Source organism: Microtus pennsylvanicus, chromosome 8, assembly GCF_037038515.1.
Source record: "Microtus pennsylvanicus isolate mMicPen1 chromosome 8, mMicPen1.hap1, whole genome shotgun sequence".
Taxonomy (NCBI): domain Eukaryota; kingdom Metazoa; phylum Chordata; class Mammalia; order Rodentia; family Cricetidae; genus Microtus; species Microtus pennsylvanicus.
The window spans coordinates 24,711,999-24,772,946 of NC_134586.1; the positions used below are offsets into that span (position 1 = coordinate 24,711,999).

Below are 60,948 nucleotides of genomic sequence, written 5' to 3' on the forward strand. Positions count from 1 at the left end.
ATTAATAGGGTGGTATTTATTTAAAGGGGAAAAAACTTACAGATCACTGTCAGCCCTCTGCGTAACCAGGAAGGAAGTCAAGTCACCGGCGGAGCAGGAAGTGAAGAGAGCGAGGAGAGGGAAGTGGCCGCTTTTTTAAAGGGAGAGAGACCACACCCCAAGGGGCTGGTATCTCAGCGGCGATAGGCTGGAGGAGTGGGAGGACCTCCCGTAACACCTCCCCCTTCTGTTTAAATAAGAGAGTTCTAAACCTACTATGAAATTATATACAATAAGTACAAATATCCTATTCTAACTAGCTTAGGTCTTGTATAATAAATAACTTGGCCAAGTCATGAGAGAAAGTAACTACATTTATATAGTCTTCAACCCCATCAAAGATCTGAGAAGGGAAATAATGTTACCTGGGTAATTAGGAAGTTCAGTAAAACAACTTCCAAAACATGCAACAAATCACAGAGACAACTAGCTACCTAGGCAATCACCCAAAGTCACATTAGCAGCGTTGAAGCAACCAACTTTGGCTAAGGCCTAACATAACTGACACACCATTTTCAAAGGCAAGCAACTTTTCAAAACTATCTTACCCTGTCTTGGCAGGATAAGACAGCCCTGTTTTATCCATTGATGCACGCTCTGTATCTTTGTCAGTGGTTGAGGTATGGGCATTTCTTTGCCCCAAGGCCAGTTCTGCCAAAAGGAAAGGCTCCAGGTGGAGTGTCTTTGGTGCTCAACATTCTCTCGGGAATAGAGTGGTGTTGCCAGGAGCAATTGTGTCTCACTACCACAAAACTCTGAGTTAGATTAAAGGCCATTTTCTACAGCTCTTTGAAGAAGTTGAAAACTATCTATCTATACTGAGTATAATCTCTATATATCTAAAGAACCTGATTAGTCTAATTATAAATGACAAACTTAGATGACTATTAGTCTATATAATTCTCAATATCTATCTAACTTAAAGATTAAGACAATAAACAACTGTGAAACAAATGAGGACAATGACCTCCAAAGATAAACAATGTACAAATATACATTGCAGTAGGTAAATATATATCAATACACAAACATTATATAAGTATCTTAATCAGAGGTAGAAATGTACACAGCAATATGGTAAATATATACTATACAATATATGTCAATACATAAAAATGTTTTAAACAGAGGTAGAAACATGAATGCATACAATAGTCAATACAATTTAACTTTGTATCAATATACAAGAATCTATATCAATATATTTGTCTAACAACAGTAACTCACAATTACAAATCTATTATCCCATCATCCCTCTTTTTTTTTTTTTTTTCAAAATGATCCCTGAGCTTATAAAATTCCTCCCCCAACCCTCAATCGTATACTAATTATAATCAACCCCTAAATGATGTCCCTAAACCCAAGGGCAAACTTTACTGGGAGAGGGGACGTCGTCCTCTAGAATTACTTCCAGCTGTCATGGGGGCGACGTTCTTTCTGGGGGATCCTGTGAAAGTAAAATGATGGTTAAATTTCAAGATCAATGTCTTTTAAAATTGCCAATAGTCTCTGAGTATTTTGTGCAGGTCTGGCCAAAATGTTGTATAAGATGTGCACCATTTCAGCTAACCAAGTTGGAACTGTCTTGTGCAGCTGGTACCCAAAGCAGGTCTTGTAGTAGCGCTATCAGTATCATGACGTCATATCAACCAGGTGGAGTTGTTGTTATGGGGCCCCATCTTCTTCCTGGATACTTCAAATGTCACTTCAGGAAAAACTCATTGTTCATTGTGAAAAACTTAAACATTAATCATATAGACATATATAGACATATATATATATATACATATTCACTGAAAGGCATGATAATATGTTCAATGAAAAGTATGATAGATATGAAGAAAAGCAAAGATGTTTTCTAAACTCATATTTCTTTCTGTCCCATATCATGGCTCTTGACATGAGACAGAAACTCCAGAAACTCTGGGTTTTTCTCTTACTAACAGGCTTGGAATTGGAGAGGGACTGAGCCAGAGTCCAACTTCAAAACCAGCTTTATAAATTTAGAAATATGGTTTAATATTACTTACACACCCTTTCAGTTTTCTTGATATTTCCTATTGGGCAGGTATTTTTCCATCTGTCAGTATCCAAATATCCAGGGTCCCTTGAATTTTTCAAAGATGAGTGTTTTCCTGTGGAGATAAGAACAGAACCCTGCCCCCATTCTATATGTTTTTCTTACCGCCTGTAAGAATATCATCATTGTAGATAAGTTGTCATTTCTCCTTTCCAAGAGGTTTCTCCTCTTCAAATCGAAACTTTATTAATTTTGATGGTATCCACAATTTTTCTTCTCCTGTGGAAACAAGAGCAAAACCCCTTCCCCAACGTAGCACATCTCCTGGCTTCCACTGAGAGGTCAGCACATCTTTGAAATAAATCGGTTGATTTAGTTCAGCAGACTTTTCCATTATCCAATGTCTCTCTGCTGCTGTCGTTCCTTTCTCATTAGCGTTAAGAAAATTCAAGGTTAATAAAGCATTATGTAATCTATTTCTGGGGGTATTTTCGGTCCCTTTCTGTTTGTTCAGCATATCCTTTATAGTACGATTTGATCTTTCTATAACTGCCTGACCTGTAGGATTATTTGGTATACCTGTAATGTGTTTTATATTATAATAATCAAAAAAGCGTTTCATTTTCTTAGATACATATGCTGGACCATTATCTGTCTTTATTTGCGCAGGTATACCCATGATGGCCATAACTTCCAATAAATGTGTGATTACTGAATCAGCCTTTTCTGAGCTCAGGGCAGTAGCCCATTGAAAACCTGAATACGTGTCTATGGTGTGGTGTACATATTTTAATTTACCAAATTCTATAAAGTGGAACACATCCATCTGCCAGATTTCATTTCTCTTAGTGCCCTTTGGGTTACTCCCTGCAGGCAACGGTGTTTGATTATAGAAAGAACAAGTAGGACATCTCTTTATAATGTCCTTAGCTTGTTGCCAAGTAATGGAAAATTCTTTCTTTAGGCCTTTACTATTGACATGATGCTTCTTATGAAATTCTGAGGCCTGCAACACACTTCCAATCAATAATTGATCAATCTCAGCGTTGCCTTGGGCTAGAGGACCAGGCAGACCTGTATGGGACCGGATGTGTGTTATGTACATCGGACAAAGCCTGTTCCTGATTATGTCTTGTACCTGGATAAACAATGAAGTCAACTCTGTGTCATCTGGTATAAATTCAGCGGTTTCAATATGCAAGATAACTCTTTCTGCATATTGTGAATCTGTAACTATATTAAGAGGTTCTTTAAAATCCCTTAGCACCATAAGAATGGCATATAATTCTGCCTTCTGGACAGAATTATAAGGGCTTTGTTCCACCTTACTCAATTCATCTGACTTATAACCTGCTTTCCCTGATTTATTTGCATCAGTATAGAACGTACGGGCTCCAGTTATTGGAGCATCACGTACAATTCTAGGAAGAATCCAAGAAGTTCTTTTTATGAGGTTAAGTCTAGCACTTTTGGGATAGTTGCTATTAATTTCTCCCAAAAAATTAGCACACGCTCTTTGCCACGGTTCATTGTCTTCCCATAACTTTTTTATTTCTTCAGTAGTAAAAGGCACTATAATTTCTGCTGGGTCTATACCTGCTAGTTGACGAAGTCTCAGCTTACCTTTTATAATTAATTCAGAGACTTTTTCCACATAAGTTTTTAATTTTTTACTTGGTTTATTCGGTATAAATATCCACTCTAAAATAATATCTTCCCTCTGCATTAGAATCCCTGTAGGAGAAATTCTGGAAGGCAATATGACTAGGATGCAGCTAAGATTTGGGTTCACCCTATCCACATGTGCCTCCTGTAATTTTTCCTCAATCATTGTCAGTTCCTTTTCTGCTTCAGCTGTCAGTTCTCTTGGACTATTCAAATCTTTATCACCATCTAAGGTTTTGTTTAAATGAACTATTAGATCAGGTGTTATCCCAACAGCTGGTCGTAGACTGGAAATGTCTCCTAACAATCTTTGGAAGTCATTAAGAGTCTTTAACCGGTCTCTCCTAATTTGTGCCTTTTGCGTTTTAATTTTCTCTAACCCTATTCTGTAACCTAGGTAATTAATAGAATTTCCTCTTTGAATCTTTTCAGGGGCAATTTGTAATCCCCACCTAGGCAAGACTTTCTTTACTTCTTCAAACATCGTTTCTAAAGTATCTTTATTTGAATCAGATAACAAGATGTCATCCATGTAATGATAAATAATGGACTTGGGGAATTGTTTACGAATTATTTCCAATGGCTTACTTACAAAATATTGGCACAGTGTAGGACTATTGAGCATACCCTGTGGGAGGACAGTCCATTGATATCTCCTATTGGGCTGAGAATTATTATAAGTAGGCACTGTGAAGGCAAATTTTTCTCTATCCTTTTCTTGTAACGGTATAGTGAAAAAACAATCTTTCAAATCAATAACTATAAGAGGCCATCCTTTTGGTAACAGAGAAGGCAAAGGAATTCCAGATTGTAGTGAGCCCATAGGTTGAATTACTTTGTTGACAGCTCTTAGATCTGTCACCATTCTCCATTTACCAGATTTCTTTTTTACAACAAACACAGGAGAATTCCAAGGGCTGGTTGATTCTTCAATGTGGTGAGCATCTAGTTGCTCCTGCACCAGCTGTTCCAATGCCTGTAGTTTATCTTCAGCTAGAGGCCACTGTTTGATCCATATTGGCTTCTCAGTTAGCCATTTTAAAGGTAGGGCTGTTGGTACCTCTAAAGGTTTGGTATTTGCTGTATGTTCTTGTACAGCCTGAATGGCTAGTGACCTTTTTCCATAATACCTCATCATATACTTCCCAGAATTATGAGTTCCTGGAACTACAGGAATGTTAATCTGGGTATTCCATTGCTGTAGCAGGTCACGGCCCCATAAATTTATGGCAATATTGGCTATATATGGCCTTAGTCTTCCTATTTGCCCTTCGGGCCCTATGCATTCAACCCATCTTGTGCTTTGTTTTACACGAGATAGGGTTCCAATTCCCAGGAACTGAACATCTACCTCTTGAAGAGGCCAATTCGGATGCCAAGATTCTGGGGTAATGATACTTACATCCGCACCTGTGTCTAATAAGCCTTCAATAAAAGTGCCATTTATACAGACTCTTAGCTTTGGTCTTTGATCATTAATAGAAGTCTGCCAAAATATACGTTTACTCTGTCCAACTGGGTTTTTTGACTCATTCTCCACATGGATTTCATCATTTAGACCAGTATTACTTTTTACAGCAGAAATTGGAGCTTTTAATTTTCTTGGTGAGGCACGTTCTCCACTGTGACTGGGAATGACTGGGCCACTGTTGGCTTGGGGGCCTGCGAGAGGCCCCTCAAGGAGTTTCCCGACGGTATCGGGTTGCCTTGTTTGTCTGTTGTTGACCTGCATTCATTGGACCAATGTCGGCCTTTACCGCATCTCCTACATATACCTGAAGGCCTAGGTCTCCTATCTTTGTCATTCCCAGAGGAGATAATATTCCTAGAAATTCTGTGCCTGCAATCCCTTTTCAGATGTCCTAATTTACCACAATTAAAACACCTGGCAGTTTGATGTCTCCTCATTGCTGTGGAAATCGCTTCTCCTACCCAAGATTCATCGTTATAGCTAAACGTCTCAACATTCATCGTATGCTGAATCCATTCATCCATAGGTGCTGATCTAGACTTTAAAGGCCCAATTATCTTTTTGCATTCTATGTTTGCATTCTCAAAAGCTAGAGATTCAAGAAGTATTCGTCTAGCTTCTGGGTCTGTTACCCCTATGTCCAGAGCCTTAATTAATCTTTGCAAAAAGTCAATAAAGGGTTCTCTCTGTCCCTGCCTAATTCTGGTATATGATTCAACCCTTTTTGCTGGATCTTGTATCCTATTCCAAGCATTTAAAGCTGCTTGGTGACATAGACACAGTACTTCATCATCATAAAGAGCTTGGACCTGTGGATCAGCATATTCTCCTGCACCAAGAATTTGATCTTGGGAAACCTCAATACCTTTTGCTCTTCCTTGCTGTTCCATATGTTTGGATTCTTCTCTAAAATAAATTCCAAACATCAAGGAAGGTCCATTATCTAAAACTGCAGACACTAACTGATGGAAATCATGGGGGGTAGCTCTAGCATTAGAAGCCCAAGTCCTTATCATTTCCTTTACGTATGCAGAGTGCAAGCCAAAATTAACAATAGCTTGCTTAATTTCTTTTAGATCATTCATTGCTATTGGCGTCCATCTAGCTTCTCTGACTCCCTTTGAGCCTTTAGAAGTTGACGCTTTGTCAGAATTAAGTATAGGGTATGCTGCTAAAACCTTTGGTAAGCCAGTTCTAATAGCTGGTGTTGGCATTGTATCCTGTCCTTGTGCCTTATTACTCTGTTCACCAGCTCCAATCATTTCTTCAATCATTTCAAGTCTTCTTATTATTGTCTTTATTATTGTCTCTTTTGAATCCTGAATCTCCTGACCTGCATGAGTTTCTAGTAAAGATTGTATGGTTCTTAGGAGTGCCATGATCTTCCTAAATGATAGAATATTCAAAAGAATACTGAAACCTAGTAACCAGTAAATTAAGTTATCCCCATAGTCATATAAACCTTGCATGATATAACCCATTGTATTGGTAACCAGAACAGTAAAATTCGCGTTGGAAACGAGAACTGCCATATTACCTATTATCCAGCAGGTGGCGCTGTTGTCAAGTCTCGATGAAAACACGGTCCTGTTTCAGAGTCCGCCTAGTATTTGTTAAAAACTGGAAAATGTAAGTTGCTCAACAAAGTAAATGTAATTAAATCAATTCCAGAGATGGAACCAGAAACCTAGAATCCAGGGGTAGAGAAGAGCAATCTGGAAGCTACTTATGCCTCCACGTGACAGAGTCACCCTGAGGGGTTGCAGCTTTCAGCAACCGCGTGCTCTGGTTCGCGCCACTTAAGAGCTGTGCTTGCAAGGGAGATTTGAAAACGACTCAGAAAAGAGCAAATCACGCGGGCAGAGACTACGCTGGCCTGTGGAGTTTAAATCCACAGGCAACAGCTGAGGAAGCAAGGGCTCCCGCCAAGCCGAACAAGCGCCCGCCAAGCCGAACTTGCGGCCGCCAAGCCGAACTTCCGGCCGCCAAGCCGAACTCGCGGCTGCGAGCCGGGAGAGGTTCTAAAACCAAACGTTGGGCGCCAAATGAAGGCGTAAGTCACAAACAATGCCACACCAGTTTGGAATTATGATTAATAGGGTGGTATTTATTTAAAGGGGAAAAAACTTACAGATCACTGTCAGCCCTCTGCGTAACCAGGAAGGAAGTCAAGTCACCGGCGGAGCAGGAAGTGAAGAGAGCGAGGAGAGGGAAGTGGCCGCTTTTTTAAAGGGAGAGAGACCACACCCCAAGGGGCTGGTATCTCAGCGGCGATAGGCTGGAGGAGTGGGAGGACCTCCCGTAACATATATCCACATATATAATTTATTATACATATGCTGCATTTCAGAAAAACATCAAGAAGAATTGGACACTAACCTACTAAAAGTGGCTATTCTAGAAGCAAAGTAGGAAATAAAAATCTTCCATATTTTCAATCTTTTTCTTCGTATTTTAGTATTATCTCAATTTACTTTTATATGTCCATACTATTTCAAGTATATAAAAAACAATATGAACACTAACCTATTAAAAGTGGCTATTCTAGAAGCAAAGTAGGAAATAAAAATACTTCATATTTTCATCCTTTTTCTTCATATTTTAGTATTATCTCAATTTTTTTATATGTCCATACTATTTCACATATATAAAAAACAATAGAAATAACTTAAAGGATATTATACAACTCTCGCTTTTTTTTTTTTTTTAAGATTTTCTGATTCAGTCATCCCAGATTATTTGCTGGCAAACAAGGAATGGAGCAAAGCTGTTCTGTGGATGAGTCGATCAGTGCTGACTGGAGTTTTTGTCACAGTAGAGCATATGTATTGAAATACATTCTACATCGCTCCATATAGAGAACCAAAATCGGCTTCGGTCGCATATACAAGAATGATAAGGGGACATCTTCGTCTGCCTGGCTGAGTAGGTATCTCCCTTTGTAGCTCGTGCTGTCTGGAACGTGTGATCCTCCTGCCTCAGCACCCCAAGTGCCTGCTTTTCAGATGTGGGCGGCCATGCCGGATGGATGGGAAAGGATTCTTTGCAGCAGGAATGCTCTTGGGACTCTGCTGTCACCTGGTGAAAACAACCTGGTGCCTGCAGGCTAGACCACCGGAGCCGGCTGAGGTCTCCCTTACCCCTGCCTCCGGCACAGCTTCTCCGTACTCAGCACCTGTCACCTGCCTGTGCACTCGAGCCCTGTAATCATTTAGGGCTTGTTTATGTCTCACTTTTCCCAGATTGCCCCACCCCCATGAACATATCCACGCCCATTGCATTCCATTTTATTTCTACTTGTATGCAAAGTCTGTTCATATTACAGGTGTGTGTGTGTGTGTACGAGTGTACTCACACGCGCGTGTGTATACACACACACACACACACACACACACACACACACGAAGAGAAAACTCTTACCCATAAAACAAATAAATAAATCTTTTAAACCCCTCACTCTGTGGGACTGGAGAAATGGCTCAGAGATTAAAAACACTTTTTACTCTGGACTGAGGACCCTCAGTTCCCAGCATCCACATGATGCTCCAGTTCCACGGGATCTAGTGTCCTCTTCTGGCTTCTGTGAGCACCCATATACATGTGGCACACACATACACAAGAATAAAATAAAACAAATTTAAAAGGAAAAAAATAAAAATAAATAAAAACACCTCACTTCGTAGCCCAGGCAGGCCTGCCTGGAAATTTCTCGCCTCCAGCTTCAGCATTGAGAAGCTAGGATGCCAGGCTCCTGCTGAGACCGTCTGCAGTCCACTCCCCGCTTCTGTTCTTCTGCTTTTCTTATCTGAACCGTTTAAGACGTGACTCACAGCCCTTCCTGCGAAGTCAGATAGATAGCAGTCTATCTGTTCCTGAGTTCCCTTTACCACTGGCCCGATGTACTTCATGACTTCATTTCAGCCAAGTGTGGGGACCAGACAGGATTTGTTGGTGACCGGCAGATCAGTACTGGAGCCCTCGGATTCCATCTCGGTGTGTTTGGTAAGAAAACCTAGATGACAAAGCCTTGGGCTTTGTTCAGCCTGCTATGCTACTTATGTACCGTGGTTCCAAGTTCATTATCTTCTGTTTCCTTCTATTCTTGTCCTAAGATTTGTATTTTTAGGGAGTCTTAACCGTGTAGTCTTGGCTGATCTGAAACTCACTACCCAGACAAGGCTAGCCTTAAACTCACGGAGATGTCGATCCTGTCTCTGCCTCCTGAGTGCTGAGATTAAAGATGTGGACCATCATACCCGACTCTTGCCCTAGCTTTCATTTCTCCTGTCTTATCCCCATGTCTACTTTCTTTTACTAAATCCTATTCATTCTGCTTGTCTTTGCTTTTAAGATTTTCACTCCAAAATTAATGAATATTTGTCATTCACTCCCTTCCATAAAATGACTGTTTCTTCTGGCCTCTGACTCTGTTCCCATTAATCTTGTTTCTCCACCCACTGTTCACAGGTCCACACATCATGTATATGGATATGCATATGAATATACCTGTATGAGGATTCCCGTTCTGTCTCTCTCGCTAAATTTCCCTTCAGTTCTTTGAGCCCTTCCCTGGCGCTGCTGGCTCTATCATCCTATAATTAGTAATTGATTTGGGAATCTGCTTCTCTTTACTCATCTCAGGTAAATTTTAGGCTCAGGATTTTAGATATCTTTATAATTACTACTGGCTAACTCAATACTAAAAATCTTAAAAAAAATAACTAATAATCTTAAATATAGAGGGTGTTTTTGTTTGGGGAGGGGTTTGGGTAACTGTGAACTGTGATTTTGCAGTGATGACTTTTTAAGGCCTGACTTGCATCCACTTTCAAAGCAGATAACTTGTGCTATTTAAACGATAGCTCACAGCATAGAGCTCAGTTTCTCTCATATGGGGACCTTGCAGTTTTCAACTCCTGTCCTTTTAAGAGCACCGCCCACTTTCTTATCAAGACCACGGTTTCTCAGCGGCAACGTGATCCTTGCAGTAAAAAGAACATTGGCCTGTAGTTATTGGATGAAGCACCTGTGACCTTTCCTGTTGTGACCCTGTGAGGGCCACACAGTCCCCTGAGTTTCAGCATCAAAAACTGCAAAGTGAAGAGGGATGATTTCTGTGTGCTCGTTTGTTCCTAGCAATCTCTGACTTTTTTCTCTCAGTATCTTATGAATCTGTGCATTAACGTTGGGACGGGACAAAGATCAGCAGTCTTGCCATTCACATCAGGGGCTAGAAGGATTTGGGGATCTGCGTAGAAAAAGACAGATAGGAAGATGGGAATCATTTCTCCTTTTTTTATTTTGTTGACTCATTATTTTAACTTCTGCTTATCGGGTAAGACTCTGTGGCAAACTTTGTCAAGCTCAGCAGAACAATTTCCAAATATCTGGACTTCCGCTAAAAAAAAAAAAAAGTAAAGTGCTATTACATCCAGCAATAATTGGAAACTTAGAAACAAACAGAAATTAGAAGAGATAACATAGGAATTAAGAAAGCGGTCTGGGTAAAAAATGAAAAGGCTCAGAACTAAAATTTTAAATGCAATTGAAAGCGAACAAGTTGAAACCTGGAAAGCAAGTGTCCTCCCAGTCATGGTGGTACATGCCTTGGGAGTCCAACGCCTGGTAGATTGAAGCAGAAGTTCCCCAGCTGGAGGCCAGCCTGGGCTATACAATCAGACGAACAGGCATTTATAGATAGGTCTTATCATGACCATCACACAGTCTAGGGTCACGATAAGGATTACAACACAAGATAAAATATTCCACCTCATAGAGCATATCAGAAAAGATCCAACCACACACTCATCCAGGCAAGGAAGAGACTGGAGAATCTTCAAGAGATTATAAAAGAATATTTCAGATAGAATGCATAGAGTTTAGTCTTGAGGAGTAAGTATTTTAACAGTTGGAAATGCAGTGTAGAGAAAGGAAAAAGCCACACAAGGGATATGATTCTAAACAGAAATCACTAGCCTCCATTTAGGAAAATGAAATGGCGTTGACCGGGAGGGCGTCACAGACCAGGAGGAGAGACAGATAAGAACTGCATTGCGCAAGATAGAAAAACTGGTTCGGGTTTGAGTTCTCCATGCAATCTTAGCAGAGCAATAGGAACAGAAAACAAAATAAACCCAAACTCTGAAGAAGACAGTTAAGAATGATCTTTCAAGCCAGGCATTGTGGCTATGCCTTTAATCCCAGCTCTCAGGAGGCAGAAGCAGGGAGATCCTTGAGTTTGAAGCCAGCCTGGTCTACAGAGTGAGTTCCAGGACAGCCAGGACTGCTCTACAGAGAAACCCTGTCTCAAACAAACAAACGAGAATGATCATTGAGAAAAATAAACCCCAAACAAGCCATCAGCCTTAAAAGAGAAGCTGTGTTAAAGTTACGAACTAACACCCTGGCCGGGCGGTGATGGCACAGGCCTTTAATCCCAGCACTTTGGAGACAGAGACAGGCAGATCTCTGTGAGTTCAAGGCCAGCTAGGGTCTACAGAGTGAGTTCCAGAATCAATGCCCTAATGGGTGGTATGGTTACAGCTTAGATCATTGTGGAGAAACCACTTATGAAAGATAGTTAGGGTCTGGAGAGATGGCTCAGGGGTTAAGAGCACTAGCTGCTCTTCCAGAGGACCCGGGTTCAGTTCCCAGCACCCACATGACAGCTACTACTGTCTGTACCTCCAGTTCCAGGGTATCCGACACCCTGTTCTGCTCCATAAAATTCTGCATGCATGTGGGGTACATAAGTTCACACAACCATACACACACACACACACACACACACACACACAATAGGATGAAATAAATAATTAAAAACATGAAAAGTTTAAAAAATATATATTTAGGGAGTAAGTTGGAAAATAATTAGATAAAAACTTGATGTTCCTTAAATTACATCTTCCTGTGTGGTGTGGGGACTTCACTGAAATAGTAAGTCTAGAAAGTACTGTGTTACATCCGTGGCTGCTGTCCTGGGTAGCTTTCTTTCAACCTGACACAAGCTAGTGTAATCTGGAAAGAGGAACCTCAGTTGAGAAATGCCTCCATCAGATTGACCCACAGACAACTCTGTGGGACATTTTATTGATTGTCGCTGATGTGGGAGGGTCTAGCCCACTGTCCTCACTGGCCAGATAGACGGTCCTGGGACACATAAGAAAACAAGGTGAACCGCTGTGAGAAGCAAGCAGTAAACAGTGTTCCTCCGCGTTCCTGCTTCAGTCTCTGCCTCCAGGCCCCTTGCCTTCCCTCACTGGACTCTGACCTTGAATATATAAGAAATCAATCCTTTCCTCTCCAAGTTGCTTTTGGTCAGTGTTTTATTACAGCAATAGAAAGCAGAGAAAAACAGCTATAGTGTTTAGATGCCCTCGAGGTAGAAGCAATCCAAATGTCTATTAGACAAATACGCTACACATGCACACTGGAACATCAAATTCATTGTTTTGTTTTGAGACAGGTTCTTACTATGTAGCCCACACTGGCTTTGAACTGGTGGTGAGACTTATGCCTTGTGACTGAGAATCTAGGCATTCACCAAGAGGCACCTTTGGCCTTTAAACAAAAATCCTGACATATCTCATACTTGGAGGACGTTATCACAAGCGAAAGGACATAAAAAGCAAAAGACTGAGCTGAGCGTTTTAGCGCTTGCCTGTAATTCCACTACCTGAGAGGTTTAGGCAGGATTGCTGTTAGTTCAAGGCAAGCCTAGGTTATTGACTAAGACCCTCTGGTTCACACACACACACACACACAGGAAAGGAAGGAAGGAAAGCAGGTAGCATATGACTTCACTTAAATTAAGTATATAATCAAGTTCATAGCAGCAAAGTGTGGTGTTTGCCAGAACTGAGAGGATTTTTTGTTTGTTTTGTTTTGTTATCTATCTATCTATCTATCTATCTATCTATCTATCTATCTATCTATCTATCTAAAGACAGGGTCTCTCTATGTAGCCCTGGCTGTCCTGGAATTCATTATGTAGACTAGGCTGACCTCAAACCCACAGAGATCCACTGGCCTCTGCCTCCTGAGTGCTGGGACTAAAGGTGTGAACTACCATGCCTGTCAAAAGTTGTTTAATGAGTAGAGAATTGTTTTTTATTAAATGAAAACATCCTGGAAATTAGTTGCAAAGAAACTAAGCTACTGGTGACTTGCATATTTGAAGTAGTTAATTAAGATAGTAAATTTCATGCTATATGTGTATTTCATCAACATTGGTTTTTAAATATGCATGATATAATTGAATTTTATCAAATTTTGTTTTGAAAAAATAATTTTAAAGATTTATTTATGATGTATACAGTGTTCTGTCTACATGTATGCCTGGGGGCCAGAAGAGGACACCAGATCTCATTACAGATTGTTGTGAGCCACCATGTGGTTGCTGGGAATTGAACTTCGGACCTCTCGAAGAGCAGACAGTACTCTTAACCACTGGCCCATCTCTCTCTAGCCCCTTGATTTTAAAATTTATATATGCATGAAAAAGACAGATATAAAGAAGCTTGAGTATAAGCTATGTGGAGTATGCTAGAACTGAGCCCCAAAGTTGTTCTCTGACCTCCATGCACACACATGGCACACACACACACACACATGGTATATACACACACACACACACACACTAAATAAATGAAATGACAATATGCAAAGGTTTTTTTTAGGTTTATTTATTATGTATACAGTGTTCTGCCTGTATGTATGCCTGCATGCCAGAAGAGGGTACCAGATCTCATTATAATGGTTGTCAGCCACCATGTGGTTGTTGGGAATTGAACTCATGACCTTTGGAAGAGCAGGCAGTGCTCTTAACCTCTAAGCCACCTCTCCAGTCCCCAATATGCAAAGTTTAACTTTTACACGCTGCTGTCAGTGTAGTGAAGTTTTCTAAAGTTCTTTGGTGACTTCACATTAGAGAGAGTCCACCTAGACATTTTTGTTTATTTGCTCATTTAAACATCTGTTCCGTTTTAGTAGTGGACACTGGGCGATGGTAGCGCACGCCTTTAATCCCAGCACTCAGAAGGCAGAGGCAGGTGGATCTCTGTGAGTTCAAGACCAGCCTGGTCTACAGAGCTAGTTCCAGGACAGGCTCCAAAGCCACAGAGAAACCCTGTCTCGAAAAACCTAAAAGAATAATAATAAAAACCTAGAGACAGATGTTGGGGTTCAACCTGAAGATCAGAAGAGCAAAGCAGCCAAGCCACTAGAGAGCCCTTACCTCTATGAACTCTTCAGACTGAAAGAGAGCTTGTTCCTGTCTCATCCTGACTTATATTCCTCTCTAGTGCTGGGATTAAAGGCATGCACCACCACGGCTCGGTTTCTATGGCTGCCTAGTGTGGCTGTTGGGGTTAGAGGTGTGTGTCACCACTGCCTGGCTGTATGGCTGACTAGTGTGGCTGTTTTGTATTCTGGTCTTCAGGCAAGTTTTATTTATTAAAATACAAATGAAATATCACTATGCACTGAGTGAAGAAAGAAGCTGTGTGTCGGGGACCAGTCTCAACAAAATCACCTCTTGCCAGGGTAGGGGTGTGGGGATTGAGAAATATTAGTAAAGAATACGAAGACGTGTGTGAAAATAATAAAACAGAAAAACCATAGAATAGTACCGGGAGGGAGTTCCAGTGAATACTGAAAATCCCCAAGTTTAATTTTCCATACACTTCTGTACCCCAATACCACAGGGGGAAGAAGACAAAGACCTGCTTTAAAGTGATACAAGCGAGAACCGTTACTTGCTTCAATACTTTGAGATATCAAGTCATTAGCATTCTGTTATTTAGGCAGTGAACCCAAACTAGACCAAGTAACCTGAAGGCAGCCACTCCCAAGGTCAAACCTCCTGTTTCAAAAGAAGGGGCAGAAGTGTGCTTGAATTTCCTGACAATGGGTCAGCACGGAGTGGATCTAGCTGTACGGGCCATCTTACGGCAAGAGAACCAAGTAGCCACATCCTGACTCAGGATGTACCCTGATTGCTGTTAACAATTGAGCAACTTCAAACTCTCTGACCTTCAGACAAGGTGGAAATAGCCTCACAGTTTTGGGCCTCCACAGCTGTGGAAATAAGGAACAGAACACTTCACGGCAAAGCTTGGTAGCGATTCCTGTCATACCAGCAAATCAGAGGCAGGAGGACCACGGGTTCAAGTCAGTTTACGGTACGGTCAGTTGGGGAAGTCAGTCAGTTTGGGCAACATGGATCGTGTGCCAGGAAGTCAAGGGGTGAAACTGTAGCTCAGGAGAGCTCGTTGCCCAGAGTGTGCAGGCCCTAGGCTTGAATTGCAGCACTGGGTTAAAAACAACAAATAACAAAGGGGGGGGGGGATTTTAGCTGATGTGAACTTCCAAATGAAGTTAAGTTATCTTTTTGATACACATTTAATTCAATATCATAGATTTGAAATCGCCTATCAGAGAATGCTGTTGAGTGTCTATTTTTGGTGAAGGATTGCAAACCAGACTACTGAGAGCCTCTGGCATTGAGGGGGGTGTCTCACCACATAAGGCCTCCTAAGAATACCTATTTTTACAAAGTTTCTATAAGCTTTAACATTTTCTTCATCTTTTTTTTTGCAGATTTGACAATGGAATCTTTCTCTGCTGACACCAATTCAACTGACCCACACGCACCGCCTCCACTTAAAGCCGAACAAATCCTCTCCATGGTCATTCTCTGCCTCACCTGTCTACTGGGGCTACCAGGCAACGGGCTGGTGCTTTGGGTGGCTGGCCTAAAGATGAAGCGGACGGTGAACACGGTTTGGTTTCTCCATCTCACGCTGGCCGATTTCATCTGCTGCCTTTCCTTGCCCCTCTCCCTGGCTAACCTGATTCTCCGAGGCTACTGGCCCTATGGCTTGTTCCTATGCAAACTTATCCCGTCTATCATCATCCTCAACATGTTTGCCAGTGTCTTCCTGCTTACGGCCATTAGCCTGGACCGCTGTCTGATGGTATACAAGCCAATCTGGTGCCAGAATCATCGGAATGTGAGAACAGCCTTCACGGTCTGTGGATGTGTTTGGGCGGTGGCCTTTGTGATGTGTGTACCAGTATTTATATACCGTGATCTACTCACTATAGACAATCACAGTATATGTACCTATAATTTTGATTCCCACGAGAATTTTGATTATTGGGACTACATGTATAAAGATCTACCAGAAAGCAATACTACTGACAACGTCACCGCTCAGCTAATAGGACAAACGGACGACAGATCAGAGCCTTCCTCTTTCCAAAAAAGTGATGACCGTCAGACAGCTGTCACAGCCCTCCAGTCACAAATATTCCAAAAACCTACTGAAGATCCATTCCCTCTAGATTCAGCAAGACTGTCTAGTGAACAAGATCACAACAGTGTAAAACAGCCCCATGTGCTCCTACCCACCATCCCCAGTGGGCTTCCTGTGGAAGATCACAGAACCGACACACACAATACCGACGCTTTTCTCTCTGCTCATACAGGGCTTTCCACTACTGCTTCTAGCAGTGACGTACACCACCCTGATTTCCGGGATGACTATTCCACTCAGTTCACACACCGCAATCACAAGCCAATACCTATGGTGGCAATAAACGTCACAAGGCTGGTGGTGGGCTTTCTGGTGCCCCTTTTCATCATGGTGGCTTGTTACAGCCTCATTGTCTTCCGAATGCGAAAATCCAACTTCACCAAGTCTCGGAGCAAAACCTTGCGGGTGGCCCTCGTGGTGGTGACTGTCTTTTTTGTCTGCTGGACTCCGTACCATATTGTTGGAGTCCTATTGCTGATTGCGGACCCAGAAACTCATTTGATGGAAGCCGCGTTATCCTGGGACCACATTTCCATCGCTTTAGCATATGCCAATAGTTGCTTCAACCCTTTCCTTTATGCCCTTTTGGGGAAGGACTTTAGGAAGAAAGCAAAACAGTCCATAAAGGGCGTTCTGGAGGCGGCCTTTAGTGAAGAGCTCACGCACTCGACCAGCTGCACCCAGGACAAAGCCTCTTCAAGAAGAAACAATTTGAGTACAGAAGTGTGAAGAGGTGGGATGGGGACCTAAGCAGATGCTCCCAGGTGAATACTGATGAAGGAAGACATGGTGAGCAGGACACTGACAGTCTGCTGGCTCTCAGAGAGAGGGCTCTGATTATTGACATCAGTATCATTTGGAAACATTAAAGATGCGAATTTTCAAGCCCCATCCCAGACTTGTTGACTCAGAATCCCTGGCCCATGCAGACCAGTGTTTTAACAGGCCCTCTTGCTTCTGATTAACGTTAAGTTTTACCATCATTTGGCTTGGTCTACTCCTATCCCTAAGTTGTGTGAGATGGATAACTTAATCATCTATTTTCAGTATTAATCTCTTTTTTTTTAGCATTATCTAAATCATCTTTTAGTTTGCACGAAAAGCTGCTTTTATTGTCCTGAGTGAAAGATATTCCTTTATTGTATAGCTTTATAGCGGTGATGGTGGTGGTGGTTTTCGTGGGGGGAAAATAAGACACAAAAAAGAAAAGGCCTACAAAAGCAAAGAGTGATGAGCTAGAGACTGGGACAGAGTAGAAAAGCACCACATGTCTGCGACTCGAAACATCCTCGGATAATTCCAGGTGCCCATGACTACCCTAAAGGAACACAGGTATGCGTGAACACTTTCCTATCGTGCAGTGTTCTGGAAGCTGTGGTTTGGAGCGCTCTCTTCCCTGAGCATCCCACTTGTTCATAGAACCATCTATCTTCCTTTTTGTTTTGTACTTTTCTTTTTTGTTTTGTTTTTCAAGACAGGGTTTCTCTGTGTGGCCCTGGCTGTCCTGGAACTATGTAGACCAGGCTGGCCTCGAACTCAAAGACCTGCCTGCTTCTGCTTCCCCGAGTGCAGAGATTAAAGGTGATGTCCCATTGCTTAAGTTCCTGAAGTCCCTTTTTGTTTTCCACACAGGGTTCTGCTATCTCCTGCTGGGGACGGAGGTATGCAGCACCCTGCCTGGCCCACTTCTTAGTCTTCCATGTAGAATAAAACAGATGCTTTTCTCCTCCTTCCAAAGCCAAGTCTAACGGAAGGAGGAGCACACGAAAGGCGGAACTCCCATTCTTCATCTCGCCCCCAGGTCCCTGCACTCTGACGGCAACACCGCAGAAAGGTTTGAAACACGAGTCTAGGTACCTCGCGTGCCAAAAGGGCCAGGCACACACTCTGTGACATTCTTTTCAACTCAGTATTTACCTGGACCATGGTATTAGAAATATATGCTCCCAATTTTAAAGGAACTGATGAAAGATGGAATACAAGAGGCCTCTTTCTCCAATGCCCAGTAATTCCTGCCTCTCCCTCTTATCTCCAGAGAGCATCTTTGCAAGAATGGTAGCTATTTATCCTGACATTTACAGTGATGTGCCTAAGTCACAATGCGCTTACACCACCGATTTTTGTAGATAGGATAAAATGGTTTTCATATTTTCATCCAACATCCCAGTGTTGATTAGTGAGTATTATACTTTAGTTTGTTCATGACCATCCGTTTTTCTTTTACATTTTATTATTAGGTTTTGTTGCCTTTTGAGCCAAGGTCTCTCTGTGTAGCCCAGGCTAGCCCCAGACTCAACAGGTCTCTTGTTACACACACTCCCCCAGCTGACTACACAATTTTCTTTTCAACACGTTTCAAGAGCACCGCTTTTCTTGTCCTTTCCGTTTTTATATTAACGCACATTAACCCTCCACAGACGATTCATGTGACTGACCCGTACCTGCACACAGTACTCACGCCTCCAGCCCAGACTCTGCCTCATCGCTATTCCCCTTTCTAGTTGACTTAGTTTTCTTAGACAAGGTCTCAAGAATCCCAGATGGCCTCAAAATTGCTATGCAAAATATGCTATCCACCTCCACATGCAGGGATTAAAGGCATGGACCACTATCTCACCTTTATGTGGTGCTGGGAATCAAAACCAGGGCTTTGTGCATGCTAACTAAGCATCCTAACCCCAGCCTGCTCAGGTTGACAGTTTCGGCTCTCCTATATGAGACTATGTAGTACTTCTGTGTTCACTTCATCGTCTTCTTATAATGTCATTTGTGTTAAAAATAACAGGGTTTTTCTTATCTTTATGGCAGTATAACACACATTGTGTGTACGTAACACACTGCACCATATACTCATCTGGTAACAGACACCAGGTTCTACATCTTACCTATTATACATACATAGCACTACACTAAACCTTTAAATTAACTTAATAAAAAATTAGCAACTCCCACCATCTTCTATTCTTTTTTTTTTTAATGTACATTGGTGTTTCGCCTACATGAGGGTGTCGGGTACCCTGGAACTAGAGTTACAGATAGTTGTGAGCTGCTGTGTAGGGACTGGGAGTTGAGCCTGGGTCCTCTGGAAGAGCAGCCAGTGCTCTTGACCGCGGAGCCATCTCTCCAGTGCCTGGTATTTCTATTCTTATGTCTATACTCACGTGTTAAATCACTGAACCTCAAGCTTGTTTGCACAAATAGGCTGACTTATGATAGATGCGTTCACCTAGAGGCAGGAAACTGAACATATGTTGTTAGTCCTGTAAAAACATTTGTTCGGTTGTCGAGGGAAGAGTCTTAGGTTACAACTGTTTTATAAACTACTACACAAAAACATTTCAAATTACTAAGAATCTTTTATTGTCACGAGGTAATTTAGGGGAGAAGATTGCACTTTTACCTTTCTAATGTAAGCTTATATATTCCATATGAATAAACACTTTTATCCGCAAGGCTCTGGGACTCACAGATCCTGTTCATTCTCTTTTTAGATTTTATCCTATGTGTATGAGTGTTTTGCCTGCATGTATGTCTGTGCACCACCTGTAGGCCTGGTGCCCACGGAGGTTACAACAGGTGTCTTATCCCTTAGAGCTGGAGTTACAGGCGGTTGTGAAGCATCATGTGGGTGCCGGGAACCAAATCCTGGTCCTCTGCAAGAGCAGAGTGCTCATAACAACTGGTGTGACACTTGACCTGGCCTACAACCGCTAACTACGCAGCAAATGGAGCTCATGTGAGTGACTGCAGACCGCTGTGACAGCAAGGCCGGGCTTCCAGTCCCCTAAGGTCCTGAGTGTCCGGACGTCAGGTCCTGGGTTACTGCAAAGGGCAGAGGGTGAATAATCTTGGCATATTGTGAAGACTGGAAGTATAGTAAGTAATTCTGGCAATAACTGACTTCTCCTGAGAGATCTGCTTACTTTGGGGTTGTACTCTAAAGAAAGTTCTACAATTAGATATTCTCATTTCTGATTTTACAACTCTGAAGGGAATCTTTACCTATTTGATACTCTCGTCCCTAGAAAGTCTGAAACAAGGACCCAACCTCTCCCTTACAGTACAGTATCCTGAATCTATTTAAAAAGTATATAATACACATAAAAATAGACAACATATTTTGATCATATTCTCTCTTCCCCCAACCTCCCTACCCACCCAACTTCATGTTTTCTCTCAAAAAAAAAAAAAAAGGAAAAACAACAAAAGACAAAAATCAAAAAACAGGGGCTGGAGAGATGGCTCGGTGGTTAAGAGCATTGCCTGCTCTTCCAAAGGTCCTGAGTTCAATTCCCAGCAACCACATGGTGGCTCACAACCATCTGTAATGAGGTCTGGCGCCATCTTCTGGCCTGCAGGCATACAAGCAGACAGAATACATTCAGACTGAAAAAGGAAAATTAATAAGACAAAAAAAAAAAAACCACCAGGTGGTGGCACACACCTTTAATGCCACTTGGGAGGCAGAGACAGGTGGATCTCTGGGAGACTAAGGCCAGTCTGGTCTACAGAGTGAGTTCCAGAATGGCCAGGGCTACACAAAGAAACCTTGTCATGGAGAAACAAAAACAACAAAAAAAGCACACAGAAACATGAAGTCTGTTCTGTGTTGGCTGCTCCCGGACATGGGGACGGCCCTGGAGTGGAGTTTATAGACCGAGTGGCACTCCACTAGAGAAAAGTGGTTTGTCCTTTCTCAGCAGGTATCAGCTGCAAATAGTTGGTTAGGGGGACTTTGCGTCCACTCTTTAAGCTAACATGCCTCTGTGGGACCAATTGAGTCCTGGCCTTCAGCTGCTCTTCCCTGCTAGAGCCTTCTAATTGAAGTTACTAAAAGCTGTGCTTTGCCTAGAGGATCAGAGGATGGAATTTTCACCTGTTGGCCATTGACTGCAGGGTATTTAAGCCTCCATGGTGCTATTAAAAGAGGGTTTTGTACCAGTGATTGGAGGGCCGTGTGTCTGTCTCTGTGTGTGTGTTTCCTCAACCTCCAGCCCCTTGCCCAAAGCTCGAACTGGGTTCTAGCGCATAGAGCGCAAGGGGGTGGGGGGCACGATGCGCGGCAGGCCTCCTCTACCCAGCAACCTCCAACAAGATTTCACTACACTTAATAGCATTTTAAAGACCAACTATGAAATCATGTCTCATTCTTTCTTGCCCACCACTCCTGCAGACAGTCACAGTCAGATAATCAACCCGGTGGCAAGGATGGACGAGGGTAGCAGGGTACCAGCAGGAGGAGGCAAGTCCTCTCACGGCCCTCCTCTCCTACCCTGGCGAAAAGAAGTTAGAACTACCAATAAGATAAAAACTGGAAACATTCCTTTTTGTTTTTTTATTAAGAAAGCATGCAAAAAAAAAAAATCAAGTTGTGAGCCTATACACCATCTTCCCAGCCTGCACCAATGCAAAGCATTATGGGTGGTATAAAGAACTCACCAAACCAGAAACATGGGAGTTGAGGAGAGGAAGCCTAGGATTGGCGGATCAATACCCAATGATCTCTCCTTCCGTCCTCCTCCTCTGCTTTTTCCCTTACTTCCTCTTATAGGCAGTGACTCCTACGATTTTGCACACATCACCCAAGACAACAACAATGACAAAACTTCACGTCCAGCAACACTGGACCAACAAAATAAAGTAGTTTTCTTTCCACTTCACGGAGGGGAGGGAAACTGAGGCTCAAAGGGAATCAAGTTTGTCCTGTGCCATTTTGGAAGCCTGAGCCTGGTGGAGGAGAGCTGGAAGCCCAGGAGGCCTCAGGCCATCTCCAGGCCCAGCTCATACTTCAGCTGCTCTGACTGCCCACTGGGCTCTTCACAAGACAGGTTCTCAGGACACGGAGGAGCCAGGGGCCTTTAGGAGTGTGGTTCAGCCTGCCCTTCCCAACCTCATAGAGATCTGACCAGGAAAGCTTTAGAAAAGGAGTGTTGTTCTGCAAAGGCAAGAGGTTGGGGAAAAACCAAAAGGAAGCTACGGAGAATAAACCTGGATGGAAGGAACAAGGAGATGCCCAATTGGGTACCGAGAAAAGGCATGTGCCACCCACTAGAGAATTAGAGAAACACTCCCTTCCCCAGTGGGAAACACTGCATCATAGTTCAACCCTACCAAACGCTCCCCAATATAATCTCCCATCGTGCTGGAGGTCACTGGCTTTTTCTTATCCCCCTTCTTTCCTTACGAAGGCTTCAAGAGATAAAGTGCTCTTCAGTGAACTGCCCTAGCTTGCCCCTTCACCTCGCCTCACCGGACTGAGACAATCTCATACATGAACCCCTTCTAAAGAAAGGAAAGGGGCTGGCGAAGGGGAAATCAGAATGGAAAGCACACTGTCTGGAAATCATGGATAAACAAAAGAAAATGAGCAAAAATCAGAAACCACAAAGAGATCGACCTTGTCTAGTCTATGCGTTTTGTCCATTTCAGAAAAATGTAAGTAAACTTGGTCTTCCCTCTCTTAAGCCAAATCCAATGAACACATTCACTGAGAACTCTGAGCAGTAAGCCCTGGCCACTTACTGTTAATGGAGATTACTCATCCTACGCCTAGGAGTGACCTGCCCTCCCTGGATCCTGTCTCTATATTAATTTTTCTCTTATAATTTCCACTGCCCGTCAAAAGCAAAAGCTTCAACTCCATTGATAGAGATTTCAGGAGAAGCAATCCCTGTGTTGTTAAACAGACAACACATTCCTGACCTGCGTCTATGCCAACTTCCTTTCTCCCCTCCCTCCTATCAGCAATATTAGAGATACGGGTCTGCCAAGACAGGCGTGAAAGAGGTTTCCGGAGCACGTCCAGGGCATGAGGAAACCCAGAATGAGGATGGCTTCCTTTTGTCATTTGAGGCTCCCAGAAAATGGGAGACAAAAATAAGACAGGCGGATTATTTGGACAAATAGCTATAGGAAGACAAAATAGTATTTGCTGAAGGGGGAAAGATGGAAGATAATTTACATATGCAGTAATAATTCTCAGAAAGAATTATTTTCCAAAGTCAAATGCTTTAAGTTGAAAGTGTTCCCAAGATGCTGAACCTATAATGAACAGTGGTCCTCATGCCCTCCCATATAAGCTAACCTGAGAGCGTGATCTAGGAGGAAGTCAGGGATACCTAGACAAGGCAGGAGAAAGCCAGGGATGTCCTGACAAGGCGGAAAGAAACCAGGGATGCCCCGACATGGCAGAAAGAAACCAGGGATGTCCTGACATGGCAGGAGAAAGCCAGGGATGCCCTGACATGGCAGAAAGAAACCAGGGATGCCCTGACATGGCAGAAAGAAACCAGGGATGTCCTGACATGGCAGGAGGAAGCCAGGGATGCCCTGACATGGCAGAAAGAAACCAGGGATGCCCCGACATGGCAGAAAGAAACCAGGGATGCCCTGACATGGCAGAAAGAAACCAGGGATGTCCTGACATGGCAGGAGGAAGCCAGGGATGCCCTGACATGGCGGAAAGAAACCAGGGATGCCCTGACATGGCGGAAAGAAACCAGGGATGCCCTGACATGGCAGAAAGAAACCAGGGATGCCCTGACATGGCGGAAAGAAACCAGGGATGTCCTGACATGGCAGGAGGAAGCCAGGGATGCCCTGACATGGCGGAAAGAAACCAGGGATGCCCTGACATGGCAGGAGGAAACCAGAGATCCCTTGACATGGCAGTGACACCTAACTTCATGCTGATTTACAGCCCATCACTTCTCCATGGCTTTCTACTCAACTCCACTGTCCAAGCCTACCCTCCAAGGGGAATGAGGACGACCAGAAGAAAAGGCTGGGTACATAAAGGAAGAGTTCAGAGGACACAATTAGCACCATTGAATAAAACCTGCAAAGTCATGGCTGCCAAACAGTGTCTTAGACCCCCCCCCCTTGCTGAGGCCTCTTCAGGCCAGCCTGAAACAGACAGGAACAGAACACAATCTAGAGATGAAGTGGAAGTGGCATTGCATTTCTCAGAGAAAGGTGAACAAGAACTTGAAACCTTTCTCTACGGCTACCATGGCCAAGATTTGCAGCTTGAAAATTTCAAATAGGAAAGAGAAGGGCATAGCCCATGGTGAGGGGCAGTAGACTGGGCAGCATATAACCAATAATAATAATAATATAATTAGAATAATAATAAAAGAACTAGGAGGGAACAGAGAATGCGGAAGGAAATAGGATTATCTTCGGCAGCATCTTGCGGTGGCTTCTCTGACAGAGAGAATGGGAAGAAGCTATATATCTATATACAGGTTTGGGGAGGATGGGCGGGGACTGTTCTTCCCCCATGGTGAGAATTCCCCACCAGGCCGTGGGCTGATGTCCACTCTGATTCATTAAGTGATCAAGTCCCAGTCGAAGTCATCGGCGATCTCCTCACTGGCACCAGGAGGTGGGACAGGTGGCCGAGGAACCATGTGGTGTGCTGTCAAGGAGAAAGACAGGCCATAAGGGAAACTGGAGAGCACAAGTCCATCGTCTAGATGGGGCGTGTCCTGCCCAATGACACCGTGAAGAAACACAGACGCACCACACTCATGAGCCTGCGGTTCTTTCTGTGACAGACTATTAATTCAGCGACAGCTCAGGAGACACACCAAAGCACACGTCATACACTCTATTTTTGAAGACTATCTGACACCTTCTTAAGTTGTTAAGAAGGTGATATTATATGAAACAGCAGCACAGAAAGTCCTATTTGTAGTGTGCATGGACAAAGAAACAGGCGTCACCCTAAAAACTGAACTAGTGCCCACGTGAGATGGCAACAGGAATGTGCCCACAATACATTTAAAAACAATCTGCTCGTATGTGCTGTCTGCAGTGGTCCCGTGTCTCCCTGTACTCTGCCCGCCCCAAAGACAGTTCAATCCCACACTGAGAAAGCAACTCAGTCAGTGGTACAACACTAAGAGACCCTAAGTTTAACCCTAACACTGCCAAAAACAAATATAAAAAAAAGTGGTAGCTAGATCCCTGATCCCTGATACTAATGGTCAGGTGACAGGAATCCAGATGTGGGTAAAATGTTTACATAAAGCATGCATTCCATTTGCCTGTCTCCCGTCCTGACTCCCCAACGGGACATGAACACCCCTCAGAGCTATCTCTCACGCTTATAATTTTACTTCCTTTCAGTATTGCGATTACAAGGCAATCTTTTTAATTTTTAAAAATCATACTATTGTATGTGTGTTTTGCCTGCATGTATGTCTGTGTTTCGCATTCATGCAGAGCCAACAGAAGCCAGAAGAGAGTATGAGATCCCCAGGAACTGGAGTTTCAGACTACTGTAAGCTGTACCAACCATGTGGACGCTGGGAATCAAACCCAGGTCCTCTGGAAGAAAAAGCTAGTGCTCTTGACCACTGAGCCATCTCTCTTGCCACATAAGGCAATTTTAAAGCAATCCCAAGCTCTGTAGCTCAGAAGTAAAGCCTGTCTAATATGTGCAAGGTCTAGCTCCACTCCCAGAACTATAAACAGATCAAATTTAATTAAATAAACTGTCTTTCTTCTTAGACGGGCAGTGGGGGTGCACCACCTTTAATCCCAGCACCTGGGAGGCAGAGGCAGGCGGATCTCTATGAGTTCGAGGCCAGCCCGGTCTACAGAGTGAGTTCTAGGATAGGCTCCAAAGCTACAGAGAAACCCTGTCTCCAAAAAAAAAAAAAAGAAAAGAAAAGAAAAAAAAAAGACTACCCCTCCCTAGAGGGTGGCTCTTCTCATCCCTCAGCCTTGGGAACCACGCCCCTCAACCATCCTAGCAGGTGTAGCCAGAACAGCAAGAGGGCTCGGGAAGAAGGAAACAACACTGAGCGATGAGCATGCTTGTCTGTCAATGAAACGCTCCCCAGCTCTTACCTGGGCGACTGTATCCTGTTGTGTCCTGGGTGGGGATTGGGTACATTGGTGCTGGGCCAGGGTAGAGATGGGAGGCTTGTGGATGCCCATAAGAGTTCACTGCCAAAGCAAAACAAGAGTTATTTGACTAGGGGCTTATTGTAGTCAACAAAGCAAGAAAAAAAAAACACATTCCCAGCTGGGCAGTGGTGGCACATGCCTTTAATCCCAGCACTTGGGAGGCAGAGGCAGGTGGGTCTCTATGAGTTCGAGGCCAGCCTGGTCTGCAAGAGCTAAGCTAGGACTGTGTACACAGAGAAACCCTGTCTCAAAAACCGAAAACCACATTCCCTCGTCCCATCAGCCTCTGTCTCTCTTCCTGCCTTGGTTCATGGATCCTGCAAGCAGGAAGCATTCTGCAGAAGCTACCAATCCTCAGTTCTTAGGGTGAGAAGGGATGGATCCTGGCAGTGTGAAATATCAAAGATCTGAGAATAACCAGAAACATCATCATCAGATCCCTTTTCACTGGCTTGAACCCCCTGTGTGAGTCAGGTGAAGATTATTCCTGGGACAATTTGGAATAAGAACTTTCTTTGCCAAATTTCCTCCCTTCTAAAAAGTAATTTTGATCTCCGAAACCACAGTACGAAAAGGAACCAGGTCTGCTGCTTCTGCAGTTCCTTAGTACCTCCTGCCGGACTTGACTGATCAACAGATGTTCCGTCAATAAACCAGTCCCAGGGCTCAGCCTGGTCGCTGCCTATCAAACTGGCTCCTCCTTTCTCTTCCCTTCACCCTTCATTTCCTTCACAGTCCACTTCTTTGGCAACTTTGCATAATACCTTGGTTCATGGATGGCTCCGGTTTGCCGCTGGTAAGAGCACAGGAGTCAGTGATGCGGGCAGGGGCAGGTGGTCGGTGGGAGCCCCCTTGTGGGGGCATGTGACCAGTCTGGGTGAGGAAGTGGTTGAGCGAGTCACACAGGTTGGCGATGTGATGCTGGTCGAGGGTCCAGTTCTTCTGCTCTGCCTGCCGTAGACTCTCCATCAGCTCTGCAAACAAGAGAACACCGGCCATGCCAACCCTGAGGAGCTACCACAATGAGAACACCGGCCATGCCAACCCTGAGGAGCTACCACCATGAGAACACCAGCCAGGCCAACCCTGAGGAGCTGCCACCATGAGAACACCAGCCAGGCCAACCCTGAGGAACTGCCACCATGAGAACACCAGCCAGGCCAACCCTGAGGAGCTGCCAAAGCTCCCACCACCCCACCCCTGGTGCAGCTCCTCCCCTCTGTACCACCAACACTGTGTACTAATAGTGACTTCTACCTCTTTCTTTCTTGTGTGGTCAGTATATATTGAAATGCAGTGTGTCAGCAAGTATCATTAAATGTGGCAGGTTTTTTTTAATGAGAATTTTTTTTCTCTAGGACTGCATTAACCTTATTCTGTACTCACAATTTTAGAATAAAAAAAGACTAGAAATAATCCTACTCACTTCAGTCTAGCTAAGGATGCTTCTTGCAAAATTTGAAACTACTTTTTTTTCTCAAAGGGGAATCCCAAAGTGACCATCCAGAGGCCATGATTTACATCTTTTCAACTTTCCATTCTATTTATTACTTGCCAAATTCTTATTTTAATTTGCATCTCATTGATAAATAAAAATATTCAAAGTGGGGCTGGAGAGATTGCTCAATAATTTAGAACACTGTCTGCTCTTCCAGAGGACCCAGGTTCAATTCCCAGCATCCACATGGCAGCTAACAGCTGTCTGTAACTCCAAGACTTGACCCTCTTACACAGACATACATGCAGACAAAACACCAATGTATATAAAATATGTAAATATATTATTTTAAAAATGTTTGGAACTGGAGAGATGGCTCAGAGGTTAAGAGCTATTCTTAACCTGGCTACTCTTTCAGAGAACCTGAGTTCAATTCCCAGCAACCACATGGTGGCTCATATCTATAAAGAGATCTGGTGCCCTCTTCTGGTGTGTAGGAGTACATGCAGACAGAACACTGTATTCATACTAAATAAATCTTTAAAAAAAATTCCAAGTGACTTGATGAATTCCCTATCATTTCTCTGTCAGGAAGCAAAACTACAAAACGGTGGCATCTGACTCCCAGGAGCCTCTCCTCCTCCTCAAGAAAAAGATGACAGGCACAAAGCATTGTGGTATTAGAACAATGGCAAACATCTGAGTCAACCTGAAAAGACTTATATCTGTCTTGTATAACATGCAGAAGTGATGAAATTCTCAGTCCCACACCCAACTGGGCATCACTTGGGTCCTGGTACATCCCTCTTCCCACTCCGGAAGTGGTCCTTAAAGTGCTAACCTGAGAACTGGGACTGCTCAATGCTGGACCAGTTGAGCCGGTTCACCATTTTGAAGCTTTCCTTTAAGGAGTCGATATTGGAGCACCAGTCTGGAGGGAAGGCTACGGGAGAGAAAGGCGGCAGTGAGCTAGGGCCGGAGAGAGCAGTCAACACGTGCGAGTCTCTCACCTCGACCCACCCGGCTTAACAGCTGCACCACCTAGAGAGCTGAGGCCACTCCCTCACTGGGGATTCAGGAATGGTAGTGACCTGTCCTTTTAGCAGGCCAGTTCACAGGCAAATATGCAAACCAATGCTAATTCATCTATGACTATGAACAGGAAACAGTGAGACCCCCCCCCCGACCTCAATCCCCCACAGTACAGGGCTTTATGAAGCGACTTCCATTGGCTGAGATGAGGGAAGAGGGTAAGAGACTGAGCCTAAAGGACCAGCTGCTAGATTTTCCACCCATGGCTCCTCCACGCCAGCAGGACAGAGTTCACTCACCCTCCTCCCAGCTTCCTCTGTCCCCTCCGTGCTCACCAAAGCCAGTGCTGTTGATGGGCGCCTGGCTCTGTGCTTGCTGCTGCGGTGGCTGCTGGGCAGGGTGGGAATGGTGCTGATGAGGGTGGTAGCCACCGTGCTGCAGTGGCGGGGGATGCATGGCCATCACAGCGGGGGGGCCATAGCCTTCGGCTCCGGCTTGTTTTCCCCCTGGGGTAGTACAACCATCAGGGCTTGGGGTATGCAGTGGAGGGGCACCCCCTACAGTTGAGGGGCCCTGTGCGGGTGCTTGTGGCTGCTGTGGCTGTGACTGTTGGGGCGGCTGCTGCTGCTGCTGTTGCTGCTGCTGCTGAGGTGGAGGTTGCTGGTACATGTAGTAGTTGTTAGAAGGCGGCATGTCTCCCAGGAGTGAGGAAAACCCTGCCGGGGAGGAGGAAATAGGGAAGTGATTTGAGCTGGACAGTTTCACTAAATAGCATCTTCTCTCAGGAAGAGAGCTCGGGCAGAAGAGTTGAAAGGACAAGAACATAATCTGTGACCGTGAGGACCCTGTGTCCTCCTAGAAGATAACTGACCAGAAAATCAGTTAGGTTATGGGAAAGCTTTGACGCACTGGTGACCACAGAAATATTAATAAGAATTTTTAAAAAACCTCCATTGGTGACCTTTAATGCTACTTTTAGGGGGGACTTATGTATAGGGCTGGGATCAGTTTCAAAGGAAGTCACATGGCAGACGAAATTAGAGAAATAAATTATAATGGCTTGCTCTGCCCGATCGGCTCTGCAGGCCTCTGCGGCTCTGCTTTCTCATATTCACGATCAGGTAATGCAGCTTGGGTGGGAAGCAGCATCTGGACTGGTTAACCTCTCCAGCGACTGGGCAAGGAAGAGCTAACCTGGACAGTGGCGAACACAGCAGCACATAACCCTAAAGTCTCCACCACTCAACCAGCTCTCAAAATCATTAAGTTCCTTAAACATTAGCAGGTATTTTTCTTAAATTGTGTTTTCTGGGTGGGAAGCGGTAGCACTCGCCTTTAATCCCAGCACCCGGGAGGCAGAAGCAGGAGGATCTCTGTGAGTTCAAGGCCAGCCTGGTCTATAGAGACCCTGCTGCGATGAAAAGAGAAGGGAGAGAAGGGAACAGGGAAGGAGAATGGCAGCGGAGGCCTGGAAGGAGAGAGGAGCGGAGAGGAGAAGAAACTCACAACACATCAGCAGGTTCTGAAAGGGGCTCAACCCAAGTTTACATTTTCTCTCTGCTGGGATGACAGACCTCAGACGGAAGAGTTAATATGATGGAGGCCCTTGTGCCCCTCATCATTATGCCTAGTCCACGCTGCCTACAATGGATGACCCAATATACAGGAAGACCTGACGCCTCCCTTGAACCCCCAGCTCTACCAATACATCTTCTTCTTTAGGAATATATGAACTGGGGCTGGAAAGATGGCTCAGTGGGGTAACGTGCTTGCTGTGCACTTGTGAGATGCAGTGTTCGGATCCCCAACACCTATGTGAATGCTGGGACGGTGTACAGACACTGTAATCCCAGTACTCAGGGGGCAGAGAGAGGAGGGTCCCAGAGCAAGGTGACTAGCCCTGGGTTCACCTGATGTTGATCTCAGAACTCCACAAGCATACACATTTTACACATTTACACAGACACACAGACAGACACAGACACATTTGAATATTCAAATGCAAAAACATACACATGCAAAAACATGTGCATGAGTGTGCAATTGTGTGTATCTGTGTGTGTAGTTGCTTTTTTGGTCAACTTTACATAAGCTAGGGTCATTTGAAAAGAAGGAGTATCAATGAGGAAATGCCTCCATCAGATTGGGTATGCAGGCATTTCTGTGGGTCATTTTTTTAATTGATGATTGAAGTGGGAGGGCCCTGACCACAGTGGGTAGCGCCATCCCTGGGCAAGGGGTTAAGAAAGCAGGCTGAAGCTGGGCATGGCAGCACACACCTTTAATTCCAGCGCTCAAGAGATGGAGGCAGGCAGACCTCTTTGAATTCCAGGCCAGCCTGATCTACATAGTAAGTTCTAAGACAGCCAGGGCTACATAAAGAAACCCTGTCTCAAAAAGAAAAAGAAAGAAAATAGGCTGAGCAAGCCATGGGAAGTCAGTCAGTAAGTGGCACTGCCCACGGCCTCTGCTTCAGTTCCTGCCTGACCTCTCGAGGTATCCACCTTTCAGTCCTGGTCTGTAGCACAGCAACAGGAAGCAAACCAGAATACTGTACAGATACAAGCACAGCAGAGCGCCGGGCCACACCATCTCAGGAGGCCACCCAATAAGGACTTTTAAGTAGTTCTCACTCAACAACTGTGGAAATTTGCAAATGGGCAGGATATCAGCTGCTGTTGAGAAATTACTAGGTATTCATTGTGCTGGGAATGGTAAAGTGTGGTGGAGACTAAAGGAGAGGTGCTCACCGCTGAGCGATGTATGCGGAAACGGTGTCAGGAGCCAATTTCCTCCTAAAATCATTACAGGAACCATCACCCTGGGGAGTCTGCAGAGAACCCCACACCCCTAATTGTGTTAAGAATGGTTCTATTGACAGAGCCTACCCCACACCCAAATTGGCTGTTAATGAGAGCTATCTGTTAGCGGAACCCACCCCGCATTCTAAACTATCTAGGGAGCTAGGTGTGTCAACTTCCAGACCTACAGTGGCCTGACTGAAGATAACCTGCTGCCTACGTGACCAACTCGGACCATGTGACCAACGTGAACCACGCGGCAAGAGCCCAGAACCCTGTGCCCATCCCCCAACTCTTTACTCTATATAAAGCTATACCCCATCTGTAATAAACGGAGGCTCTGACAAACCTTGCATGGCCTTCTTCCTCTCTCCTAGCCCATATCTTCCAGGTAGTGCCTCTCCGTGACCCTGGAATAACTGAACCGCCAGGCGGGCTACTAACCCTAGACTAAGTAGCCCGCCAAGGCAATCAACAAAACGGAATTCATAGGGAATGATAGCATGTCTGGGAAATTCACTCAGCTATTCCCACTTCGAAACAAGCTCCGTGGCAAATACAAAAAAAAAGTTAAGTGACAGAAGCCAGGGGTTTGTTATTTATCCACTCTGCTATGGTATCTGTTTGAAATATTTTAAAATAAAAAACACACTAGCTTTAATCCTGGCACTCAGGAGGCAGAGGCAGGGGGATCTCCCTGAGTTCAAGGCCAGGCTAGTCTACAGAAAGGGGTTCAGGACAAAAACGTTCATAGTGGGGCTCTGTCTCAAAGGAAATAGCCATAATAATGAAGTGCTAGGGGCTGAAGGTGAGGTTCAGTTGGCTGCCCCAGCCATAGCTCAGTGTTTGCTCTGATTGTATTCAGTCCTGGTTCCCATCCTAACACTTAAACCAGATATGTAACAGAACACACCTGTAATCCCAGCACTCAGGAGAGAGAAGGATCAGAAATTCAAAGTCATCCTCGGCTAGACTGTCCCAAACTCAAGACCAGCCTGAGACATCTGCCATTATGTCTCAATCTCACTAACTAACTAGAAAGAAAAGCAAGTTATTTACTTTAATAAAGCGGAAGGATTCTTTGGGCAAGGATACTACCACTGCCCCCTAGTGGTCATACTCTGAGTGACTGGCTCACAGCCCATTGCTATCCCAGAACTAGAGGTGTGGCACAGTGGTGCAGCACAAACACACACACACACACACACACACACACACACACACACACACACACGACCCGAGGTTGGATCCCCAGTACTGAGGGAGGGGGGTGAGGGAAATCGCTGCCTTTGGATGATCATCTAGTTTATTTTCTGAAGATAATAACCCAATCAGCTGTCTGGCACCAAAGAGTTTTAGTCCTTGTGTTTCCTCTGACCAGTGACCAGTTTCATATATTAAAACAAGAAACTGGGGGCTGGCAAGATGGCATATTCCGCTAAATGTATCTGCTGCCAAGCACAACCCAAGTTTGATCCCTGGGACATATATGGTAGAAGAGAACTGAGTCCCACACGTCTGTCCTGACAACATGTGCCATGGCATGTACAGTTCACGTGCAGGCATGTGCGCGCGCGTGCGCACACACACACACACACACACACACACACACACACACACACACACACACTAAAATGCATTTTTTTTTTTTTTTGGTTTTTCGAGACAGGGTTTTTCTGTGGCTTTGGAGCCTGTCCTGGAACTAGCTCTGTAGACCAGGCTGGTCTCGAACTCACAGAGATCCCTGCCTCTGCCTCCTGAGTGCTGGGATTAAAGGCATGCACCACCAACGCCCGGCTTAAAATGCAATTTTAAAAACAACCAAAAGACTGAAACCAGAAGAGGAGAGAATGTTACCACTTATTTGACAATATAAAGAGCCTTTAATCCCAGAACTCAGAAGCAAAGCCAGGCAGATCTCTGCGAGTTTGAGGCCAGCCTGATCTACACAGTGAGCTCCAGACAAGCCAGGAATACATAGAGAGACCTAGTGTCAAAGAAAAATAGGAAAGACAGAAAAGAAACCTAAGGCCGTCACGCGCCTGTCCTGGCTGCAGACTCACCGTGCTGTGAGGAGGAGGAGGAGGACCTCTCCAGCATGGACTTGTAGAGGTTGCGGAAGGACCAGCTGAGGTCCTGAAAGTTGATCTCTGAGTAGGAGAATTTGAAGTCAGGGTTGGTGTTGTAGAGGGGAGGGGCGCCCTCTGTGCTTTCGCGGCCTGGAGCCCCTGCTGCCACAGCTCCACCATCCACAGACCCCGGGCCCTACAGAAACAGGTAAGGATGATGATCTAAGGCCCTTCTGAAGCAGTACAACCCTCCAAAGGCCACCAGCCACCAGGCTCTCAGGCCCATCCCGGTCACCTTCTCCAGCTGACCAGTTTCTCACCTGCTCTTCCTGCTCTGGTGGGCTCATGTCTTGAATCTGACCTCTTTATTGTCACTACCCATTTCTTCTCTATGACCCTTCCCCTGGGTCCCCTTGCCTTCCTGTCCCGGCTGCAGCTTTCCCGGCTCTATGACCCTTCCCCAGGGTCCCCTTGCCTTCCTGTCCCGGCTCTATGACCCTTCCCCTGGGTCCCCTTGCCTTCCTGTCACGGCTCTATGACCCTTCCCCTGGGTCCCCTTGCCTTCCTGTCACGGCTCTATGACCCTTCCCCTGGGTCCCCTTGCCTTCCTGTCCCGGCTGCAGCTTTCCCGGCTCTATGACCCTTCCCCAGGGTCCCCTTGCCTTCCTGTCCCGGCTGCAGCTTTCCTGGCTCTTGTTCTTTTCACCACCTATTTTCCTGATTTGCTCAGAATTCTGCCATTCTTCATCCGTCCATCTGGTTCCCTCCCCTTCCTTCTTTCTCAGTTTCCCTCCCTAGTATATCATGGGTCCTTAGCACAGAGCTGTGAACAGGGCAGTATCCGAACCTACTCAGCCATCCATCAACTGCCCTGTGCCCGTGGCCCGATTCCTACCTGGCTGTAGCTGGCCATGGAAGAGGGGCTCTGCAGTGACATCTGAGGAGTCCCCTCATGAGGCAGTGAGGTTTCTCCACTCCCTGGAACACCTCCCCGGGGGCTTTTGCTGGCCTCCTGTTCTGGGGAGTCTTGGGGCAGCTGAGAATTATAAAAAAAAGAGAGAGAGATAAATCTATATGCAGGGGTGAAACACCTACCTTTGTCCACGCCTTTGTCTCCCCTTTGCTATTAACCCACACCTACCACAGAAATGACTAACATCCAAGAAAGGGATGTCCCAAAGAGGGAAGCACTTACGTCATCATCTGGAGGGTGCCTTCTCTTCCGGGATATGTCAGGGCAGGTGTCAATTGTCCAATAAGAGCCCTGGAAGGAGAACCCAAGCCCACCAAGAAGAAACGTATTACCTACAGAAGTTCCTGTGGAAACAGGTGCTCAGGAAGCTTCTCACAGTCGTGCAGGGAATGGGGCGGGGCTGGGAAAAGTAACTCAGTGCCAGAAAGCTTGCCTAGCATGGACAACGCCTCAAATTGGATTCCCCGGCAGAGAAGAGAAGAAGGAAGTGAGATCAAGCAAGGAGGAGGAGCAAGAGAAAGAGAAGAGAGAAAAGCACAGTGCTGGACATCCAGACAGAAGCCGAGGGAGCAGAGGACCAGTGAGGAACGGATCTGTCCTCAAAGTCACTGAGCAGAGCAAACAGTAGCTTCAAGTGTTCCAACGGGGCAGAAGAACAATGGTAGCTATGTCATTGAACTGGAAATGGCCAGAAAAAAACAACCTTTTCCCCTTATGGGCTGAGGCAAAAGTCCAGTGGGCTTTAGCATCTGTCAAATGGGGAGAATGCCCCCTCCTCCTTTCTCCCTTTGGTAGGTAAAACCTGAAGACTTTGCATAGAAAAGACTTTGCTTCCAAAAAGATAGTAAGCAAACTGGGTATGTTGGCACACACCTGTAATCCCAGCACTCAGGAGGAACTGATGCAGGAGGATGGTAAATTCAAGCCAGCCTGGGCTATACAGTGAGCTAGTCTCAAAAAAAAAAAAAAAGGTGACGAGCTAACATTTTACGTGTAGGAACAAGTGCCACTCAAGGGAGTAGCAGCCTGGGCTACAGAGTGAGATTATCTCAGAAAAATAAAACAGGCTGGGCATAGCAGCACATGCCTTTGTTAATTATTTAGCTTTTGCTTTTTAAGATGGAATTTCTCTATAAGGCCTTCGCTATCCTGGAACTCTCTACATAGACCAGGCTGGCCTTGTACTCACAGACATCCACCTGTCTCTGCCTCCTGAGTGCTAGGATTAATGGTGTGCATCACAATACCCACCTTGGTATATGCCTTTAATCCCCCCACTCAAATCTCCGAGTTGGGGGCTAGCTATTAAGTTCCAGGCCTACACAGTAAGACTCTATCTTAAAACATAAGATGATGTGGGAGTGTCATATATCAATCTGTTGATTTCATTGGTTAAGCAATAAAGAAACTGCTTGGCCCTCATAGGTTAAAACATAGGTGGGAGGAGTAAACAGAACAGAATGCTGGGAGAAAGGAGCTGAGTCAGGAGTCGCCATGATTCTCCCACTCCAGGCAGACGCAGGTTAAGATCATTCCTGATAAGCCAGCTCGTGGGCTACACAGATTATAAGAAATGGGCTAGTCCAGGTGTGAGAGTTAACCGAGAAAAGGCTAGATATAATGGGCCAAGCGGTGTTTAAAAGAATACAGTTTCCGTGTAATTATTTCGGGGCATAAGCTAGAGCTAGCCATGTGGGCGGCCGGGTGCCAGGACGCAGCCCCACCGCTCTTACTACAACAATAAGAAGAAAGAAAAGAAGGAAGGATTGAGTAGGGGAGGAGGAGACAGGAAGGAAGAGGTGAGAAAGGAGGAAGGAAAGAAGGAAGGAAAGGAGAACCTCAAAATCAACTCTATCATAAACATCCCTATTAAAAACAAAAAGATTTCATTGTCTTCCTTAGTCACCCGTTCTAGTGAGGAGCCAGAAGCTTGGCAACTGTGTTCTTCCTTTGAGGAAAAACAACGATGCTTTTAAAACTAACATGGCTTCCTCTTCTAGGTAATTAGAGCAGCCACAGGACTGAGTGTCAACTACTTCGCTCTCCTTCCTTCTCCCTCTGGTTCCCCAGCATCTCACCTTCCCAGGGTCGTCCCGAGGTCTGGGCACCTTCCGGAAGCACTTGTTAAGAGAAAGGTTGTGTCGAATGGAATTCTGGGGAAGCAAAGAAGCAAGTTAGGTCTGAGCCTTGTCCAAAGGGACACAGAAGAACATACAGCAGAGTCCCAGGGCACACGCAGCAGCTCTTCACTGTACTGCTGGAAGGCCCAGAAGCCACAAAGAAAACAGGGGTGAGAAGAATCACCGAATTAACTGGAGAGAGGCAATGGCGACCAGGTGGTCTGAACGCTAATTTATGGTTTTTCAGCCTTCCTACCAAACTGACAACAGGTTCTATGCCTCAAATCAGGAGGATCGCTGAGGTCATGCCTAGCCTGGTGATAGCAAGTTCCAGGACAGTGAAGAGTTACATGGGAAGACGCTGTCTCAAAACAAACAACAACAACAACAAAAATAGCCAGACATGGTGCTCCATATCTGTAAGCCCAGCACTTAGGAGACACAGGCAATAGAGTGGCCACAAGCTAGAAGCCAGCCCGGTCTACAGTCACATGAGTTCTAGGGCAACCAGGACTGCGTGAAAAGACCATCTTTCAAAAAAGCAGCCAGAGCCGGGCGATGGTGGCGCATGCCTTTAATCCCAGCACTCGGGAGGCAGAGGCAGGCGGATCTCTGTGAGTTCAAGACCAGCCTGGTCTACAGAGCTAGTTCCAGGACAGGCTCCAAAACCACAGAGAAACCCTGTCTCAAAAAACCAAAAAAAAAAAAAAAAAAAAAAAAAGGCAGCCAGGCATAGTTGCATGCTCTTAATAAACCCTTCTCAGGAGGAAGAGACCAGGGAATCTCTGTGAGTCTGAGACCACTCTGGTTTACACAGAGTTCCATAACAGCCAGAGCTACATGGCGAGACCATGGAAGGAGGGGTGCTGATGAGTCAATGAGATGGGGTACGGGGGCAAAGTGCTTGCCACACAACCCTGGGGCACCTGATTCCTGAAACCCATATACAGACAGAAGGGAGAGGCTCAACTCTAAAGTTATCCTCCGACCTCCACATGCACATCGTGGCACAGGCCCGTGAGCACGTGCACACACACCCTATGCACATAACAACAACAACAATAATAATAATAAATTTTAAGTAGGGATTGGGAACTAGTTCAGTGGATAAAGAGTGTGGCACCCAAGCAAGAGACCTAAGTTACCTAAACTCAAATCTCTGGAATTCACATTAACTAGGTGTAACCAGGCACAGCTGTACTCCCACAGGTTTTAGGATTAGATGTGAAGTGAAGAATCCTTGGAAGAAACTGGGATTGGTGGTACATGCCTTTAATCCCAGCACTTGGGGATGCAGAGGTAGGTGGATTTCTTTGAGTTCAAGGCCAGCCTGGGCTACAGAGTGAGTTTCAGGAAAGTTGGGGCTACACAACTTTTTTTCTTGGGGAAAGAAAAAAAGAAACAAACAACAACAACAACAACAAAACATCCTGGAAGATCACACTACACAGTATGCATGTACTCACCTGTACACACATGAACACACCCACACCAACAAATAAACACCTCAAATTCATATCTACCTCTACCTCTCTTCTCAATTCCCCACAAAAAGCGAAAGAACAGTATTTTTATACTGTTTACATATATTATAACGAGAAAAATAATCCGATGCGGAGATGGCTCAGTAAGTAAAACTCCCAAGTGCAAGGACTAATTTAAATACCTGGAACCCACGTAAAGCCAGGAGCAGTAGGGTGTTCTATAATCCCAGGGTTACACACTGGGAGCACTATGTTGTCCTATAGCAAACGGGAGGCAGAGACAGCGCCCACAAGTTCACAGACCACTCCACCTGCTACACACGTGTTAACAACAAAGAGACATTGTCTCAAATGAGAGGGCAAGGACCAACACCCAAGGTTGTCTTCTGAGCTCCACGTATGCTGTGGCACACAACACCATGGTACTTTTGTACCCTCACTAACATAAAAAACACATGCAAGTGCACACACACACACAGACAAGGACTTTAAAAAAAAAAAACTCAGGAGTGAAACCAAAGCACAGACCAGCTCCGTTTTCTCAACAACACTCAGAATGACCATATCTGGAGAAAAGGAAAAGCCGTGGTACGTATGTGTTGGTATATCGAGAGATGCAGCCTAGAGGAACACAAGTACCAAGGGAAGATTGAATGCTTCCAACAGTCTCAGCTCATCATCTGGTTTGTAAGTCAACGGGAATTTATGGAGTGAGAAATGAGAAAACAACATTTAATTCCCACTCCTCCTCAACATCTGGCAAATGAGTTGCTGCTCCAAATGACTACAAGAAAGCCTGGCTTGGTACTGCAAGCCTGTCATCCCAATATTGGGCAGTCAAGACAAGAGAATCAGTAGTTCAAGGTCAGCTTCAGCTACATTTGTGAGTTCCAGGTCAGACCAGGCCAGCCGAAGCCATATGAGACATTGTCACAAAATATATAGATCTTTGGGGGATTTATTGTTTGGGTTCTTCTACTTCTTCCTCCTCCTCCTCCATCTTTTTCTTCTTTTTTGTTTGGGGGAGGGTCCCACTATGTAGCCCTAGCTGGACTGGAACTTGCTATGTAGACCAGGCTGGTCTTGAACTCAGATCCACCTATGTGTACTTCCAAAGTGCTGGGATTAAAGGTGTGTGTGACTAAACCTGGCTAAAAAATATGTAGTTTAATATCAACCTTCTTTTTGCAAGGAGGGTTCCCACTGTCTCTCCCTAACAACATCGTTGCTTGGTTAGTGAACCAGCTTTTGGTAAAGGACCTGGTTACTAGAAAGTAGTAATATACATTCAATTCTTAATATACATACAATGTTTCAAAAGACGATGACAAGGGAGCTATAGAAATTTGAAGAGTTTCCTACCAAAGCAGGAGTCATGCCTTGCATTGCTCAATGACTCAAACATTGCAGAACCACAAGAAAGACAAGAAATCAAAGACTGCCCTTTTGGGGGAACAGGACAATAAGAGGGTGTGGTAACCAACAGCATCCTGCTATCCTATAACTATACTTAATTACTTGGCATCACTAATGTTTCCATGATAAAGCTGCTGAGGTTGATTTAGACTCAAGTAAATAAAAGTAGGGGTAGAAGATAAGAGACCTTGAGTTTATATATCCCTCAGACAGGTCAGAATGAACCAGACCAGGTTATAGGAAGAAATAAAAGTAGGGGAAAGATTGCTAACGGCAAAGTACAAGCCCAGGCCGTAGAAACAATCCCACCTTCCAGCCAATGCCAGCATTCTTGTAATAGGGGAAGTTATCGCAGATCCAGCGGTAAATCTCACTGAGGGTCATCTTCTTGGCTGGCGAGGAGTTGATGGCATAGGTGATGAGGGTGGCGTAGCTGTAGCGTGGCTTGCCATCTTGGTGGACTGCTGCTTCATCTTTGCTGAGGGTGGCATTAGGATCCGTGGGAGAGCCTGGGGAACACTTTCGGCTGCCCCCTGGAGGCACAGCCTGAGAAGCGCTCCCCAGCTTCTCAATACTAGCTCGGAGAGTCAGCTGGGGCAGCCAGTCTATGGAGGTGAGGCTGCTCTCTAGGTCAGAGGCCATTGTGCTTCTGGGTTCTGTAGAGAAGACAAAGAGGGGTGGAAGGCAGATTAATTTCCTGTTTATTGGAGCCAGAACAACCCCATGTCCAATGCATAAGGCAAGCAGTTTCTTCCCATTTTAATTCCTACTCAAGAACGTTCTCCTGAGAAACCCATGATCCCAAGTGCAAGTGCCACAAGTCTCCCCCCAGATGACGGAGGGCTTCATACCCCATCTTAATGGAGAGTGTCACTACAAGGCCTCAGCAGTTGTTGACAGAATTTTCTGTCCCTCCCAGTTCCACAGACATTCAGTCCCAAAGAAACACAGAGGCCTACATTAATTATAAACTGGTTGGCCTCTTACATCTTAACCCAAAATTCTTGTCTGTGTTAGCCAAATGGCTTGGTACCTTTTATCAGTGAGGTATTCTCATCTCGCTTCCTCTGTGTCTGTGTGACGACTACAGACTGAGCCTTTCCTCTTCCCAGAATTCTACTTCCTGCCTGGCTACTGGCCAATCAATGTTTTATTAAAACAATACAAGTGACAAACCTTTACAGGGTATAAGACTGTGGGACAACGGTCTTGTACCCTGTAAAGGTTTGTCACTTGTACTGGTTTAACAAAATGCTGATTGGCCACAAGAATTATGGTTTAAGATGTAAGAGTTAGTTAATAAGAAGCCTGAGCTAATAGGCCAACCAGTTTATAATTAATATAGGCCTCTGTGTGTTTTTTTGGGACTGAACGACTGTGGGACTGGAAGGGACAAAAAAATTTTGTCAACAAATGGTACCAACATGGACAACTAAATCCACTTAAAACGTAAGACAGCTTGGGAATTAATTCTAGACATAAAAGAATAGCATTAAGCACTGCTTCTTGGTAGTAGCATTTTCTCGGGTGGACTGTTTGCTAGAGGCAAGCACCTATCACTTAAGACAAGACTTCCTGACTCAGTTATAGTTACTTGCAGGTCTTTTAAAGGCCCCGCCACAAAACAATTAAATGGTGTTTATGAGTAGCCGACAGCATTCTTCTTGGTGGTGGCAAGGACCTTGATACTCCACAGAGTTGTGGCAATAAACATGGCTCCCGCTAGTACCTCCACTGTGAAGCTAGACTCTCAGAAAGCTAAGGAATGGAGTGGATCCAGCAACCAAAGCCAGCTTTAATCCTAGCCATATCTCTTAGCAAATTAGACTCATGTGGTCAGAAAAAAAGAGATATACAGTAAAGACAGATTCAGACACACACACACAAAAAAAAAAACCAACAAACTCTAAACGGTTTAAACTGTGTTTAAAAATATAAGTAGACTTGTGAGAGAAAAAAAGTAAGAGAGTAGTCGGGTGTGGTGGCACACACCTTTAATCCCAGCACTCAGGACAGAGGCAGGCGGATCTCTGTGAGTTCAAGGACAGCCTGGTCTACAGAGTGAGTTCTAGGACAGCCAAAGATACACAGAGAAGCCCTGTCTTAAAAAAATATATATAAATAAAAAATAAAGATGGAAACTACACAGAGAGTCTGGATACTGTATATTGCTGTGTTGTCTTTGAACTGCCTGACGGCTGAGGAAGGAGCAGCTGCTAAAAGACATCTGATTATAAGTGCTGCTGGATTAATTCAACCTAGGTATTTTGACTTCAAAATTTAAGTCAAAAGATATTGACTTTGGAGAAGAGGTTTTGCTTTTGTTTCCACAGGAAATGAGAGGCTGTGGATGTATTCCAGATTAAGAAAAATCAGATTTGATCAAGGAAGACCCCCCCCTCAAAAATCTCCAATAAGAGTGGATGACCCAGATGATCCAACATTTCAGAGGACCTCTTTTGGAGTTTCTTCTGAGTTCTACATCCAGAACAGCCTCAAGACCAAGACCCCTTTGTGGCCGGGCGGTGGTGGCGCACGCCTTTAATCCCAGCACTCGGGAGACAGAGGCAGGCGGATCTCTGTGAGTTCGAGACCAGCCTGGTCTACAAGAGCTAGTTCCAGGACAGGCTCCAAAACCACAGAGAAACCCTGTCTCGAAAAACCAAAAAAAAAAAAAAAAAAAAAAGACCAAGACCCCTTTGTGGCCGGGCGGTGGTGGCACACACCTTTAATCCCAGCACTCCGGAGGCAGAGGCAGGCGGATCTCTGTGAGTTCGAGGCCATCCTGGGCTACAAGAGCTAGTTCCGGGACAGGCACCAAAGCTACAGAGAAACCCTGTCTCGAAAAAAAAAAAAGGCCCCTTTGTGCAGGACCAGATATCATACACCACAAAAGCTGAAATATTCCAATTCTCCTTAGAGCCCTACAACACAGTATTTTTAAACTCTATATAGTAAGTTTTTTTAAAAAAAAAAATCAACCCCACTTAAGCAGCAGGTAAAATTAGCTGAAGTCCATTCTCCAATTACATGACACTTGTATGTTTATATATAGCATCCAAAAGTACATAGCAATAGCACATAAAGACAGTCTGAGCAAACACAAGTATACACCAATGAAGCACACATCAACACTCTTTTAAGAGTTCCAGACTAACATCTAACATAAGGCATGCTAAGCATTTCCCAAGGGCAGGTTCCACCTGAGCTGGTCTGGGAGCACAGGGCTGCATCCTCAACTGCTCCAGAGACTGAGGCAACAGAATCACACGCTCAAGGCCTGCCTGGGCTACACAGTGAATTCACAGGCAGCCTAGGCAATGAGAGCCTGTCTCAAAATAAGAAGGCAAAGAGAGGGGAAAGAGATTGTTCAGCAGTTTAGCACACTTGTTGCTCTTGCAGAGGGTTTAGGTTCCATTCCCAAGGCGCACAACCATCTATAAACTCCAATTCTGGGGAATCCAACAACCTCTTCTGGCCTCCTAGAGTATGATGCACTCACACACACACACACACACACACACACACCACACATACATACACCCATGTAGGCAAAACACTCATCCATAAAAAACATAATAACTTTAAAAAATAAATTAAAAAACAAAAGGGGGGCCACAGAGAAACCCTGTCTCGAAAAACCAAAAAAACAAAAACAGAAAAGAGGGGGGCTGAAGGTGTAGCTCAGTGTAGAATACCTGCTTGGGGTCCTGGGTTCTGTCTCCAGCACCACAATAAATAAAGAAATAACCAAATGATGACAACCGGCAACAGCAGGATACAAGACTGTCCCAGGGACTGTGGCGCAGGCACAGAGATCACCGCATATACACGGCGTACATTACCAAACAAAGTCACACAGTGGAAACAGATTCTGAGTCCACAGCTACCCTCACACCTTTAAAGCTGCCCCTGGCAGGCTCCCGCCCACAGACACCACCAGGAAGAAGTCATCAGCGGGGACCTCCCACCTCCCAGGCCTGCTGGGCTTCACCGAGCCAGGGAGCCACCCAGATGTGTGTGCACACCGGTAACAATCAGATAGCCTGGCTAAAAATAGCCTCCGTGGGGCTAAGAGCTGGCTCCCCTTCCCCGCCCTGCTCCCTCCTTCCTTCCCAGCCAGGCACGCAGCCTGGCTGCACCTCCATGCAAACTCCTAGAGCTAGAGAGTCCGCCCACGCCTGATGTTTGCCTCCCGCCCAGCCGCCAACCAAACCGCCTAGGCTCTCACCACCAGGGAGGTGTAACTAGCTAGTGACAAGTTGGTGGAGGAAGGTGAGGAACGGGGGACAGTAGCTGTGTGGCCCGGTCTAGAAAGGCTGACAGGAACCTCTGTGTAGCCATTTGGCACTTCCGTGGAGCTGAAGCCAGGGAACCCCTAAGCTCTTGCTGTCTAACAGGTCTGTGCCTGCGCTGCTGCAGGATTCCAGCGAGCATTTCTTGCTCAGTGGTAGCAGGACAGACGGTGCTCTGCACCAGCCACGGCTACCCCTCAGAACTTGGGACGCTGGTGAGAACCCTGTTCTTCGGGTGATGTCTCTGGCAATCCAAAGCCAAAAGGTGCACAACCAGACCAGACACAGGTAAGCACGTACAGACTCACACACCTGGCGGGCCCAAACTCTGTCTTACACAGGACCCCTTAGCCTCTCTCTTAACCCCAGCACACCACATACCTTTCAGGCTCTCAACTGTAGTGTGCCATAGATACTTGCCCTTTCCCCTACAGGTCAGAATTCTGATTCATTCCCCTCCTGACCAGGTCCCACCCTGGAAATCAACCTGTACTCACATGCACCTGGCCCGGTGCTCCCCACCAGCAACACACCTAGTCCACAAAGCTGAAGGGAACATCTTCGGTAGCCCAGTCAGCAAGAGACCTAACTGCACCCAACAGTTGTTTGAGCAGAGAACAACAATGCAGCCTTGTTTGTAACTTGTACCAAGAAAGCCTGCCCATTCAGCCTTCAGCGCCAACCATTTCTTCCTAATGGTATCACCTTGCCCCAAACCTTGGAAACTTAAAAAAACAACAGGGACACATCACCACTCCAGGAAGCCACACACCTTCTAGCCTGTTGCTGGGTTAAAACATCCCAGGCTCTGGACTACAGTAGGGAGCTTGACAGTATCTGTTTCATAGCTGGATACTCTAAGATCAACAGAGACATGCCAATTAATAAATTTTCAAGGACCAAGTTCATCCCTAGAAAGGTTATTACCCTATTCCCTAGTCAGTCGGCCACTACCCTCTTCAACCTGGGGTGTATGTATGTGTATGTGTGTGTGTATCTGTGCGGGTGCGCTTACGTGCGTGTGAGTATTGAGTCTGTTGTCCACACTGGTCTCAAACTTCTGGACTCAAGCAATCCTCCTGCATCAGCTTCCCTGGGTCTACAGGGCATCAGTTCCTAGCCCCTATTATCTCCTGCTAAATAACCCGGGGAAGTCTCATCTTCAGAGCCAACATATTCAGTTATTTCCTCTAACTGCTCTAGAATGCAATCTGGAGCATGAAGGTGGATTCAAAGTGTATAGAGGCCTTACAGAACCCCTTTGACACATGCTAACCACCAGGAATTCCTGGAAGGGAAACACTCCCCGCTCTTTCTAGTTATCCTGTACCCTTCCCTCCCTGAGGTCAGACACCTTTCTCCACTCCCCTCCCAGGCAGCCCTCCCTCCAGATGCAAACCTCAGCGCTCAGGATCCATTCCAGCCTGAACTCCACAAAGCTCACAGGGCCTGGTCCTCCGGGTCTCCCAGCACTCCGCTCTTTAGTCTGGCCCACTTCCTTACCCCCTCACTTCCCCATTCGTAAAGAGCAGTGGAGATTGACTGAGCTTCCTCCATCCTATTCCCAACCCCAACACTGACTCACTAATTGCCCCTAGCCATCCCTTGCTCCCTGATGAAGTCTTCATGCCTCAGTTTCCCCCTCCAGTAAAAGAAATGAAGTCATAGCCCCTACCAAGCTTCATCCCTGGAGGGACAGGAATGACGCTAAGGCGCTCGTAGCTGCCACACATTCCACACTCCCCAAAATAATGGCACCAGGCTAGTGTCCAGGGCTATTATTAGAACAGCAAACAAGAGGTGGTTCCATTTCTCAGGCCGGCCAACCTAGTTACCCAGACCTCTCTCCAGGTGGGCCCCGTGCCACTGGGCTGAGGCAGAACCTGAGTCGGGCAGCATTCTTCTCGGCATGCTGGAAGACTGGAAGGAAAGAGAGAATCTGGGAAAGGCAGCCAAAGGGCAGGCTCCATCACATCCACAGGACAGCTAATGAAGACTTCAGTGCTGGGGAAAGGCAGAAAACAAAACAAAGGCAAACAGAACGTCTTCTCGGGAAGCCACGGCCGAAGGTACGGGACCTGTAAGCGTCACAAGAGCCTGAGCTGTTTGCTGCCCATCTTACCCAGACAGCTAATAACTGTCCTCCCCGTGGAACTCAAGCTGGGTATCCCAGGGGGATAACTTCCTGGGCTGTACCTAGTGCCAAAACTAACAGGGCAGTGGTGGAGTGTATCTCATGATCAGCCACGCTGCCTGCCTTTTCCAGCCCAGCTCCTACAGACGAGTCATTTAATGTCTCTTTATCTTAATTTCTATCTCTATAAAATAAAAATTCTAATAAGTTAGATATAGTGACTCAGCTTGTACTCTTAGCACTCTGGGAGGTTGAAGCAGGAGGATTGCTATTATTTAAGTCATCCTGAGCTGCGTAATAAACTCAAGGCCAGCCACTGAGATACAGTGAGACACTGTCTCTCACACACACACACAAATCTGAAAAGTTTTTTTTTTTTTAAATTTTGTTTGTTTTTCAAGACAGGGTTTCCCTGGGTAGCCCCAGCTACACTGGCTGGCTTCACAGATGCCCTGGAACTCACTCTGTAGCCCACGTTATCCTCAAACTCAGAGACCAGCCTGCCTTCACCTCCAGCGCTGGGATTAAAGGTGTGTGCCACGCTGACTAGCTTAAATTTCTTTTACATAAAGGTTAACTATTCCTACAACAGTTGTTGTAGAGATTATATAATATTTCTTAAGATGCCTAAAGCACTTATCAGGTGAACCTTTACTTTTAAATGAAAAAAGCAAAGAATATTAGGGGGTCCGGAGAGATGGCTCAGTGGTAAGAGCTCTGGCTCTTCCAGAGGTCCTGAGGTCAATTCCCAGCAACCACGTGGTGGCTCACAGCCACCCGTGCTAAGATCTGGAGCCACCTTCTGGCCTGCAGGCATTCGGGCAGGCAGAACACTGTATACATAATAAATAAAAATCTTTAAAGCCAGGCAGTGGGGGCACACACCTTTAATCCCAGCACTTGGGAGAGGCAAGTGAATCTCTGTGAGTTCAAGGCCAGCCTGGTCTACAAGAGCTAGTTCCCAGCTAGGCTCTAAAACTACAGAGAAACCTTGCCATGAAAAACCAACAACAACAAAAAAAAATCTTTAAAAAAAATAAAATAAAAGCCGGGCGGTGGTGGCGCACGCCTTTAATCCCAGCACTTGGGAGGCAGAGGCAGGCGGATCTCTGTGAGTTCGAGACCAGCCTGGTCTACAAGAGGCTCCAAAACCACAGAGAAACCCTGTCTCGAAAAATCAAAAAAAAAAAAAAACACAAAAAAAATAAAATAAAATAAATAAAACAAAAGACCCAAAGTTCAGTACCAAGCACCGAAGTCTAGAACACTATGGGCTGAAAAGATGGCTCAGCAGTTAAGAGCAGTGGCTGCTTTTCCAGAAGGCCTGAGTTCAATTCCCAGCACCCACATGGTGGCTCACATCTATCTGTAATTGTATAACTGTAGTCCCATGGGATGCTTCCCTCCCCTCTGGTGTGCATACTTGCAGAGAAAATACTTATATACATAAAATACTTAAGTCTTTTTTGAAAAAGAAAAGAGAATGTAGAAATTAGAGCAGAAAGTAGAGGCAGCATCAGAAAGGTCAAAGGTGCAGTGGTCGCATTGCAAGGCTGGAGCAAAGCTGCAGGCTGCAGGGACGTCCGAATTTCCAACGCAAGCTTCCTTCAAGTTCCTATCAATCCAGTCCTGGCTATGTAAGATGGGGAACCTCCAAGGATGAAGGGATGGGGAAATATCATCACTGTCTTTCAAGGGGATTTAGGTGAAAGCCTAAGATACAGTCTGGAAAACAGAACAGTCCACATCACAGTTAATCCGACCAGCCCCACACGGAGTCCTGTCCCGGCAGAGCCAGTTGAATGAGTGGGTCCGCCTGGAGCAGCTACAGGACAGTTGGCGCTGAGCCGGTCACACTGAGCCGTTCAGAAGCTGCACCCCAGCGTCTGGTGAAGTGCTGTGTAAGAAACAAACCCCGCTACACCAGACATCTGTTTTTCAAAAGGAGGCGAGGCGGTGCTAGACGTGGAAGTAAAGGACCCTCATCCTTTTTAAAACTGGAGGCACCCATGATGAGGCTCTCCTACCAGTCCCGGAAGCAACAGGCCCAACCTGAGAAAGGGCTGCCCTGCTGCCAGGGATGGCTGCCAAGAGGGGGCCGTGAGAATTCCCACTGGTGGGGGAGGGGGACGATGCTAAGGGATCCGAGAGCAGTCCAAACACAACAATGTACCCTTCTCCATGTACACACTCAAAACAGACACCGAGCTACGTTCATTTCCACTGAGAAGCATGCACATCATTGTACAGCATGGCCATCGGACCTGTCAACTCCAGCCCTGAATCACACACCGTCACTACAGAAACCTCCAGGGTCAAGTGACGGGATAGAGACTTAGGCAATCTGCTCATGGCCCATCTAGGAAGGCAGACACTGAAAACCCAAGAGGGGGAAGCCCCATACAGAAGATGAGGCACAGTCCACTGACCAGACGGGAGAGCAGGCCCGCAGGTCGTGACCTCGGGTAAAAACTCAGCTCCACTCCAGACACAGTCCAGGCTCAACCAGAAAAAGTTTCTTGGTTGTCTTTTGTCCTGCTTTCTCTAAAGATTCTAGATTTTGATGACTCCCTGAGGTAGGGTGAAAATTTTCACCACGAGGTTCCTGGGACCCAGAACTAAACAAGAGAACAGGAAGAGAGATGATGAGACCAGTAGAAGTTTTCCTGGGAGGAAACTCTTAAAAAAAACTCCGCAGAAGGTCAGACCTCCCTGGTGGTCAACTACTGCAGACAAGGTGTGTGGGGGAGGGGGATGAGACCGGTAGATGTTTTCCTTGGAGGAAGCTCTTTAAAAACTCCACGGAAGGTCAGACCTCCCTGGTGGTCAACTCGTGCAGACAAGGTGGGGGGTGGGGGGCGCTAGGAAACACTCCCTGCCTCTAAACCACAATCTGATTTTTCCGGAGGAACTGTCAGCGACTATAGAGGACTTGAGGCTGAACCAGCATCTGGGGAAGACTTCAGTCCACCAGTGTGCACTACCCTTGACAGTTTTTTCTCACCTCCGGACATGTGAATTTACCCTTCTTATGGAGGGCAGACATCCAACCTGAAGCAGGGATGTCAGAAGGGCCTCCTGGTACCCAAGATAGAGATAGATAGGTGGGGTCAGATAGACAGTCAGGCAAACAGTCATTGTCACAGACTGGAAGACCTCTGTTGGCCATTAAGCTGATGCAGGCATGCCCTAGACAAGACACGAGATGCCCCATGACTTTAAGGGCAGGTCCACTCAATAGAGAACAAGACCCAAACAGAGTGCTGTGGGATTCTGGCTGTGCTGTGTCCTGCATTCCTCACAGTAACCATGGCGTCCTTGAAACGCACCTGTTGTCTGTTCTCAGTGCAGAGAGAGCATCCACTTCTTTAGGGACCGCAAATGGCCCATTCCTTTGGTCTCCGAAACCTACCGAAAAAGCCCGTTTCTCAGAGTCTCTGTAACAACATGTGGCTTCCGGTGCAGAAGGTCCATCAGAAAACATCCCCCAGGGGACTCTACCTTCCACCGGCATGAACCCCGAGATCCACCATTTCAGCCCCCCATACTGCTGGTGCGTAAAGACCACAGAGACAAGATGCAAGAAAGCACTAACCTGCCTCCAAGGTTCCCCCAGCCACCGGAGGAAACCACCTGGTACAGAAGTCTGTGGTTGCAGGGATTCCCCTCTTCACAGGCAGGTGACGGGGCTCATCCTCTGTGACTCTTCCAGCGCCTGGCGGAGCCTCCCCAGCTGGAGCGGGGAACTCTGTCCCCCGAGGAAGAGGAGTCGGAGGAGGAGGAGGGGGAGAGGGTGGACCTACCTGGGGAAGGTGGCACACCCCCCACACCCTGCCTGCTACCCTGGGGAGGAGGGGAGGAGCCTCTCCCAGCCAGGAGTTGTCTCCTCCTCCTTGGGGGAATCCCCCTCTCCCCCAAACTGGTTCTTTCAGGGGCTGAGGGCTCTTTCCGTCTGCTGGAGATCTGAGCGGAGGGGCTCTGCCCGGGTCCACTGTCTAGGTGCACGGAAGTTGAGGGGCGAGGTCCTCCACTCTCCAGCAAACTGGAACCGATTGCTGCCGGTTCCCCGGAGAGTCCTGGCTTGTGCGTGTCAGGACGCCTCTCGGCGGTGAGTACTGGGTGGGATGCGGGGTGCCTACTCCACAGGCATGGCTCCCTTTCCCTCTGCCTCCAAAGTCCCGAACTGTCTGGAGTGCGGTGCGGAGTGGAGACGGTCTCACTCCGGGTCCTTCAAGTCCCACTACCCTTCCCGACTTCTGGGGGTCTCCTCCAGAGCCAGCGTGGGAGGGACAGCGCGTGCCCTGCGGCGATCTCTTCTGGCGGTCCCGGCAGTGGGGAGGGTCTTCCCTCCCACGGGAGAGGGAGCAGGTCCGGGCGCCGGTTGTCTCGAGGGTGGGGTCCACGCACTCTCGCTCCCGCCCGGCCGGCCTGGGCAGCAGGGTCCCGGAGGCCGCGGTCCCGGCTCCCGTCACCCGCTCTAGGGCGGCAGCGCCTCCCCAGTCGCGTCCCCGGTCCGCCGCGCTTCCCCGCGCTTGGGGCTCCCCGCGCTGCCACCAATGAAGCTCCGGCCGGCCGGTCTGGGTTCCCGGGAGCCGGCAGGCGGACGGAGAGCGTCGGGGCTCGGCTCGGGCTCGGCTCGGCTCCGCTGCAGGCCCCGGCTCCTCCCCGGCCTCGGCGCCGCGCTTCGCGCCCCTCCCCCTCCCGCCGCCGCGGCCACCGCCTCCCGGCGCGGGTTAAGGAGGAGCGCGGATCCCCGCACTCCGCGGGTCGCCGACCCTAGGCTCCCGGGCACTGCCGGTGCCAGCGTCCACGCTAACGGCCACGCAGACCTCCCATTGTACTATGATCTCCTTCTAGATGAGCATTCCCGGTTTTCTCAAACGTCTTTGATGGCTTCTCTTTCTCTTCCAGACAGCTTATAAAGGGTTATGGAGACCAGCGTGAAGTTAAAGTTTACTCTTATCCTGGAGGTCAGTGGTTGTTTCTTGGGTCAGTGGATGTATAAAAGGATAGACGAGCTTGTAGAGAAATAAGCATCGGGAGATGGAGTCTTGTGTTAGTTCTGGCTCCGTTAACTTGTGCAAGGCCCTTGTTTCTGGAGTCAGAGTCACCCAGGAGGGGACTTGGATACTCTGACCTGCCTACTAATATGGATGTCGCAGTCACCAACGGAAACGATTTGTGTGGAGATGCCCTTTAAAACCGTACATATACAAAGGGTGCAAAGTATGGTTGTTATTTTCCTTGACATGCCTATAAATTATCATTTTTGACCTTTGTGCTAAAGTCGAGCCATATTTCTAGAAAACATTTTATCCTGAGTGCCCCAGGAGGGACGGAATGTTCTCTCAGCACATCCTTCTACTCCTTACAGAATAATCTCCATTCTGGGACAGGAAATACCACCAGGGTAGCCTATCTCTTCTACCCGTCCAGTCACACGCTACATATTTCAGCCTCTGGCTTACTTTACTCCAGTTGTGTTCTAATATAAAATGATAAGGCAAAAAATTGCTTATTTAATAATTGAATTACTCAAAAAGATTGCAGTTTGACAACTACCTTTCAATAGTCATGCCATTTGTCTTCTGGCTAAATATACGCTGCTACATTAAGTTCTGTGTACATACGGTTACATCACGTGTGCAATGTGCAGGCACTAAACCTTCGCACTTCTGCGTGTGCTATCACATTTGAGTCTTCTAGCAATTCCGCATAGCACTGTCATTGTGTCTTGTGGAGCGTAACTATGGCTGGAAGATATTGTCTGTGTCTGAGTTCACATAACTCAGACTAGAACTATTTTAAGTCAGGTGTTAAACGCAAATGGCTCCAGAACCCCTAGAACATCATTGGCTTGAATGGTGAAAACATAGCCATTCTCAAATTGCCAGGAGTGAAGCCGTTTCCCTCCCTCCCCACACTCCAGTGTCCAGTTTTTAAGGATGCATTTCCTCCAGCGTGGGGGCACTCCTTGTGTTCACAGAGGAGGGTCTGGAGTTCAAGGCCAACTAGACTACCTTCTGAGACCCTGTTTTTAAAAGGAAAGAGGAAGCGACAGCGATAGCTCAGTTGGTAGAGTGTTTGCCTTGCAAGCACGAAAGCCCTGGGCTCCGATCCTAGGACCAAGGAAGCACAAGCCCTATATTGTGGCAAGTACAGTCCCAATACTGGGGAAAAGGAACCGGGAAGATCAGGAGTTCAAGGCCAGCCTGTACTACTAGTCAGTTGGGGGAGGGGGAGGTTGTTATAAGACAGGTTGCCCAGGCTGGCCTCAAACTGACTATGTAGAGGCAAAGGCAGAGGAATCTCTTGAGTTTGAGGCCAGCCTGATCTACAGAGTGGAGTTCCGGGAGAGAGAAGCATTGTCTCAAAAAAAAAAAAAAAGAAAGAAAGAAAAGAAAAAAACCTTTAAGCTTCTGATCCTGGTCTGTTGGTTCAGCGGTTAAAAGCACCTGCTCTTCCAGAGGACCCAGGTTCAATTCCCAGCACCCACATGGCAGCTCACAACTGTCTGAAGATCCAGTTGCAGGGGATCTGACACCTTCACACCAATGCATACAAAATAAAGTTAAATATACCATAAAAATATTTAAAATAAATAAATAATGTATCTCTGTGTGGGGTGCAGGTGTTCTTGGAGATCAGAGCTGGAGTGATGGTGATTGTGAGATGCCTGATTATGGTTGCTAGGATCCGAACTCGGCTTCTTGGCAAGAGCAGGACCGCTTGTAACTGCGGGGCATCTCTCCAGCCCCACGTGTCCAGTGTTAACCCGCGCATCCAGTGTTACCCGCACACAGTGTTACTAAAAGCACTGAGGCAAACATTCCACCAACTGAGCTCCATGAGACAGACCAAAAGAGCTCCACATAGTGGCCCACATCTATAATCCCCAACACTTCTGAGGCTGAGACAGGAGGGTTGTCACAAGTTTGAGGCTAGCCTAAACTCCATTCCAGGCCCAGCCTGCATCTGCATATCTTCCTGGGTGTGTGTTGGATGGTTTCTCTATAAAGTTTCAGCACTTCTGGTCTATCCCATTTGCAGGGCAGGGGTTCGAGGTAGAAGCAGTATACAATGGAAAGGCTAGGGTCTGTGAACGTGATAAATACAAAGCGTAGGCTCTCATAGAGGCTCCCATGTCCAGCACTCACTGCCTGTAACTCCAGAAGATCCGAGCACCTCTGAGGACACAGGCACTCGTGCAAGGCCCACGCGTGTACAAACTGAACCCACCTTAGATCCTCCAGCCTCTACCTCCCAAGTGCTGGGATTAAAGTTGTGTACCACCACTGCCCAGCTGGTTGTAGCATCTTTATAGAAGCAAACTAAATAAAAAAGAATTTATAGTAACTCTACATAATAGAATATTGCTTGGCGTTTCAAAGAGTCATTTTACTTCATTCCGTGTGAGCCAAAATAAATCCTTTCAAAAAATAATTTTATTTCATTTATTTATTTATTTTTGGAGCCTGTCCTGGAACTAGCTTTGTAGACCAGGCTGGCCTTGAACTCACAGAGATCCGCCTGCCTCTGCCTCCCAAGTGCTGGGATTAAAGGCGTGCACCACCACCGCCCAGCTCAGTTGCTTTAGTATGTCTGTATTTGAATAAGAAAATTACGTTTCAGGAGCTAGAGAGATGCAGTTAAGAACATTCTCTGGCAGAGGATGTGGATTCGGTTCCCAGCACCCACGTGGCAGCTCACAACACTCTGTAGCCCCAGATCTGGGGATCTGAGACCTCTTCTTTCCTCAGGCCCCTACATGCTCACAATGCATATACAAACACTCAGGCGCACACATAGAGACATAAGCTGTTTTTTAGTAAAATTACATTATAATAATTTGCCTAATGTGATCAAATAGGTATTTTTAAAATACGTTTCTAGGAGATAGATTACTCAGTGATTAAGAACACTGGCTGCTCAAAAAACAAACAAATATGTGTGATACTTATTTGTGTGTGTATATGCATGCATGGGTATAAATACACTAAGTAGTTTTTAATTTTCTTCAGTTTTTACTGTGTATATTAGTGGTTATGTGGGCTTTGCTAATGTAATGATCTGCAGTTTTCAGGGGCCAGTGAGAAGCACCTGCCAAAAAGCATGTTGACCAGAGTTGATTCCCGGAACCCACACAGTAGAAGAACCAACTCCAACATGCTGTCCTCTGACCTCCACACGTGTAGGGAGGCATGTGCGTTGTCACACATGCCCACTAAATACATGAAGAAAAAGAAGGGGAAAAGAACAGCAAGCCTGGCTTGGTTCTGTTAAGACCAAAAGCAGGAGGAGGCGCTTGCATTCCTTCCCCCTTTGCTTTCTGGTAAGGATGGTGTTGATTGGGGGGCGGGGGATCAAGAGCCTCTTTTTAGAAGGCTCAAACAGTTCAGGCGTTTGTCATGAAAGCCTGGTGACCTGAGTGTGATCCCTGGAAAGAGAACAAAGTTGTCCTCTGCCCTCCAGACGTGTGGCAACCAAGCCCCTATCCACACTCTCATCAGTTTGGTTTTGCTTTTTTCAAAATTAAAATGTAAGGATCCATCCTTCCGTAATAAGACATGTAGTTGGTTTTTAAGATTTCCAGTTTTTGCTGGGCGGTGGTGACAACTAAGGAAATAGAGGCGGGTGGCTCTCTATGAGTTCAAGGCCAGCCTGGCCTACAGAGTGAGTTCCAGGACAGGCTCCAAAGCCACAGAGAAACCCTCTTGAAAAACCTAAAAAATAAATAAAAAATGAAGATTTTTCAGTTTTTATTTTGTGTATGTGTTTTATTTTGTGTACCTGTGACGTCAGGTGTTCCCATAGTCCAGAAGAGAGCACCGGACCCCTGGAGATAGTGCAGGGGGTTGTGAGCCTCCTTGGATGCTGTGAAGTAAGCCTAGGTCCTCTGGGAGAGAGCAGTCATCCCTCCAGGCCCTGCAGTTCTCCACGAGGAATTAATGTCACTTTCCTTAGAAGCTTTTTCTTTGTCCTATTGAAAGGAGGTTTCATGTAGCCTACGCTAGTCCTGAGTCATTACATAGCAGAGGAGGTTTTTTTTTTTTTTTTTTTTTTTTGGTTTTCGGAGACAGGGTTTCTCTGTGGTTTTAGAGCCTGTCCTGGAACTAGCTCTGTAGACCAGGCTGGTCTTGAACTCACAGAGATCCGCCTGCCTCTGCCTCCCAAGTGCTGGGATTAAAGGCGTGCACCACCAGCATCCGCCTCAAATAGACGTTTTTAAAGACTAATATATTGTATGGAACGTGGTACGTGAGGCTCATGTACTCATACATCAGCTTTGAAACTTGCTAACTGAGAATTTAGGTAAATCACTACTTTTGTAACTGCTTTTTGACTCAGTTTCCTCATCAGAGAAAAAGATAATAGAATTTACTTCATAGTGTTCAGAAGCCTTACATGACTTCCTCTATGTGATAAAGGGTGAACCAGAGAGTAAAGGGCTTAAAAGACTGATCAGCCATCCACAGGGATATGAACCAAGACACACGCCCATTAATACAGGATGTGAACCTTTAGGGGGGAATTCTGATTGAAATAGGACAGTTGGTGGCCTTTAATCCCAGCACTTGGGAGTCAGAGATGGGCAGATTTCTGTGAGAGCCTGGTCTACAAGTGCTAGTTCCAAGACAGGCTGCAAAACTACAGAGAAACCCTGTGTCAAAAAACAAAAAAGAAAGATTTCAATTGATAATATCAAGAATTCAAATTTCAGCCGGTTAAAGGTGACACATGCCTTTAATTCCAGCACTCGGGAGGCCTAGGTAGATGGATCTCTGTGAGACCAGCCTGGGCTACAAAGTAAGTTCTAAGATAGCCAGAACCATTGCACACAGAAACTCTGTCTCTTTGATTCTCACTGCATAGCCTTGAACTCACAGGTATCTACCTATCCCTGACTCCCAAACGCAGTCAGTAGAGAGACTGCACGCTGCTTACTGGCAGGATTTCTTGCACTTGAGATGTGTTAAGGGAGCCAGTCTTGGTAGCACATACTGGTAATGTCAGGCAGGGCAAGAGGACTTGGGGTTTAAGATGAACCTCAGGTAGGTAGGTAGTAAACTCAGGACCAGCATATGTCAAAAAACAAAACAAAAAAACTAGATAAATAATTTTGTGTGGGGCTGGAGTGATGGCTCTGCAATTAGGAGCACAGGCTTTTCCAGAGGACCTAAGCTCCCTTCCCATTACCCAGGCTGGGCAACTCAGAACCACGCGTTAGTGTAGCTCCAGGGCATCTGACACCTCTGCCCCCTGTGGACCCCTGTACTCACACACAAACACAGGCATACATATAATCTAAAATAAAATAGGTCTTAAAAATAATGGGTTAATGGAATTCCATTATCTTTAAAGAATTTTTTAAAATGTGTATTAGAGTACTTAAGCATGAAATACTTGAAATTTGTCTGAAAATAATTGTGATAAAGGAGGAAAGTATATATAGTAACACATTGGCCAAATATTGCTTACTGAATTTAAAAATAGCCGCGGCAGTGCTAGCGCCTGCCTTTAATCCCACCACCAGGGGTGCGGAGACGGGTGGATCTCCATGAGTTCAAGGCTAGTCTGAGCTACTTAGTGAGTTCCAGGACAGCCAAAGTTACAGAGAAATCCTGTCTTGGAAAACAAAACCTAAGTGCTAGAAAGATGGTTCAGTGGTTAACAACACTGACTGCTCTTCTGGAGGACCTGGGTTCAATTCCCAGCACCTACGTAGCAGCCCACAACTATCTATAATTTCAGTTCCAGGGGACCCGACACCCATAGCAAAATCCCAATGCACATAAAATATATTTAAAATTAAAAAAAAACAATATAAATTATCCTCGGGCTGGAAAGATGGTTAAGAGTAAATAATTGTTCTTGCAGAAGACCCAAATTGGGTTCCAAGCACCCAAGTCCAGCCTCTCAAAACCACCTATAACTCTAGCTCCAGGAGATCTGGACTTTCTCTTCTGCATGTTGAGGGCGCATACAATCACACATGTACTTATCCCCCTGCACATTAACAAGATTAAAAGTAAAGTGGGGTGGTGGTGGTGTCGCACGTCTTTAATCCCAGCACTCAGAAAGCAGAAGAAGCAGGCAGATCTCTGTGAGTTCAAGGCCAGCCTGGTCTACAGAGCGAATTCCAGGACAGCCAGAGCTACCAAAAGACCCTATCTCGAAAAACCAAAAATAAATTAAAAAATAAAGTTAGGTCTGTTGAGATGGCTAAGCCGTTATTTGCTACTCTTGTCCAGCACTGACATCCAGGGACTCAACTGCCTGTAACTCCTGGTTCCAGGGGACCTAATTCCCTCTTCTGACTTTTTCTGGCTCCTGTATGCATGTAATGTGAATATACACACATATACATAAATAAATATTAATAAAACTAAGAATTCAGTCTCTCTACTTTTGTGTTTGAAATTATACAACAGAGCTTTAAAAACTACTGTGAAAGAAATACTAAAGATGAGTTGTCAGGTTTTGTGTATATACTGTTGTCCGATATCTGCACCTTTCATTTACACGTCTTTTAATAAAATCCAGAAAGCAGCAGATTTTCTCCCATTTTACAAAGGTATCACCTCCTCTCTTAAGCTCCCTCTAGGAACCCTTGGTCAACCACAAGGGGTAGGCTGCAGCCACTAGACTCCGGGTTCCTGCTTCCTTTAGTGACTGCCATCCGGGGCGTGACGTACAACCAACATACAAATGATTCATCTGTATGTTCAGACAAAATTTGAGCTCCTATTTGCACATTAGAAAGCGGGGGGGGGGGGGGGGTGACAAAAAGCCTGGCACTTAAGACCCTGGAAAAAGAAAGCAAGTGATTAAATAATAAATGTTCTCTGCGTAGTTCATATCTCCTTGACCTGACTTTTTTTTTCCCTTTTCAGTTTAAATAATTTTATTTCCTGGCTAATTCCTTAAACTATGTGGAGTGTGGAGAAGCTAGGCTCCTAGCCGGGACGTGAGCAAGCGGATGGAGCGGGGCCGGGGGCGGGAGGCGCACGGTCAGGGAGGCCCAGCCACGCGTCTGGTCCACCTTAAGAGGCGCCAGCCAGCTCTCGGCTCCGCCCACCCCGGTGTCAGCCCGGCCCGGAACGCGGAGGAGAGGAGGGAGGAGAGCGGCGGCGAATGGAAAGATCCGCGCCCCCGGCTGCGGGCCGCTCGTCCCGGGCTGGGCGCGGAGCAGGCTCGGGGATGCGCCCGCGAACCCCTGCGATCGGGCTGGGATGGGGACCGCGGGGCCATCCCGGGTGGGCGCCAGGGAACCGAACTGGATCCGAGACGGACCCGGAGGCTGGCAGGACAGACGGACTGGAGAAAGTTGTCAACTTTCTTGGTCCCAGACGCACCGCGTCAAGGAATTTCCAAAAGAGGGGCAAGAGATCCGAGCCTCGCCTTCGTTCCGATTGGCGGGGTTGAGAATGGGCTGGGCCCCGGGTGCTGGAGGATTGGCCGTGTGGGTAGTCCATCAGAGGATGACGCAGTGAAGGGTGGCCATTTGGGGAGGAAGTGAAGATTATTTTGGTACCGCCTTCCCCAGCTTCTGATTGGTAGATGTTGGCCGTGATGTAAAAAAGGGCATAAAAATGTCTACTTAAGGTACGGGCCTATTGGCCCGGCTCTCGGGGAAGCATTCTAGGGTGGATGGACGAGCCAGCCGGCACTGTTTTTGTAGGGAAGGACCAAATGGTTTGACACCCGGAAATGAGTTCGGAAGGGAACTCAGGGAAAGCGAGGGAAACCCGCGCACCTACTTTGCCCTCCCACAAGGTCATTTCCTGCAAGGGATCGATAGTTTCCTGTTTACTCCGGAGGGAAAGTGCACGCTGGCTTCCTGGAATATACTCGATATTCAGACTCAACTTTTGAGCCCAGACTTTCCTTTTCTCTAAAAGGAATGAGAATGAGGTGGAGAAAGAGAAAAGCATTAGATTTATCTCTATATGTAGAAAAAGGACGAAAATCGAGTGGGGCTGGATCTAGAAGACCTTAGATGGATTCCCCAACAAAACTAGGCGTGGTAGCGCACACCTGTGATCCTAGCGCTTGGATAGATGGAAGCAGGATGGTCAGAAATTCAAAGTCATCCTCGACTACCCAGAGAATGGGAAGCAAGCCTGAACTAAATTTGGCACCGAGTTAGTGATGGATGAAAGTGGAAACAACCTAGCGAAGTGACTCACGCCGTTAGTCCTGGCGCTTGGGAGACAGGCGGCGAATCTAGGAGACCAGCCTGGTCCACATAGCGAGTTCCAGGACTGCCAAAGCCACAAAGTTAGACAAACAACAGCAACAAAAAAAAATTGGTCTGAAAAAAAAAAGTTACTCCGAAGCTTTTCTGCATGGGCACCGTATTTTACTCTCTTGTGTCCAGGGACAGGCAGCGAATACACAGATGGTGAACACCTGCTGAAGTGAATACAGAGAACGAAGGAAAGAATATTGTTTTTAAAGGTGTCCTTACCAGGTTTTGTTTTTTGTTTTCAGAGTCAGGGTTTCTCTAGCTGCTTTGTAGATCAGGCTGTCCTCAAACTCAAACTCCCCCCTGCCCCTGCGTCCTGAGAATCCGTGTGCCACCCCCTGGCTATGACCCACCCTTCTTTTTAAATACTCACTTAACCATCCAGGTCTATTCAACCACAGCTTCAGAAATGGGTCTGCTTCCCAAGCCTTCCTGGGAAGCGGTCAACCTACGAAAATGCTCCTGGCTTGATTAGTTTCCATGGAAACAGTATTGTGTAGCCCAATGGTCTGATCTCACTGTGTAGGGGAGGTAGTGTAAATCAAGGACGACCCCGTTCCTCAGGTCGCTGCCTCCCTAGGCCTGGGATTACAAGCCTGGTTTGTGAAGTGCTGTGCATAGACATCAAGGTTCACACATGCTAGGCAAGCACTTTACCAATTCAGTCTCTACTAGTTTGAAAGGTTTGGGTTTTCCTTAGTACCCAGAGGCCTTTAAAATTTGAACGAGGTTGCCCCTCCAGCTACTTTTCCTGAAAAATGGAAATCACACTTTTATGAAAAGCTGACCTCGCCGGGCGGTGGTGACGCAGGCTTTTAATCCCAGCACTCAGGAGGCAGAGACAGGCAGAGCTCTGTGAGTTCGAGGCCAGCCTGGTCTACAAAAGCTAGTTCCAGGACAGGTTCCAAAGCTACAGAGAAACCCTGTCTTAAATAAATAAATAAATAAATAAAGGAATTGACAACTAAGCGCATTTACCCTGCAGCCTGAGTGTGGACAGAAGCTAAGCAGAGCTTCGGTCTGGAATATTGAGGAAAGTACCCGCACTGCAGTGTGGAGTCATTCGCCTCCCAACACAAATGACCACTTTTTTTTCCCGGTCCACAGGTTTTTATAGAACTATATTTCAGGCATGCTTTAACATTGTCTAAAAACTGCAATGTTCAAAATAGAACTAGGGGCGTAGCTCAGTGGTACAGTGCTTGAGGAGACTGGGAAAGGACCCGGACAGTCCCAGTCCCCAACACCACATACTAATAGTAATAATGAATAATTGCCTGCATATCACAGCGCCGTGCTTCATCATTCCACCAGAGAATACTACAAGGGCTATCGGTTAAGAGTCTACAACTGGCATTTTCCACTTATCCAAAGAAACCTCATATTTGCATGATTCTTCCAGAATTTTCTAAGCCCGGGTAGTTTCAAGACTAATTACTGGGACTGGGGTAAGATAGCTCAGTCAGTAGAGTGCTTGCCTTGAAAACTTGAGGTCTGAGTTTGATA

General features: G+C 46.0%; 2 protein-coding genes and 1 long non-coding RNA gene across 6 annotated transcripts; 2 read left to right on the forward strand and 1 right to left on the reverse strand.

Moving 5' to 3' along the window:
- The first annotated feature begins 9,020 nt into the window (after positions 1–9,020).
- C3ar1 (complement C3a receptor 1) lies at positions 9,021–19,965 on the forward strand. Of its 2 annotated transcripts, none has more exons than XM_075982852.1 (2): positions 9,021–9,188; positions 15,795–19,965. In XM_075982852.1, exon 2 carries the CDS (start codon positions 15,803–15,805, stop codon positions 17,240–17,242), a length of 1,440 nt encoding a protein of 479 aa, XP_075838967.1. In that variant the 5' UTR covers positions 9,021–9,188; positions 15,795–15,802; the 3' UTR covers positions 17,243–19,965. The 2 variants fall into 2 exon arrangements, with proteins under 2 accessions (XP_075838967.1, XP_075838966.1); XM_075982851.1 differs by having other exon boundaries at positions 9,022–9,197.
- A 1,864-nt stretch (positions 19,966–21,829) lies between these two features.
- On the reverse strand, positions 21,830–50,842 carry Foxj2 (forkhead box J2). Of its 3 annotated transcripts, XM_075982854.1 has the most exons (12): positions 49,789–50,842; positions 49,523–49,601; positions 40,074–40,420; positions 36,823–36,897; positions 34,967–35,035; positions 34,667–34,807; positions 33,766–33,967; positions 29,201–29,617; positions 28,711–28,812; positions 27,196–27,405; positions 26,372–26,470; positions 21,830–24,932 (listed from the first exon to the last, which is right to left on the reverse strand). In XM_075982854.1, exons 3-12 carry the CDS (start codon positions 40,404–40,406, stop codon positions 24,844–24,846), a joined length of 1,737 nt encoding a protein of 578 aa, XP_075838969.1. In that variant the 5' UTR covers positions 40,407–40,420; positions 49,523–49,601; positions 49,789–50,842; the 3' UTR covers positions 21,830–24,843. The 3 variants fall into 3 exon arrangements, with proteins under 3 accessions (XP_075838969.1, XP_075838968.1, XP_075838970.1); XM_075982853.1 differs by lacking the exon at positions 49,523–49,601 and having other exon boundaries at positions 49,789–50,841; XM_075982855.1 differs by lacking the exon at positions 49,523–49,601 and having other exon boundaries at positions 29,237–29,617; positions 49,789–50,840.
- Positions 50,843–51,185: 343 nt separating this feature from the next.
- Positions 51,186–54,757, forward strand: LOC142856061 (uncharacterized). The gene is made up of 2 exons (XR_012911581.1): positions 51,186–52,268; positions 52,317–54,757. It is a non-coding gene; the product is annotated as an uncharacterized LOC142856061 (long non-coding RNA).
- Positions 54,758–60,948: the final 6,191 nt, after the last annotated feature.

Excerpts from the sequence above, each read along its gene's own strand:
- Foxj2 (XM_075982854.1), bottom strand. The coding sequence starts at position 40,406 with ATGGCCTCTGACCTAGAGAGCAGCCTCACCTCCATAGACTGGCTGCCC. Across the intron at positions 27,406-28,710 it reads TGAGCAGTCCCAGTTCTCAG|AGCTGATGGAGAGTCTACGG; the intron begins GTTAGCACTTTA and ends TCTTGTTTGCAG. Across the intron at positions 24,933-26,371 it reads AACAGGATACAGTCGCCCAG|CACACCACATGGTTCCTCGG; the intron begins GTAAGAGCTGGG and ends TCTCCTTGACAG.
- C3ar1 (XM_075982852.1), top strand. The coding sequence starts at position 15,803 with ATGGAATCTTTCTCTGCTGACACCAATTCAACTGACCCACACGCACCG.